Source organism: Miscanthus floridulus, chromosome 10 (genome assembly GCF_019320115.1).
Source record: "Miscanthus floridulus cultivar M001 chromosome 10, ASM1932011v1, whole genome shotgun sequence".
NCBI lineage: Eukaryota > Viridiplantae > Streptophyta > Magnoliopsida > Poales > Poaceae > Miscanthus > Miscanthus floridulus.
Window position 1 is genome coordinate 3,222,404 of NC_089589.1, and position 60,948 is coordinate 3,283,351.

The 60,948-nt window shown below is 47.1% G+C and overlaps 1 non-coding gene and 1 pseudogene across 1 annotated transcript; one reads left to right on the plus strand and one right to left on the minus strand.

Moving 5' to 3' along the window:
- Nucleotides 1-32,806: 32,806 nt before the first annotated feature.
- LOC136486092 (putative disease resistance protein RGA1) lies at nt 32,807-44,888 on the minus strand (annotated as a pseudogene).
- A 4,618-nt stretch (nt 44,889-49,506) lies between these two features.
- Nucleotides 49,507-49,645, plus strand: LOC136490465 (small nucleolar RNA Z247). Its single transcript, XR_010767744.1, has one exon. It is a non-coding gene; the product is annotated as a small nucleolar RNA Z247 (small nucleolar RNA).
- The last annotated feature ends 11,303 nt before the right edge of the window (nt 49,646-60,948 follow it).

Consider the following 60,948-nt stretch of genomic DNA (forward strand, 5'->3'; position numbering starts at 1 on the left):
AAGAGGAAGAAAAGCGGCAGGCAGGAGCTGCACATGCCGATGGGGTGCACCGACATCCAACTTTGGAACAATCGTGTCGGCGAGTACACGTCCATGTGGCTTTCGATGTCCAACAAGGGGTGGCACTCGCAGTGGTTCTACCTCAAGAATGACACTACCGCCCCTCTACTGGAGTTCACCAGGCGCCTGATCGAAGAGGCCCTAGTGCAGTGGAGGAAGTGGGGCATCCCAGAGAAGGACAAGAAGAAGATCCGAGACCACATCGCCGCCATCCACATCTTGAAGGAGAATGGCCTGAAGGGGTCAAGCATCATTGGGGCTTACCATGGAAGGAGGGTGGCGCCATTGATGATGCACACGCTCCCACTATATGCGATGGCGCCCAAGGCATCGTTCGACGGAATGGCACTCGCCGAGGGGACGCTCCCAAACTCCGAGATCGCGCAACACATCAAGGAGGCGATGGAACCTTTGCGGGATAATATGGGTGCCACCCATGCCTTCTTTTACCCAGTGCCAGGGCATCCTCTGATGCAGCCGGAGCCAGGTTACATCATCTTCGTAAGGTTACCTTTCTCTTGCCTTCTCTTCAATTGATTTCCCGACCCCTTGATACTAACTTTGAAAGGGGTAGGACCAGCCGAGGGACCTCATCCTCATGGATCACCCGGCACCATTGCTGAGGGATTTGGCCATGAGGACGGCAAATTGCATCAAGGGCGAGCGGCTGAGGAAGGCAAAATAGGACAACAAGAGGAAGAAGTAGCGGAGGCTGCAGGTGCAGAAATAAGGGGAGGACACCGACAACGATGATGATGACGACGAGGTAGCCAACGATATCGAGTGGGACAACCTAGAGAACGAGGATGCGCTGATAGGTATCGGTTCATCCTTGCAAGCATCAAGACCCTTCCCATTCCACAGAGGGGAGGGTACATCCGGGGAGCCGACGGAGGCGGGCCATACCGTTGGCCTACCCTAGGAGCCAACAGAGGGCGGGCGGCTCTGCCATCACGCCCGAGGTGCCAGCAGAGGTGGGCGACTCCACCGTCGCGTCCCACGAGCCAAGGGGAGCAATCCCCTCTGCCCTAGAGCAGGGGGCGGGCTTGAAACAACCTCGTTCCGATGAGGCGGAGCAAAGGTCAGGGGGTTCGCCCCCTAAATGCATCTATCGCCCAACGACACTGAGGTGAGTTATCAGTTCCTCTGTTTTTTCCTATTTTAGTCGAATTTAATCATCATTTATGCTTTTCGTCCCTTGCAGCATCAGCAGGCACCGTAATCCTTTGGCGCTGGCGCTGAAGAAGAGCATCACCCTCCAATTGAGGAGGCAGCCATCGGCTGGTGTCGCGCCCAATTTGGGCGGGAGCGACGCCAGTCTGACTACATCATCGGCCGATTAGGCACTGCCCATGGTAGCGCCTGTGCCCTTGGTGGGACAGGCAGAGGCAGGCACTCAAGGGGCACCTTTGGAGGTCATGGAGCAGCTGGTGATGGCCATGATACCGCTACCGACGGTGAGACGGATGGGGCTACCGATCACACTCGTGGCACAGACCATGGCGGGCGCGGCCTAGCCGGTCATGACCCCATAGATGTAGGTGGAGGTGGCGGCAGTCGTGATAGATGGGTCACAGCCGGGCGCAACTGCAGCGGTGCCTGAGGCACCGGTGTGACCCATGCCATCAGCGGCCCAAGTGACGGGGCCTGGCGTGGGCTGGATGGAGGGGGACACGGCTGAGGGGTCCTCAGGAGTTATGGTGCTGGGACAGGGGTCGACGATGCTTGGAGCCGGTGAGGAGTCGTCCCTAGCCCTATCGTCGGTGGGCAGTGGCTCGCCCGTGCGGGGCAAGCCCCTGCTCTAGTGGGCGGATCCGCAGGATCCGACATCGATGCTTTTTACCTTGGACGACGCCGCAGAGAGTATGGAGCGGGAGAGCCTCGACATAGGGATCGTGTCTATGCTGGAAGCCCTAAACCACGCTATGGGTGCATTGCGCGATGTTGTTGTTCCCTCTGGCCAGGTATTGTTTGGTCTTGCTTCTTGCCCTTATCTTCCTTTATATACTTTTTGTATCCTGACCATCATCTTTTTGCAGTCCCTTATAGCTCATAGCCGGGGGCAATCTTGGTTCCATCGTCAATAGAAGGAAACCTAGGACCACCTCATCGAGGAGGCATGGCTACATGGGGAGGTGATAGCTCAGCTTGTTGCCACCTAGTAGAGGGTGGCTGAGCTGACTCCCCTCAGTGAGGAGGCGGACAATCTTTGGTCGTGGGTGGCCAAGGCCCGTCAAGATGCTGACCAGGTCGAGAAAGCATTTGAGGCCCTATTAGCGAGGTCACGGAAGGACGACGAGGAAGCCTCTAGGGTCAGGAAGGAGTGGGATGAGTTGCTTCAGAAGGACACCGAGACCCACCAGTGGATCCTTGACCTTTTGGCCGAGGTTGAGAAGGAAAGGGATCTAAAGCTGGGGGCCAAGTAGAAGCTCGCGGCCCTGGAGAAGAGGGCGAGCCTGGATGCCGTGGCATTCACTCGTCTACGCAAGGAGCAGGATGAGCTGCTCCAAACCTCGGAGAGGCTCCGCTCAGAACATGGCATGGCTCACATGGAGCACGACCAGGCTTTCTGACAGCATGACCAGCCCTGCCAAGAGCACGATGACGCGTAGCAGAAGGTCAGCTCCCTCTAGGCCGAGCTCAAAAGCACGATGACCCAAAAGCTAGAGGCCAAGAGCATTTCTACCGGGCCGGTTGTGGACCCCATCGAAGTGAGGAGAAATCTTCAGGCGGAGAGTGATGAGCTCGGTATCTTAAGTGCCACCCTCGGAGTGGTCTGCGATGACCTTGAGGTGGTGTAGTTGGAGGGGACTAGCTCGCTCGTGGCTCGTGCTGTTGAGATCACGGCTCGGGTGCACCAGCTTGAGAGGAATAACCTCCACACTGGGGTCAATCAGTCCTTCATGATTGCTCTTTCTCATTATAGGGACAACATCGATCTAGAGGCGATGAGCCACGGCTACGCGCCCGGCTATATAGTCCATGAGCTGGAGGAGATGGAAACAGTGGTGGCTCCCTTTTTGCAGGACCTGGCAGATAGGATAGAAAACGTAGTTCTCCCCAGGAGGGGTTAGTTAGTTAAATGGGTCGGACGATCATTTTTGTAACAATCAGACAAGTTCTGACCCTTGTGTTTTGTTCGAACAAGTCTATTCTTTTATTTCGGTGTGAACAAATTTGTTTTTCCCCTTTTTATGTGTGAAAAGGGGTTAATGCGTTCTGACCCTTCCGTTTGTTAAGACCATAAAGTTTGAGGTGTAGGCAGAAAACTTTGATCACGCTAGTAAGCAAGAGTGCCGTAGCCACTAGGGCATAGGTTTATTACTGTCCGACCAGCCTTACTCAGTCGTTCGTTTTCGCAAACCCTGCCACTAGGTTTTTTAACATGAGGAAGAGGTCGGGCACGGTGACTGTTTCAGAAAGGGTATGTATATACCCTTAACAGCCCCTGAGTGAGATCCAACCCCTACCGTTGCTGGGGTCGGGTGTCACTAAAGATCGAGGAAAGGATAGCGAAACTAGTAGGAGAAAGCGTCTCTTGTTTTAGAAACATTATTCTTAGTTTTTGCATGTACCCCCTCCCTATGATCTAAGCCATCATTCTGTGATCGTGCATTCGGTCTCCTTGTGAGTCCAAATTTCCTCGAGCCCCGCGTGTAGTGGGGGCCAGTTGAGGGTCAGCTCATCTTTGTGATCGTTACCCCGTCCACGATTTCCGCAACTAGAGGGGTTGAGCTAACGTCACTTGCCTCGATGGCTCGAGTGACGCGCTCAGTGAGCTTGCTAACAGGCATGTCCGAGTGGAATCTAGGACCGTCGTTCGTGACGGGGTCGGCATACCCCTCAGGTGGCATTCCACTGCTCCTTAACCCGCCTCCTGGCAGATGCCCGAGTCATTCCAGAGATCGACTCAGGCGGCCTACTAGCCTCCCCTTGATGGAGATTCTGTGGACTCGGCTCAAGGTTAGGATCGAACGAGAAGGCTGAGATGACCCTATCCGCTTCTAAGTGGTCGGGCGAAGGCCGCTGGGGCTCATCTGTATTTTCTCCCCTGGCTCTGTTCGATGCGAGGCGGCCTCGAGCCCTTCGCGGGCTGGCCTTCGAACCTAGATCAGTTGGATTCCCAAGTTAGGGTCGGGCAGCTCGAGCCCTGTTGGGCTCGGTAGGGGTCGGCTGAGTTTTTTGCATCACCCCATCTGCGGTTTTCACAATCGGAGGGATTGAGCTAACGACACTTGCCTCGATGGCTCGAGTGTCGCGCTCGGCGAGCTCGCTAATGGGCATGTCTGAGTCAAATCTGGGTCCGTTGTTCATGACGGGGTCGGCATAGCCCTCATGTGGCATTCCACTACTCCTTAACCCACCTCTTGGTAGATGCCCGGGTCATTCTAGAGACTGACTTAGGTGGCCCGCTGGCCTCTCCTCGATGGAGATTCTGTGGGCTTGGCTCGAGGTTAGGATCGAACGAGAACGTCGAGATCACCCTGTTTGCTTCTGAGCAGGTCGAGCAAGGGCTACTAGGGCACATCTACATTTTCTCCCCTAGCTATGTTTGAGGCGAGGCAGCCTCGAGCCCTTTGCGGGCTGGCCTTCGAACCTCGGTCGGTCGCCACTCATATCGAATGAGACGACTACCACTTCATGACGTGACGCGAAGCCTGTGATGCAATATTTGCATATGCAATGCTTGGATGTATGGGATGAATGTATGGATGAATGTATGAATGCATGCATGAGAATGGATGAATGAATGATCATGCAATGGAAAAGGAAAGTGGGGGTTGGTAAAGTTACCTCGATGGCTTGAGGGACGGGTTTGGGGAGCTCTTACCAGATATGTTCGAGTGGGATCCGGGTCCATCGTTCATGATGGAGTCAGCATAACCCACCTGGGGCATCTTGCTGCTCCTTACCATTTCCTCAGTAGTGGCCCAAGCTATCCAATCGACTTGGGTAACCCGCCGGCATAGGACTTACCTCGATGGCACGAGTGATGGGTTCGGGGAGCTCTTACCAGATATGTTCGAGTGGAATCCGGGTCCGTCATTCGTGACGGAGTCGGCATAACCCGCATGGGGCATCCTACTACTCCTTACCCATCTCTCGGCAGTGGCCAAGCCGTTCGATCGACTTGTGTGACCTGCTAACATAGGACTTACCAACGGAGATAGAGGATGAGATCATCCCCCTAAGAAATTAGTTAGGCAGATACGCCAGGCGACGAACTTGTATTAAGTGGATAAGCTCTTAAAATTTGTTATGGCCTAATAGATTTTTAGCCCCTCTCCCCTTTTCGTATAAAAAGGTTAGTGCGTTTCGACCCTTTCCGTCGTTAAGGCCGTAAAGCTTGGGGTGTGGAAAAAACTCTGATCACGCTGGTGAGCAAAACCGCCGTAGCCGTTGGGGCATAGGTTTCTTGCAGTCTGACTAGTTTTACTTAGTGTTCGTTTCCGCAAACCTCGCTTCTGGGTCTTAACATGAGAAAGGGTCGGGCATAGAGAATGTCTATTGGATAGATACGCTCTTATGAGCCCCCAAGTGAGGCCTGACCCCCTGCCGTTGCCGGGGTCGGGTGTCACTAAAGATCAGAGAGTTGATAGCGAAACTGATAAAAGAAAGTGTGCGTATATTAAGGGTAAAAGTGACATAGCTGCTCGATGTTCTAAGCATTGACAAAGACTACGCCAACAATGGTCTTGAGCTTGTAGGCGCTTGGTAGGAGCACCTCCACGATGATGTATGGTCCCTCCCACGGTGGAGAGCTTATGGCGGTTCTTTTTGCTCTAGATGAGGTGGAGCACTAGGTCCCTGATGTTGAAGGCCCGACCCCACACTCGATGGCTGTGGTATCGAAGCAACGCTTGCTGGTATTTAGCCAAGCGGAGGAGGGCGATGTCGCACGCTTCATCTAGCTGGTCCATGGCATCTTCGAGGGACACCTCGGCTCCCTGTTTGTCGTATGCCCTGACCCTTGGTGCTCCATAGTCGAGGTCGGTCAGGAGGATATCCTTGGAACCATAGACCATGAAGAATGGTGTGTAGCCGGTGGCCCGACTGGGGGTCGTTCTCATGCTCCAGAGCACCATGGGAAGCTCCGCAACCCATCGTCCACCAAACTTGTTCATCCGGTTGAAGATCCTAGGCTTGAGGCCTTCTAGGACCATGCCATTTGTGCACTTGACTTGCCCGTTCGTGCGGGGGTGCACCACGGCGGCCCAATCAACGCGGATGTGGTATTCATCACATAATCGGAGGAACTTCTTTCCAATGAACTACGTGTTGTTGTCTGTGATGATGGAGTTTGGGACCCCAAAGGTATGGATGATGTCAAGGAAGAACAACATGGCTTGCTCGAACTTGATCGCGGAGATCGGTCGAGCCTCTATCCACTTTGTAAACTTGTCTACGGTGACAAGCAAGTGCGTATAGCCCCCGGGCACCCTTTTGAGAGGTCTGACCAGATTGAGAACCTAGACCGTGAATGGCCACATGATGGGGATCGTCTGGAGTGCTTTGGGCCGGCAGGTGGGTCTGCCAAGCATAGTATTGACACCTTTCGTAGGAGCGCACAATCTGTTCAGTGTCAGCTACTGTGGTCAGCCAGTAGAAGCCTTGTTGGAATGCATTTCTAACTAGGGTTCTAGGCGTGGCATGGTCACCACAGACCCCAACGTGGATATCGCTCAGCAACCGCTTCCCCTGTTCGATGGGGATGTAGCACTACAGGATCACGGTGTGGCTTCACTTGTAGAGTACACCCTCAATAAGGACGAAGGACTTGGCACAACGCATGAGCCACCGAGCCTCTATTTTGTCCATCGGTAGCGCCTCACAGAGGAGGTAGTCGAGGTAAGGCGTCCTCCAGTCAGTCAGAGGGTCGGGCTCTATTGCTGGATCCTCGTCAAGTTCTGTGACCTCGGGGTCGGATGGAGCCGACGGCTACTTAGCCCCCGAGCCTAGGACAGATGGCCCATCACCAGCTTGTTCCAGCTCCTTGTAGTGGACCGAGGGTTTGTGATGATCGCTGGCAAAGACACCCGTTGGCACTGGCTCTTGGCCAGATGCCGCTTTCTCTAGTGCGTCGGCCGCCTCATGGAGACACCTCGGGATGTGAGTGAGCTCGAGACCGTCGAACTTGTCCTTCAGCTGGCAGACTTCTTGGCAATACGTAGCCATCTTGGTGTTGTGGCAGCTTGATTCCATCATGACTTGGTCAATGACTAGCTAGGAGTTGCCCCGGACAACAAGCCGTCGGATACCCAACTTGATGGCGATGCATAGGCCGTTGATGAGTGCCTCATACTCGGCCACATTGTTGGAGGGGGGAAATGGAGGTGAACCATGTACCTCATACGTACCCTGAGGGGCGAAATGAAGACCAGTCCTATGCCGGTGCCTTTCTTCATCAGCGATCCATCGAAGTACATTGTCCAGTACTCTTGGTCAATGACCACTGGTGGCATTTGGACCTTGGTCCACTCTGCAACGAAATCAGCCAGCACTTGGGACTTGATGGCCATCTAGGAGGCATACAAAATGCCTTGACCCATCAGCTCGAGCGCCCACTTCATGATTCTTTCTGTGGCATCCTAGTTTTGGACGATCTCGCCGAGGGGGAAGGACGTCACAACCGTCACCGGATGTGACTCAAAGTAGTGGCGTAGCTTCCTCTTGATGATAAGGATGGCATAAAGGAGCTTCTAGATTTGGGGGTAGCAGGTCTTGGAATCGGACATGACCTTGCTAATGAAGTACACGGGACATGGCACTTTGAGGGCATGTCCCTCTTCTTCTCGCTCTACCACCAGGGTGGCGCTAACCACTTGCGTGGTGGCCATGATGTAGAGCACAAGTTGTTCCCCATCGGTCAGAGGGACCAGGATCAGGGCCTTTGTCAGAAGCTGCTTGACCGTGTCAAGTGCCTCCTAGGCCTTAGGTGTCCATTCGAAATGGTCAGCCTTCTTCAAGAGCTAATAGAAGGGGAGACCTTATTCGTCGAGGCGCGAGATAAAGCGACTGAGCGCAATGAGGCACCCTATAACTCGTTGTACCCCCTTTATGTTCTGAATTGGGCCCATCCTTGTGATGGCCGAGATCTTCTCTGGGTTGGCTTCGATGCCACGCTCGCAGACAATGAAACCCAGCACCATACCCCTCAAGACCCCAAAAACACACTCCTTGGGGTTGAGCTTAATGCCGTTTACTCAGAGTTTTGCAAAGGTCTGCTCTAGGTCAGCTATGACCTGGTTAGCTCGTTTGGACTTGACCATGATGTCATCCACGTAGGCCTCAATGGTTCACTCGATGAGGTCCCCGAAACACTTGAGCATACAATGCTGGTACGTAGCCCCAGCGTTCTTCAGACCAAATGGCATTGTGACATAGCAGAATGATCTGAATGGGATGATGAAAGATGTCATGAGCTAGTCAGACTCTTTCATCATGATTTGATGGTACTTGGAGTATGCATCAAGGAAGCAAAGGGTTTCACACCCTGAGGTTGAGTCGACTACTTGGTCTATGCGTGGCAAAGGAAATGGATCCTTCGAACACGTTTTGTTGAGACCCATGTAGTCAACACACATTCTCTATTTCCACTCTTTTTCGTACAAGAACGGGATTGGCTAACCACTTGGGGTGGTATACTTCCTTGATGAACCCAACCGCCAAAAGCTTCGCAATCTCCTCGCCGATTGCCCTACGTTTCCCCATGTCGAAGCGATGTAGGCACTGCTTCACTGGCTTGGAGCCTAGACTAATCTTCAAGGCATGCTCGGTGACTTCTCTCGAAATGCCTGGCATGTCCGAGGGTTTCCACGCAAAGATGTCACTGTTGGCGCGGAGGAAGTCGACCAGCGCGCTTTCCTATTCAGAGGAAAGCATGGTGCCAATGCGCACCACTTTTCCCTTGGAGCCATTGGGGTCTATGAGGACCTCCTTGGTGCCCTCTATAGGCTCAAAAGACCTGGCCGACCGCTTGGGGTCAAGTGCCTCTTCAGTGACCTCCTTCCTGATGGCCACGAGCTCTTTGGAGGCGACGATTGCTGTGGCATGTTCATAGCTTTAGATAGGTGTCGATGGTGATGACCCCACATGGACCTGGCATCTTTAGCTTTAGATAGGTGTAGTTGGGGACGGCCATGAACTTCACGTAGCATGGATGTCCTAGGATGGCATGGTAGGTTCCATGGAACCCGACCACCTTGAAGGTAAGGGTCTCTGTCCTATAATTAGATGGATCCTCGAAGGTGATGGGCAGATCGATGTACCCAAGTGGCACGGCCTACTTTCTAGGCTCGATGCCATGGAAAGGCGCCCCGGTTGGCCGGACGCGCGCTCGGTCGATGCCCATGGCATCGAGTGTTTTGATGTACATGATGTTGAGGCTGCTGCCTCCATCCATCAGTAACTTAGTGAGCTGCTTTGTGCCGATGATCGGGTCAATCACGAGCGGATATCGTCCTAGCTGCAGGACGCATTCTGGGTGGTCGATCCGATAAAATGTTGTGGTGGACTCCAACCATCGGAGGAAGGTAGGCACGGCCGGCTCGGCCATATAGACCTCATGGCGTGCAAGCTTCTGGCGGTGCTTGGAGTCATAGGCTATCGACCCTCCGAAGATCATGAGGCAGCCATCCAGCATCAGAAAGCCGTCGTCCTTCTCCTCAGCGTCGTCTACGGTTGGCTTGGGGTCCCCCTATACTCCCCCATGTTGGAGCCTCCGGACAAGAACCACTTCATGAGGCCACAGTCCTTGTAGATATGCTTGATGGGGAAGGCATGGTTCGGGCATGGCCCTTCTAGTAGCTTCTCGAAGTGGTTTGGGGTACCCTCGGTAGGCTTCTGACCCCCTTGCGGTTGGCAGCAGCCATGAGCAAGCCCTTACGCCACTGCTTGTTCTTCTTCTTGCTGAGACGGTTGGAGGCACCTTCGTCGGCATCCTCATCCTGCTTTGCCTTGCCCTTGAGGCGATCGAAGATCGCTCCGACCGCCTCCTCGTTCGAGGCATGGATGGTGGCGATATCGAGGAGCTCCTTGGTGGTTTGCGGGCCCTTACGTCCTAGCTTATGGACCAAGGATTCGTAGGTGGTCCCAGACTGGAAGGCTCCTATGACGTCGGCGTCGGTGATGTTGGGCAGCTCGTTGCACTATCGGGAGAAGCGTCGATGTACCCATGAAGGATTTTTTCGACCTTCTGTCAGTAGTTTTTGAGATCCCATGGGTTTCTAGGATGTGCGTATGTGCCCTAGAAGTTTCCCACGAAGATTTCTTTCAGGTCCGCCCAACTTTGGATTCTATTGGGCGGACGGTGTTCCAACCACATTCGCACCGAATCGGCCAAGAACAGTGGAAGGCTGCGGATACTGAAATCATCATTATCTGCTCCATCGGCTTGGCAAGCAAGCCGTTAATCCTCAAGCCACAGTTCGGGCTTCATTTCCCTAGAGTATTTTAGGATATTGGTCGGCGGTCGATACCATGGTGGGAAGGCGACATTGAGGATGTGTCAGCCAAAGGCTTGAGGTCCCGACAAGTCGGGGCTCGGGCTTCGGTCCTCGCCGCAGTCGTAGCGTCCACCATGACGAGGGTGGTAGCCATGGCTAGCCCCCTCCCTCGCATCACTATGGTTACATCTGTGAGCGTCGAGGGTGTTGCGCGCGTAATGGTGGCGGCCGAGATGCTCATGCACCAGGACCATGGTGCACAGCCTACCGTCTTGCGGCACCAGGTGGACTGACGCGTCCTTGTCGAGTCGCTCTAAGGGCGTGTGCTGGCTAGCATCGAGCTCGCGTTGTCAGGACAGCGAGCTCTTGGCCTACTAGGCCATCGCACGCTCGAGTAGCATGCGAATCTCGCGATGGGCCTGACGATCCTCGGGCGCCGCGGGCCCCGAAAGCCCTCGGAGCAAGGTCGCTAAGCAATGATGTTCTGGCTTGCTCAGGCGAAGTGTGGAAGCGCTTCATCATCCTCGATGATCCTCTAGTTCACATCGCAAGCCATGGTGTGCGCACGCCCACCGTCTCCATGGCGCTCGATCTCTCGCTCGAGCTCCACGCGTTCCTACTCGACCTCGAGTTGCACTTCCTCGAGCTCTTGGTGCTGGGCCTTCAGCTGCTCCACCCATAGGCAGGGTGGGGCCCCTGCATCCCCCTCGATCTTGTCATTGAGGTCGTTCATTGGGGTAGCCTCTTCCTCATGGATGCTTTCGATGTGTTCCTCGGGGGTACCTACCATGAAACATTCACGAGAGGGATGATGGCTCCCCCTGCTAGAGTCAGAGGTGAAGGGCAACTCTGTTTCTCCCATGAGGAGGTTGTGGAAAAACTCCACAACATATTCGGTCATCCCCATGAACTCATCGTTCACAGGGGATGGTGGCATGCGTTGCGCCACAAGGTGGCCAACGGTCTCTGCGGCGTTGCGAAGACCTGATGGGAGCGCTGTCGGGGCGCTCTGGATGAGGTATTCTAGAGAGAGCGGCTCTCCTCCGGCAAGCTATGCCATGACATTGGAGAAAGAGAAGGTAAGGTGGCGTAGGTCCTCCCAGGACGGTCGGGGTCCCAGGAAGGCGCCGAGCTAGCACTCTAACCTCTCATAGTCAAAGCCGAGGAACTGGTCGCCCCTGGGAGCATGGGCCTCCAGTGTGTGCAGCTGCAGCTCCTTAAGCGCCGGTGAAGTGGAGAGGTTGGACGGTGGTGGGAGCCTGCACCAACCCTCCCTCCGTTGTGATGATGAATTCTAGGTTCCCGAAGCGCATGTGCGCGCCCGGGACCCAGCTGACATTATGACTAGCCAACTGAGGCTTGGTGTGGATATCGAGACGCACAAAAGGCCCCTACCTGGTGTGCCAATTGTCAGTGTTTTGAGTTACCACCGACGAGTAAATTTCTAATATTACGCGCCTAGCTCGGATGGTGTGCTTAGAGGACACGAGGTCTATACTGGTTTGGGCAAAAAGTCTCTACGTCCAGTTCATTGCTGCTGCTCGTGTTACTAGCACTAAAAGTTTGCAGTAGGGGTTACAAACAGGCGAGAGAGAGAAAGGATCCCAAGTCTCTAATGAAAGGAGTGAACGGGTGCGGATAGCTTGGTCGCTGCTTAGCCATGTGCTTGTGTCGTGTTCTGATCGGTTCGGGGTTCGATGGGTTCATTCTAGCTTGAACTGGGCTCCCCTTCATAGGACGCCCTGCTTTCCCTTTTATAGGCCAAGGGAAAGCACAAGTTATAGCAGAGGAAAAGAGAAGAACCAGAGAGAGCCAAAGTTCTTTAGGATTGCTGGGTCCTCATCCTTCATGCGGGTCCTGCAGACCCTGTAGATGTCAATAGGGATAGCTCCACATTGTGGCCCTGTCCGCCATTGGTGCCATGCGTAGGCGTCGTCTGCCGGTCATTACGTTCCATTCCGGCACAACGGATGTCGTGGTGAGCTGACGCGCCTGTTAGTGTTCATACGGTGGTTAGGCAGAATAGCACCGGTACGCCTGACGCTGTTCTTGATGTGAATCCTCCGGTATGGCCCGTCATGGCCACGGGTTACATCGGGGCATGCCGATCTCTTCCCTGATGTCAGAGCTTTGATCCAAGCCCATACACTTGGACCTAGATTGGTTGGCGGCAGTATGGGTCTCCGTCGAGTGAGACGGAGCCCGCAACCTCAGGGTTAGGCGAGGTAGACCATGAACCCTAGGGTCGGGCGAGGTAGAGCCCGTGGCCTTGGGGTCGGGTGAGGCGAAGCCCATGGACTCGGGGTTGGGCGAGGCGGAGCCCTCCCCCAGAGGCCGTGCGAGGTAGAGTGCAAACCCAAGGGTTGGGTGAGGCGGAGCACTCCCCTAGAGGCCGGGCGAGGCAGAGCGCAAACCCAAGGGTCCGGTGAGGCGGAGCCACGGCCTCAGGGTCGGGCGAGGCGGAGCCCTCCCCCAGAGGCCGGGCGAGGCGGAGCACAAACCCAAGGGTCAGGCAAGGCGGAGCACGTGGCCTCAGGGTCGGGCGAGGCAGAGCGCAAACCCAAGGGTCGGGCGAGGTGGAGCCCGTGGCCTCGGGGTCGAGTGAGGCGGAGTCTACACCTAGAGGTCGGACGAGGCGAAGCTTGCACGCTCTTGACTGCTTGGATGAATCAATGTTGATGGTCATTAGCTCCTCCTTTTCGGGTACCCTAGTATTGGTCCCCGACAGTGGGTCACGGGCTCGAGAGTGCACGGCCTTAACCGCTGAGCTAGGATAGGGAGTTCGGTTAGATTGGTTTTATTTTTCCTTTTATCCCGTCATAACGCACTACTAAATAATAAATGAAAAATGAAAAAAGTTTGGCCCACCTGGGATTCGAGCGTGGGTCTCGGAGTACAGAGTGCGCGGCCTTAACCACTGAGCTAGGATAGGGAGTTCGGTTAGTATGCTTTTCTTTTTTATTTATTAATAGAAATAATGCAGTTAGTTTATATTCTAAAATTAAACAAAAATTTGTGTCTTGATTATTTAATTATATGATAATTAATTAATGGTCTATAATTATCAAATAATAGTGTTTGTGAACATCATCTCAATATTTGATTACATAGTCAATAATTCAATTATAGAGATGTGCACAAAATATAAATTAGATATTCAGTGCGAATTACTGATACAACGTCTGAATAATGATTACATAGTTAATAATAATCTAACTATCTTCATCGGGTCCAACAATGAGGGCCTCAGCGTGATCACGTCGTACGTAAGCAGGTTCATCACCCTCTTCAAGGATAGGTAGGGGTACGTTCGCCCCGAATGCAGGCATTTCCTGATAGCCCCTGTAGTCTTCTTCGTCTGTCGCTCTATCAACACCGACAATCTTCCGTTTTCCTTCTAGGACTACTTTTAGCTTTCCTTTTGTCTTGTTGTCTCCTGCATAGAAGATTTGCATAATGTCTTTTGCAAGGATGAAGGGGTCGTCTCTGTATGTGGTCTTGGTGAGATCAATAGTAGTGAACCCCTCTCTGTCGGTGGTGATCTTCTCATGCCAGACCCACTGGTAGCGAAAAAGAGCTGCCTTCAACCGACTATAGTCTAGCTCCCATATCTCCTCTATGAAACCATAGTACATTGGCTACACGTTGCCGTTTTCGTCATGAACATCGAAATGAACACCACTGTTTTGGTATGTGCTCTTTCCATCTTGTTTTTTGTGTAAAATGTAAATCTATTGATCTCATACCCTTGGTACTTAACCAATGTACACGAAGGTCCCTTGGCTAAGATATCCAGCTGATTACCCAACGTTGTTCTAATCAAGCGGCATCACAACCAGCAGACAAATTCCACCTTATGTATTTTATCAAGCCAAGCCTATGACTGTCGATGTTTGATCACCGATAGCCTACCACGGGGGTACCCGGGGCAGTTAGTTCGGGCTTCAGCGTATGTGGAACTCGACGGTTAATGCAAGAGATAGTCGATTTATCCTGGTTCGGGCCGTTGATCGTGATCGAGTAATAGCCCTACGTCCAGTCGGCGTTAGCCTTTGCGTTGGATTGATCGTCTAAAGAGTCTACCATCTCTAGGAACCCTGTCCTCCTTTATATAGTCAGGAGGCCAGAGTCCTAGTCGGTTTACAATGAGAGTTCCTAGTAGGATTACAGAATAATACTACTACTAAGATTATATGGGAAGAATCCTAGTTAGACTAGATCTTCTCCCTTCCTTGCGGGGTATCCCGTGGGTCCCGCATCGACAAGCCCCCGAGCAGTTCATGGTTGAGCTCCGGAAGCCTCGTCTTGTTCCTTCAGGTCTTGCCGAGTAGGAAAAAGTATACCCATCTAGGTGTAGCCCCCGAGCCTCTTGCTTTTTGGAACAAGGAGCTAGAGGGTCTTGTCTTGAAATTGCTCTGATTCTTTGTCAAAGGGCTCCCGAGCATATACCCGGGTTCTTTATCAAAAAGAACTCAGATATAGTTCGGTCCAGGTTCTTTTTGTCATGAGCTTTTAAAATGGTCTGTCTTGAAGGAGTCTTCTTGGTGACGTGCGATTTTTCAAAGAAAAAAGTGCACTCACTGAGTGTAGCCCCTGAGCCTCTTGCTATTTGGAACAAAAAGTTTGAGGGTCTTGAATCTTATGTTGTTTGAAAACTGCTTATCTTGAAGAAGTCTTCTTGGTGATGTGCGCTTTTTCTAAGAAAAAAGTGCACTCACTGAGTGTAGCCCCCGAGCCTCTTGCTATTTGGAACAAAGAGTTGGAGGGTCTTGAATATGAGTTGTTCAAAGAACTGAAAACCTCTCCTGTTGCAGGCCCCGAGCATATACCTAGGTTCTTTTGTTCAAAATAGAACTCGAATGCAGGATCTTGGTATGTTCTCTGGTAGTCTGCTTTTGTCAGATGTAGTTGTATGGTGGTGGTTGAGAGTAAATGCTGTTTGTTCATGAGTTGTGCAGTGTTGGTATATTCTTCCGAATATGCTCGTTCTTGCGTACTGTTCCTTCATGCCTGAGTCCTCTTTCATTGAATTCTATCTTTTCACTGTGTCCTTTGTTAGGTTTGCTCCGTTTGTGCTCCCGGTCCATGTGCACCGCTTCTTTGGTCTATAAATACCCTCCTGGTGTGCTGTTTTGATTCATCGAGCATTTTGTTGCGTGGTCTAAAATCTTCGTATTCATGAATATGATAGTTTGTGAAGTAGAGCAGCCCCCAGGCGTATTTTGTAGTTCTTGTATATCTTGTCGTAGCTGGAGGAAGTCTTGTGATAGGGATTAGAGGTAGACTAATCTCGCAGCAGCATTGTACCAGGAAGTACGTGGTGGTAGTTGGAGGAAGTCTTATGATGCGGGATACATTCCTTCATCCAGCAGTTCTGGGTTGATCTTCCTCGCCTGCTCTGCGACTGTCCGGTGCAGATCAACACCATATCCAGAATCACATTGGACTTGGGTAGACAGATGCCTGCAGGCTTCTCTTGGTCCATGTTGTCCTGCAGTGCTGCTGATCTCCGCCTTGGATGTATTGCGTTCTTCCTTTGAAGAAAACAGTGTAGCCGAGTACGGTTTGTTCTACCGAGTAGCAATTTGGAACACGTAGTCATTCCAAAGCCTAGTTGTGTCCGGGTTCCTCTTTGCTACCTTGTTTGTCGTAGTTCCGAGTTCGTTGGGTCTTGTAAGATGTGTAATCTTATATTTTTTGAAGCCATTTATAATGGAAAGAATCTTGTCTTCTGAGTTATCATTCTTTTTCCTGCTGAAGTCCTGGTTGTTTATGAGATTCCCGAGTTCTTTCTATAAGAACCGGGTTCTTGTGTTCCTTGTGAGGTAACCCTTCGTTGCTTCATGGTTGATGAGTTCTTTTTGTAGTAATATGATAACTCTACCGTTGTGCTGGATGGATAAGTCTGAAATCTGCCCGTTGAATTGTACCGTTGTGTAGAAGTGTGCCGTCTGTCATTTTAGTTGTGTCAGTTGTTGTGAGAAATGAATCGTTGCATTCTCATGCCATGTTTAAACGGGCCTGGTGGGCCGCGTTTTTATTGCTGTAAAATTTATTTAAAGGCCTTTCTTCTTCTTTTTCTTTGTTGCCCTGCTTTTGCCTTGAAACCCTAGTCTTCAAAACTCCGCCGCTGCCATTGTCGCCGTCCTCTGAGCGCCACCGTCTGAGCCTCACTGCTTCTTAGTGCTTTATTGCTTTCGCTAGTATATGGGTAGGAAGAAATCAGCGAGCAAGTCCCAGGCAACCTTTGTAGACGAGGAGGCTTCGCTTTCTGTGATTGAAAATCAAGAATTCATGGCCATGAGGGCTACTCAGAAGATCTGGCTGGCTCCGACTACAACTGAGGATCAGTTGCGCGAGCTTGTCAGTGATGGTCTGATCTAGGGCAAGGAGTTTGCTGATTGGAGAGCTCTAGGCGAGCATCGGGTCCCAACTCCAGGTCCTGGTGAGATTGTTCTTTTTGTCTCCTTTATCCGTGCTGGACTCTGCCTTCCTGCTTCTGCTTTTCTTCACCAATTTCTCAGTTATTTTGGGATTAGCCTGAACCATCTTGCTCCCAATGTTGTCCTTCATCTTTCCATTTTTGTTCATCTTTGTGAAACTTTTCTTGGAATTCCTCCTTCTCTTTCTCTCTTTCGTTACTTCTTCCGTCTGAAACCACAACCTTGCCGCGATGACACCCATGTTCTTGGTGGCTGCGAGATTCAGTTTCATCAGGGCCTTAAGAGTAAATTCTTTGATTATGACTTGGTTGATTCTGTGAGGGATTGGCGTGCTGACTGGTTTTATGCCGCTAATTTGATTCCTCCTCTTGCTATTCATTCTGGTTCTGGTCCCGTGGTTATTGACCGATGGAAAAAGAATCACCTGACGACGAATGAGCTCTAGGCGATCAAGCCGTTTCTTGAGAGGATATGTACTCGGAAACAGTAGGGCTTGACCGGCTTCGGTATCGTTTCCAGTTTTCTTTGCTGCCGTGTTCAGCCTCTAAAGGAGCGAGAAAATTATGGTTTTGAGTACTCTGGGGCGGAGGCTCCTTCTTGTATGGTCCCTTCCCTTGAGTGACTGATGAGGAGGTGCTCGAGCACCTTCAGAAGATATTGAAAGGAGTAAGCATCGTTCCGCATGCTGTCCTTGAGTATTGTGCTAACAACCTGCCTCCTGCTGTGAGTTGTTTTTTCTTATGTGGGTACTTTTTGTATTTCCTTTGCTGTCTCCACTTTTTGCTTAATCTTTCTTGTCTGGTTGTTTTACTCTTTTATAGGAATTGGGGCGTAACTTTGTTGATCCGATCCCCCTTGATGACTGCCCTGCCATTGTGGAGACTGGGGAGAGTCTTGCTGGGGCATCTTTAACCAGTAAGTTTCAAACCACCACGATATTTCCTGGTGTTTCTTCCGCAGTTCTTGACGTATATGTAGAGTATGTTCCTCGTCCAGTTCCTCGAGCTCCTCGTAGTGTTGGAAAAAGGGGGCGATCGGATTGTTCTTCTGGTTTGTCTGCTACCAAGAAGCCTCGCCAGTCGAGTACTCATCTAGGTACTCAAGTTATAGGTAGCATGCTCCTAGGTGAGCATATTAATACGCTTTGTCTTCTTGTTGTTTGTTTGTGCCCTTAACCGAGTACTTTTCTCCTTTTTCAGATGGCACTGTGGTTGCCATGTCTGAGAATGAGGAAGATGAGGATGATGATGCGGCCCTTGTCACGCGTTGGTGAGTTGTTTTGTTTTTCTATTTTTGAACACCTCTTTTTGTTCTGACTTTTGGCCTTGTTCTCTTGTAGCAAGCGGTCGTTGAGCTTGAGTTCTTCTGGGGCTCCGGTACCGACCACGCCACTCTTGTCGCAGAGTGGTGGTGATATTTTTGCTGCTATAGTTCCCCCTCTAAGATCTTCTGTTCGTCTTGGGGATTTTATGAAGAAAAAGATAGCTAAGTGAGTGAATCCTGGTTATGTTTCTTTGCTTCTGTTTTCCTTTTTTCTGATTCATATTCTTATCGTTGAGTTTCCTTATCATCTTGCAGACCCTCGCCTTCTCTTAATCCTCAGCCGACCCCTTGTCAGTCCTCTGGTGTGCCCCCATGTACTGAGTTAAAGGACTCAGAATGTACAGTCAGCGAGGTGGCTGTGAGGGAGACAGGGTTCCCTGGTGATCACGCTGCTTCGGATCTGCTGACTCCGGGTGCGACCGTTGTCGTGGGGGTGGATCCAACTAAGGAGGTAGCTAGGGCTTCCCAGGATACGGCCCTGGCCTTGCCTTCTTTGCATCAGCCAGCTTCTCCCTCTGCTCCTCTTAGTACTAGTGATCAGCGTATGGATGATGATGTGTTGCAAAAATTTGATGCCACTCATCGGTTGTCAGAGCTGACCGCTGCCTAGGGATCCTTTGCAGCCTTTGCGACTTCTTTTGGGGAAAAACTCTAGGTAAGTTTTTTTGAAGTTCTTTCTTTAGATGTTCGTCTTTCTTCTGTTCTTATGTCTTGTTTTTCTCTCTCTCCTTTTGTTCAGTCTTTTTCTCGTGATCATACCGGCTTCTTTTTCTCGTCTAAAACCGAGAAAAAGTTGTCTTCTAAGGTTAGTGCCCTAAAACAGAGCTTGACTTCTGTCGGGCCGAGATGTAGACTGAGCGTCAAACGCACTAGAAGGAGGAAAAGGCTCTCCGTGCCCGGGTTGTTGAGGTAGAAGAGCGTAGGGATGCTGCTGTCCAGGAGGCCTTGAAGAATGTGGAGGCCATGAAGAAAGAGTGTGATGGTATTGCGGGTTCTTTTTTGTTTCCTTTTGTATTCAAATTTCCCTTTCTGCTGACTTGTTTTTTGGTGTCTGGTCTAGCTCTCCGAGTTGAAAAGCAGAAGCTCTCGGAGGGTATTGAGGAGATGAAGGTACTTGTTTGCAATAATCACAATAGGGCTGAGGAGGTAATTACTCGTGCTGAAGAAGAACTCACGCTTGCCAAATTGATTAGGCGTGGAGCTGACATGGATCTTGTGTAGGCCCAAAAAACTGTTGAAGTCTTGACTGGCAAGTTGGCGATGGCTACTGAGAACTGGAATGCTTTGTAGAAATCTTTTCGGTTAGTAGCCGACCTTCTCCGGACTCCAACAGATGATGGTCAATCTTGGGCTCAGTTTATTCCCTAAGTTCCGACCCGTTTCCAGGAGTTCGTGAAGAGGTGCGCCCAACTATGTACCAGAAATGTTCTTGCTCGGGTCCGGGTTCTTGCTCCGGAGTTCCCTTTGTCCAAGATTGCATAGGAAGCCGAGGGTCAAGAATATTTGGATGTCGTTGAAAAGGTGGAGCCTGAGGTCGAAGATTTAGCCAGGAGGATTGTGGATAATCTTGATATTGATATTTCTTCTCCTAATGACGATGCTTGATGTAATTGACCTTTGTACTCCAACCTCTGTAATAGGATATTGTACTTCTTTTTGAATGAAGATTCTTTATTTTTGTTGATGTCTTCTTTGCCTAGATGTCTTTGCCTTGTTTATTCTTTAAATGAGTTGTCCAAGTGATCAGAATTTTTTCCAAGTAGTCGTTTCTTCTGGCTTTCATCTGCGCTGTGTAAACCACTCGGTATATGTAGATCGTTGTGTTGACAAACTTTCTTGATTTGCCGAGTGCTTGTCTAGCTTTCGTCTGCGTCGTGTAAACAACTCGGTAATGTAGATCGTTGTCTTGACAAGCTTTCTTGATTTGTCGAGTGCTTGTCTGGCTTTCGTCTGGGCCGTGTAAACAACTCGGGGTAAGTAGATCTTTGTCCTGACAACCTTTTTGTTCTTGTTGGTACTAAAAAGACTTAGGACCAGCGATCTCAAGTATCTTCAGCTTCTTCTTTTTAGCTTTTTTGCTTAACTTGAGATGTGGCCACCATCTGGCCCTTTCCCTGGTTGTAAAAACATCTTAGGATTGGTTCGGGTGTTGGCTTATCAGCTACCCTTATCGGCAGGCTGAAGCATCTTTTCAGCTTTTTTGTTCACGGCCGGTATGCTCAGCCATATTTTCAGCCATTTTGCTTTTTGGTTCGGGTGTTAGCTTATTAGCTACCCTCATCGGCGGGCTCAAGCATCTTTTCAGCTCTTTTGCTCTCGACCGGTATGCTCAGGCATAATTTCACAGCCATTTTGCTTTTGGTTCGGGTGTTAGCTTATTAGCTACCCTCATCAGCAGGCTCAAGCATCTTTCAGCTCTTTTGCTCCTCGGCCGGTATGCTCAGGCATAATTTCAGCCATTTGCTTTTTGTTGTTCGGGTGTTAGCTTATTAGGCTACCCTCATCGGTGGGCTCAAGCATCTTTTCAGCTCTTTTGCTCTCGACCGGTATGCTCAGCATAATTTCAGCCATTTTGCTTTTTGGTTCGGGTGTTAGCTTATTAGCTACCCTCATCGTTGGCTCAAGCATCTTTTTAGCTCTTTTGCTCTCGGCCGGTATGCTCATGGCATAATTTCAGCCATTTTGCTTTTTGGTTCGGGTGTTAGCTTATTAGCTACCCTCATCGGACAGGCTCAAGTATCTTTTCAGCTCTTTGCTCTCGGCTAGTAAGCTAAGTGTAAACAACTCGAGGAAAGCCATAATAAGACATATGTTGTCGAGAAAAAACCATCTTTATTGATCATGAACGTTGATAAGCCGTAATAATACATATGTTGTCGAGGAACACTATCTTTATTGATCATGAACGTTGATCTCTTGTGGCTTGTATATATATTCTTCCTTGAGTTGTTTTCATGCGTAGAATCTTCTTAGTTGGCTGATGTGCCATGTATTGTTGACTTCTTTTCCATCTTTAGTTATCAACTTGTACGTGCCTGGTCCAGTGACTTTTGTGACAATAAAGGGACCTTCCCATGGACTGAGTAGTTTATGGCGTCTGTTAGTTTTTTGTATTCTTCTTAGTACTAGGTCTCCGATTTGGAGTGATCGAGGCTGGGTATTCTTGTTGTAGTGGCATATTAAACCTTGTAGGTATCTGGCTGATTGAAGGATAGCGTTTACTCTGACTTCTTCTGTACTGTCGAGTTCTAATCTTCGGGTGTGTTCTGCTTCTCCTTTGTCATATTGTTCTATCCTTGGTGACGTCCAGATCAAGTCGGCAGGTAGTACGGCTTCTGATCCATAAACTAGGAAGAAAGGTGAGTATCCGGTGGCTCTGCTTATTTGAGTTCGTAGCCCCCATACTACTTTTGGTAATTCTTCAATCCATTTGGGTCCATAATCCACTAGTTCTTCATACAATCTTGGTTTTAATCTGGCTAGTATGAGTCCATTAGCCCTTTCTACCTATCTATTGGCTTCTAGATGTGCGACTGATGCGTAATCTATGCTAAAGCCGCAATCCTATGCCCAACTTTGGAATTCTGTAGCTGTGAAGGGAGAACCCAAATCTGTGATGATTCGATTGGGCATGCCGAAGCGGTGCATAATGTCTTGGATGAACTCAACTGCTTTGGCTGCGCTGTATTTTGTGAGTGGTTTGTATTCAATCCACTTGATGAATTTGTTAATTGCTACAAAGATGTACTCGAAGCCACCCTTTGCTTTCTTGAGAGGTCCTACTTGATCTAGCCCTCAGCAGGAGAAAGGCCAAGCAGGTGGGCTGCAGATGAGATTGTGAGCTGGTACATGAGCTTGTCTTGCAAACATTTGACAACCTTTGCATTTTCTGATGAGTTCTTCTGCGTCTTTCAAAGCGGTTGGCCAGTAGAATCCAGTGCGGAATGCTTTGCCGACTAGTGTTCTTGAAGCGGCATGATTTCCACAGCAACCTAAGTGTATTTCGTCTAAGATCTCTTTGCCTTTTTCAAACAAGACACATTTTAGGAGTACTCCTGATGATGTGGCTCTTCTGTACAGCTTGTCCCCCACTAGGACGTAGTTCTTGCTTCTGGCGAACAACTCTGGTAGCCTCCTCTTTATCTGCTGGTAACTTATTCTCTTTGATATAATCAATAAAAGCATGGGTCAATGAGGTATTGATTACCAAAATCTGGGTGCCTTTAGCTAGGAGTTCAGGGGTTATCTCACCGAGTTGTTTGATAAAGGGAGCTGATAACTCCTCTATGAATACGCTGGGTGGGACCTTCACCCTGTCCGATCCGAGCTTGGCGAGGACGTCTGCTGCAATATTAGAGTCGCGTAGGACATGTAGAATTTCTAATCCTTAAAAATGTTTTTCGAGTTTTCGTATTTCAGCACAGTAGGCGCCCATGTTTTCTTTGGTACAGTCCCAATCTTTGTTGACTTGGTTGATGACTACTGTCAAATCACCATATACGAGCAAACGCTTGATTCCGAGGGTAATTGCTACTCGGAGCCCGTGGATGAGGGCTTCGTATTCTGCTTCATTGTTTGTAGCTTGCCATAATATCTGAAGGACATACTTGAGTTGTTTTCCGTCTGGAGGAATGAGGAGAACGCCTGCACCGGCTCCACCTAGCTTGAGTGATCCATCAAAGTACATCTTCCAATGGTCAAGGATGGTATTTGACATAGGTTGTTGAATTTTTGTCCACTCGGCCACAAAATCGGTAAGGGCTTGAGATTTAATTGCCTTCCGTGGGATGAAATCGATATTGAGAGCACCAAGTTCAACTGCCCACTTAGATATGCGCCCTGTTGCGTCTTTATTGTGTAGGATGTCTCCGAGTGGGAAATCTGTCACCATGGTAATCTTGTGGCTTTCAAAATAGTGGCGGAGCTTGCGTGAAGTGATCAGGAGGGCATAGAGTAATTTTTGCACATGCGGGTATCGGATTTTTGATTTTGATAGTACTTCGCTGATGTAGTATATGGGACGTTGTACTTTATATACGCGCCCTTCTTCTTCTCTTTCTATGACTATCGCTGTGCTGATCATAGTAGAAGTTGTCGCAATGTACAGCAACATGTCTTCATATTTCTTTGGAGGTGTGAGAACGGGCGAGGAGTTGAGGTATGCCTTAAGTTTTTTGAAGGCTTCGTTGGCTTCTTCTGTCCACTCGAACTTGTCTGTCTTCTTTAGTAGTTTAAAGAAAGAAAACCCTTTTTCGTCGAGTCTTGATATGAAACGATTGAGGGCCGCCATGCAGCCTGTTAGTTTCTGCACATCTTTGACACTTCGAGGAGGGTCCATCTCTGTTATGACTCGAATTTGCTTAGCGCTGGCTTCAATTCCACGATGACTGGCCAAAAATCCGAGTAGTTGTCCTAAAGGAACTCCGAATACACACTTGTTTGGGTTCAATTTCCACCTCCACCTTTTCAGGTTTTCGAAGGTTTGCTTTAAGTCTTCAATTAGTGTGTCCAGGTTCTTTGTTTTCACTACTACGTCATACACGTATGCCTCTACGTTTTCGCTGATCTGTTCACCAAGGCACGTTTGGATAGCTCTCTGGTAAGTGGCACCAGCATTCTTGAGTCCAAACGACATTGTCTTGTAGCAGTAGGCACCGAACGGAGTGATGAAAGATGTCTTGCTCTGGTCTTGTTCCTTTAATGCGATCTGGTGATATCCTGAATAACAATCAAGAAAGGATAATAGGACAGATTCTGCTGTTGAATCAACTATCTGATCAATGCGTGGTAACCCAAATGGATCTTTCGAGCAGTGTTTGTTGAGATCTGTGTAGTCGACACACATGTGCCACTCATCTGTATTCTTTTTTTGTACTAGAACTGGGTTTGCTAGCCAATCTGGATGAAGGATTTCTCTGATGAATCCGACTGCCATTAGCTTTGTGATTTCTTTTTTAATTGCTGCCTTCTTGTCGGGTGAGAACCGTCATAGCCGTTGCTTCATAGGCTTGGAGCCTTCATTGATATCGATTATGTGCTCAGCCAACTCTCTTGGGACACCTGGCATGTCGGCCGGCTTCCAAGCAAAGATATCTTTGTTGTCCCGAAGAAAGTTGGTGAGCGCGATTTCCTATTTTGCCGAGAGGTGGGCGCTGATGGTTGCCGTTTTGGAGGGATCACCGGTGCCCAGGTCGATTTGCTTAACGTCGACTTCTTTTGGTGGTGTGAGGATGCTGGGCTTTTTAGCCGGTATCTCTAGTTCTTCTGGGCTCATTTCTGTGGCAATAGTGGCTATTTCTTTTCTACCATTGGCGGCTTGTGCTTTGGCTATAATTTGGATTGCCTCAATGTCGCAGTCAAAAGCGCACTTCAAATAAACTTGAAGGGAAAGGACATCATTAGGCCCTGGCATCTTAAGCAGTAGGTACGGGTAATGTGGTATCGCCATGAATTTTCCTAGTACTGGGCGTCCGAGGATTGCGTGATATGATGAATCAAAGTCTGCAACTTCAAACTTGATGAACTCTGTACTGTAATTTGAGAGAGTTCCAAAAGTAACCGGTAGAGTGATTTGTCCAAGCGGCATGGCTGCCTTGCTAGGTACTATCCCATAAAAGGGGTGCTCGTTGGTGTAATCATCCCGACGAGTTGTAGTTCCATCTTCCTTAGCGTTTCTAAAAAAATGATGTTGAGTCCGGCTCCTCCATCAATTAGTACTTTTGTGACAGTCATACCGGCGATAGTTGGATCTAGAACCAGTGGGTAATGGCCTGTGTTTCCTACGCTAGTCCATTGGTCTTCTCTTGAAAACTGGATTGGATACTGTGACCAATTGAGATATCTTGGAGTAGCCGGTTCTGCTGCCGTGATGGTTCGTAGAGCTAGCTTTTCTTGATGTTTGCTTCTGGAATCCAGGGCCCCGGCGAAGATCACTGCTACTGTCCCCCTGGATTTTTGGAATCCCTTGTCTTCGTGGTTATCTTCATCTTTTTTCTGATTGTCTTCTTTTGTGTTTCCCTTACTATCTTTTCTTATGTATCGATCATTGAAGGTGAAGTAATTTCCGATGGTGTGATTTCCTTTAGGGTGCCAGATGCACTGCATGTTTTCGATGTCGTCATATCTTCTGAGTTTGGAAAACTTCCTTGATTTGTCAGCCACCGCTACAGTGTTGTCTGGTCCAAGTTTTCTTTCCTGATGTCTGATGTTTCGATGATTTTGCTTGTCAGGATTGCCTCGGTCGTTTCTATCCGGGAACCTTTCTCGTGTCTTCTCTTCTGCAGTAAGCATCTTTTCTACTGTGCGTCTGAATTCTTCATTATTTCTCGGGTTTTCGTTGTAGAAGTCCTGAAATTGCCACCTAGCCATGATTACGTGAGAGAAAGCTTCGATTACTTCTCGTTCGGTGATGTCATGTACTTGAACACGTAGCTCGCCAAATCGTCGATAGTAATTTCTGAGACTTTTGCCCCCTTTCTGCTTGAGTCCTTTTAATTCTGCGTGGGTGATGGGGTGCGTAATGATACCCACGAAATTTTCACAGAAAACTCTTTGCAAGTCCTCCCAATTTCTAATTGATCCTGGATTCAATTTGTCGAACCATTGGAGGGGCATGGTTTCTAGGGCCATGGGAAAGAACAAGGTCTTGATATCGTCGTCTCCTCTGGCTAGTTCAATCGATTGCGAGTAAATCCTGAGCCACTGCCTTGGCTCGGTCTTGCCATCATATTTAGAGTGGTTGGATGGCTTGAACTTGTGAGGTAGTCATATTGAAGCAAGTCTATTTGCAAAACAAGGGAATCTATCATGCGTTCTAGCTTCTTTGTATTCGGATTCAGCACCTCCTTTCAGCCAACTGTTGTTTTGGTGAGAGTAGTTCTGTGGGGCTGTCTGAACGGGTGCTTCACTTCTGATCTTTCTTGGTTGTTCGACTCGGTAGTTTTGACTGTGGTCCTTTCTACTTTCTCTATTGTGACTTTCACTTGGTCAAAGTCTCTCGAAAGCGGACTTCCTTTGATTTTGATCTTCCTTCCTATGAGATGTTGACATGGCAGGTAGTCTTGAGCGGGTCCTTCCGTCGTGCGTCCTTAGGGCTACTGACCGAAGAAGGTCCCGGAGCTGTTCCTGTTTTTCGCTAGGATGTGATGTTGCTTCGAGTTCTTCTAGTGCTTCTCGGATCCTATTGCAGGGTGTATTTGTCGCGCGTCTTTCTTTGACTTCTTGTTCTAATTTTCTTCTATTGTACTCAGCCAGATCTGACTCATATCTGATCCAAGCTTCCTTGCGTTGCCTAGCATGACGTTGGCGTCCTTGTTTCAATTTGTTTCTTCTTTCTCTGGTTTGCTTCTGATTCTCGGTCTCACCATCGTGCCCCTAGATGAAGGGTGATATGTTGGACTCAGATTCATCCGATGACCTGATATCGGGTGCTTCTAGGGGGACCAGTGGTGATCGAGGACGGCGAACCATGAATACTTCTCGTGCGTGAATTGTTCTGTTATCGGTGTTGGTTTCCACACTGTCGGAGTTGTTGATAATTTTAGTAGAGGCTTCAAGGTCGCAGATCGAGTCTCCTTCTTGGTAGGGTAGAATTGCTGTTGTCGTCGTGCCGATTAGTCGGGTACCGCTATCCTCAGGAACAGTGGACGATACAGTCTTGAGATGTTATAGTTAGTACGAGACCTTCCTGAGCTCCTTTCAGTGGTATTCTGAGCACCGGATCAAGGGACCCTTCGAGCCGTGCCTGGTAAGATTTTGTCATGTTGTGGAGTCCAAATGGAAAAGGATCTGACTTCTTGAAAAGACTCTGAGTGTACTCTGAGTTGTATTCTTGATAGGTCAAGGCCGCATTCTGGAGTCCCCTCGGAAAAGAACTTGGTTTTTCGAAAGAACTCGGATAAAACTCCATCTCGGATGTGGAGCCTGAGTTTGAATCGAATGCGCAAAGCCACGAAATCTGAGTTGGATCGGACATCACGAGCTGCGCGAATCTTCTGGCGAGTTGATCTGTCGTAGTCGCCGAAATAGAAAGGTCTTCATGGTGATCCGAATCTTCGAGGAGACAGCTTTGGAGCTTGCCATTGTCGTCCACCTCGCAGATCCATGAGCCAAAGATGAAGGTCGATCCCGTCGAGAAGATCATGTTGTCAAGGTCCATCGAGCTCTCGAATGCAAATTCGCCGAAAGCCCCTACCTGGCACGCCAGCTGTCAATGTTTGATCACCGATAGCCTGCCACGGGGGTACCCGGGGCAGTTAGTTCGGGCTTCAGCGTATGCGGAACTCGACGGTTAACGCAAGAGACAGTCAATTTATCCTGGTTCGGGCCCTCGATCGTGATCGAGTAATAGCCCTACGTCCAGTCGGCGTTAGCCTTTGCGTTGGATTGATCGTCTGAAGAGTCTCCCGTCTCTAGGAACCCTGCCCTCCTTTATATAGTCAGGAGGCCAGAGTCCTAGTCGGTTTACAATGAGAGTTCCTAGTAGGATTACAGAATAATACTACTACTAAGATTACATGGGAAGAATCCTAGTTAGACTAGATCTTCTCCCTTCCTTGCGGGGTATCCCGTGGGTCCTGCATCGACAACGACCTGCTCGGATACAAAGTTCGCAGCGATTGCCTATGCTCGTCAATGTATGGCATCACATCCTCTACTTGCTGGAGAACAGCGAACTGTGCCTGTCTAAAAGAAACAAGGTCGTCTACTATGATAGATTTCTCCCCGATCGTTCCTTTGCCACCTAGTCTTCCCTCGTGACGAGATTCTGGAACTTCGACCCTATTGATGTCCAGATAATATGTGTAGAACTCAATGGCCTCCTCCGTAGACCATCCTTCAACCATGTCCCCTTCTAGCATGAATCTGTTCCTAACATACCTCCTGAAAACTTTCATCAACCTTTCAAAAGGGAACATCTGATGCAGGTACATTGGGCCAAGGGCTCTAATTTGGTCAACAAGATAAACGAGCAGATGCACTGAGATATCAAAGTAAGTCGGCGGGAAATGCATCTCAAGTCTAATGAGAGTTTCGGCTATGTCCCACTACAGCTGGTCCAGCGTGGACACATCAATGACCTTTTTTGAGATCGCGTTGAAGAACGAGCATAGCTTTATGATTGGGGCGCCATCCTTTAGGGGAGGATACCACGTAGGGCAACAGGGAGCAACTGAGTCATAATGACATGACAGTCATGGGCCTTCATATAGCCATAGTTGAACTTGAGTTCTCTCATGTTCAATAGCCTCTTCGGGTTCGCACAGTAGCCCATCGGGACTTTGTGTTCATTGAAGAAAGAAATAAGCGCACGCTTTTCTTCATTCTTCAAGGTCCACGATGCAACCGAAAGTTTGAACTGGTCATCCTCAAGCGCCACGGGATGCAGCTCCTTCCTGATTCCCAAGTGTTGCATGTCTAGGCGTGTGGCTAGTGAATCCTTCGATGCCCCCCGGTGTCCATCAAGGTGTTAAGCATGTTACCACACACGTTTTTAGTAATGTGCATAGGATCAAGATAGTGGCGTACACTCAGCACTAGCCAGTAAGGTAGTTTCCAGAAAACTGATTTTTTTCTTCCAGACGCTCCCATTAGGCGCTGCTACTGCATTGTCCCCCTTCCCAAGGACAACCTCTAGTTTGTTGACTTCTCGAAATATCGCAGGCCCGTCTCGATATTTTGGAGGTAAGCGTTTCTCAATAGTCCCGTCAAAATCTTTTATGTTCCTGCGGTAAGGTGATCCTTAGGTAGGAACCTACGGTGTCCCATATAAACTATCTTTGAGTTCTTTCGTAAATGTACCACATCGGTGTCGTCCAAGCACTCGACACATCTAGTATAGCCTTTTGTCTTCTCTCCGAACAAGCAACCTCGACCTGGCAGGTTGGTGAGTGTAGCGATAAGTACTGCCTTGATTGTGACATGTTCCTTTTGTACTCGTCTCAAACATCATCCACACCCTTTTCAAACATCTCCACTAGTTCATCGATCACTGGTTCCAGAAATACATCGATGTCATTCCCAGGTTGTCTTGGCCCTTGGATCAGTAGTGGCATCTGCAAGTATGACCGCTTCATACAGAGCCAAGGTGGAAGGTTGTATATACAGAGCGTCATTGCCCACGTGCTATGATTGCTTCTAACCTGGTCGAAATGATTCATCCTATCTGTACTCAAACCAAACCATAGGTGTTTTACCTATCCACCGATGTTCTTATAGAACATAGTATTGACTGTCCTCCAGTCCTTCCCATCGGCGGGGTGCCTCATCATTGTATCTTTCTTACGCTCTTCGCCATGCCAACGTAACAGCTTGGTTGACTTTGCACATGTAAATAGCCTATGCACCCGGAGAGCTATGAAAAAATACCAAATGACCTTCATCGGACCTCCTCTGGTCTTGGTACCCTCATCTGATGGCCCTTCCTTGTACCATGGCGCTTCACACTTTGGGCACGCATCCAAGTCTTTGTATTCGTCTCTACGGTACAATATGCAATCATTGAAACACGCGTGGATTTTTTTCAACCTCGAGACCGATGGGGCAGATCATTTACTTAGCCAGGTATGTCTTTTCTGGCAACTCATTTTTTTCTGGGAGCATTTTCCTTATTATACCTAACAACTGATCGAAGCCTTTATTGCTCAATCCATTTGTCGATTTGAACTCTAACAGCATGATGTCGGCTTCCAATTTGCTCAATGGACAATTCTTATACAACGATGTTTTGCCATCTTGTCTCATTTTCTCTAGCTTTCTCAGTTGTCTTTCACTAAGACATCCGGTCTCTACATTACGTAGCAGCTGAGAAATACCATCGTTATCCTCGGTGTCATCAGCTAGCGTGTTTCTAAACATATCATTAACTGTGGCCATAGATTCTGTGTTGACACCGGGTTCCTCGTCAGCATCATGGATGGCTAAGTCATGCATGGCCACATCATCATCATTTTCCTACGGAACATTCATACCAACCTCGTCATGCATAGTGCATATCGTATAGTTTAGCATGAACCCCTGGTAATCAAGTGCATTCGTACAGACTCAATTTGAGCCTATTTTCTTTGATTCATGCAATCTTTGCATGGGCAGAAGACACGGTTCTTATTTCTAGCTTGGGCTTTGGCATTGGTGATAAACAGGCTGACGCCATGCATGTACCGTTTGTCTGTTTGGTACAGATGCATCTACTCTCGATCTATCACTGCACAAAAAAAATATTGAGACAGTAATTATAGAGAAATTAATAAGAAGTCGAGCTTCATGAGCAACAATTATAGCTCGAAAGTACCATTTATTCTACACTTATTTAATTTAGTCACCCTATTTTTAGAAAACATTATTGTACACTAATTATTGAAAAATTAAAATTGGTAGCTCCGGCCATATAAATTGTAAATCGTAGCCCCATAAAAAAATAATTATTGCACTATAATAAAGAACAATTATTCTACTCGATGCCACATAAAAATGAAGACACCAATTTTTAAAAAAAGACTAAAATTAGAGACATGACCATGAACAACAATGTAGCTCCAAACAATATATTGGTAGGTGACACATAGATTAATTTGCTCATCAAAATTATAAAAGAATCTATCTACTCTTATCAAGAACTAATTATAGCATCACATACTAACAATGATCTTGACCACCATGTAATTAGCTAGGATTTTAAATGTGTTCAAAGACACCAACCTTTTTGGATGATGGATTCACCATAATTTGCTTGGAAGCCTTGCACAAAGTCCAACTGAAAAAGTGCTCTATAGAATGGAGAAAGATCTAGAACGAGAATCAAGCAATGTAGCCATCAAAACAACACTAATTAAGCTACAAAATCAAAGGAGTAAATGCTTGTTACTGACCTTAAAGCAAAAAGATCTAGCCATTCTTCCAAATTCAAGAGCTAGCTCACGGTGAAGAGCAGCTGCAACAATGGAGGGAGCGGCCCAAACGCGCGCCTCTGTGCTCGGGGCTGGAAGAGAGGGAGAAAGGAGAGGACGGCGCCTGCTTTTTATACTGCTATTTTATCACCGTCGGTTATTGGCTTGAACCGATAGTGATAGCACCAAATCACTGTCGGCTCTTGGTTAGAACCGGCAGTGATAAGTAGCCGCCAACTCACTGCCGGTGCAAGCCACAAACCGACGGTGATGTGGTCTTTCACTGTCGGTTTTAGCCCAGCCCCAATCATTTTCTCATTTTTAAGCTTAGAACCGGCAGTGAAGGTACATCACTACCGGTTCTCACAAATCCAGCAGTGATGAGGATGACAGTAATGTCCAAATCTGTAGTAGTGACTTAGAGACAGACAGTCCCAAATCTGTAGTAGTGACTTAGAGACAGACAGTCCCCTAATCATCTGGCTTACCAGCCAATCTCAAGATTTGGGATTTGGGAGATGAGGTGCCAGTCCTCCCTGTTTCTCTCTCGCATCGCCTCTTCAGATCAGGGCAGTCGTAGATCCTCAATTCTGTCAGAGCAGTGCGCCCTTTTATGCCCTCAGCGACGAGGCCCTTCATCCCCTGCAGCAAGGATGTGATGCCCGGGTAGTCATCGATTCTGAGCTCTTGAAGAGAGGTGGTGAGACGACACATGAATTGTGGAAGGCAAGTCAGCTCTGGCAAGTCTGTAATCTCGAGTTTGCGTAGAGAGCAGAGTTCTCCGAGGCAGTCGGGCAACTGGTGAAGTGCTTCGCACCATCCTATCTTGAGCAACTGGAGGGATGTGAGTTTTCCCATTGATTGGGGGAGGCTGATCAGGCTACGACAGATTACGATGCTCAACTCTTGTAGAGACCGGAGTTTCCCTAGCGACTCGGGTAGCATGCTGGATATTAGACCAGCCGTACCTCAGGAGCGGAGGGATGTGAGGCTCCACAAGCTCTCAGGCACCTCGGTTTGCCACTCCAGAGAAGCCACGAATCTCCAGTAACATTGTCAGTGCCCTTAGGACCAATAATCTTATAAAGTGATGACCAATACAGCTTTTTTTATTGTCAACCGGAGGGGAGAGGTTCCCCACCTGCTGGGATTTCATTCGTTTGATCTTAGAGCATCTCCAAGAAGTACCCCTAACGGTCTCCTAATCTATGATTCTTTACAGGATCGGAAAAAAATCATCTCCAACATTTCCTATCCCAATACACGCACACAAACGATAGGGGAGAGGGAGGAGCATAGGACACCTTTCGGCTGCTAGATTACCGATAGGTCTTCCGTCGGCTAACTGATTGTCGACTAGATCCTGCTCTAATTTTTTTTTTGCTTGGCACGTAGGTTGTCGGCCATCTAGTAGCCGATAGGTACCCTGTCGGCTTGAATAGCCGACATGATGCTAGTTTTGCAATTTTATAAAAGCAACATTTAGATCTGCAATTATTTATTAAAAAAATTTGTAAATGTGTATCTGATATCTTGGCAGCAACTAAAGAATGTGTTGATCAGATAATGACAGGTTTGAATCTGAAACACTTAGATTGGTCGAAAGATCAGAAGCTGCCAAGGTCATTGACCGACTCTCTGTCTTGCTTAAGCGTCAATACAAGGGGTTAAACGAGGCTGCAGGTAAATGTGTATCTGATATCTTGACAGCTAAAGAATGTGTTGATCAGATAATGACAAGTCTGACCTTTCCCAAAAAAAATGATAATGACAAGTTTGAATCTGAAACACTTACTAGGGCCCAGTTTAGATGCAAAATTTTTTGCAAAATGAGCACCGTAGCATTTTCGTTGTTATTTGACAATTAGTGTCCAATCATAGTCTAATTAGGCTTAAAAGATTCGTCTCGTGGATTTCGTCTAAACTGTGTAATTAGTTTTATTTTTTATTTATATTTAATGCTTCATGCATGCGTCTAAAGATTCGATGTGACGGAAAATCTTGAAAAATTTGGCAAAATGAAGTGGAACTAAACATGGCCTAGATTGGTGGAAGGAACTAAAACAGGTGGAGTAAAACCATGATAGAGGCAGCAGCGGCAGCAATCTTGCTTTCATGTCACTGAAATTTTGCTCCTCTCGGGACAAGGGAGAAGAGAAGCAGCCAAGAGTGGTTGACTGACAAGTCTTGGTCAAGTGCCAAGACAAACGCGTACCAAGTGCGTACGGAGTAGTCACTGTGCACGCGCCGAGCAGGGATTGCCAGAATTTTCGCAGAGATCTAGAGAGGTGTGCCTCCATGATTATCCCATGATTAAGGGGGTGTTTGATCCGATGACTAAAATTTAGGAGGTGTCGCGTGAGGGTGTCGCATGGGGTGTTCGAATACTAATAAAAAAACAAATTACAGAATCCGTCGGTACTCCGCGATATGAATTTATTAAGCCTAATTAATCCGTCATTAGCTCATGTTACTGTAGCACTGCATTGTTAAATCATGGGTTAATTAGGCTTAAAAGATTTGTCTCGCAAATTAGTTGTAAGCTGTACAATTAGTTTCGTAATTAGTCTATATTTAATATTCCGTGTATGTGTCAAACATCCGATGGGACAGCGATTAAAGTTTAGGAGGGAACCGAACACCCCTAAGATGGAAGGACCCAAATAGATTAAGCAATCAAGAATTCATTCTCTTCATAAAAAAGAAGAAGAAGAAAATGACCTGTTCAAAAATATCGAGGAAGATGTCGCGGAGTTCTGGCAGACGTGCAGTGGCGACTGACAGACCAAGTTAAAGTTCCCACTTCACGCGGCGATTTGTCCAACGGGTGGCGCGCACTGCCGACTGTTTCACACACCAGGGAAGAGGAAAGAACCGGCCTGAAAGCAACCGGAGACTACCTCCTGCCCGGCCCAGGCGCAACTCATGTGATTTCTGTAGCCTGTAATGCAATCTGGCATTAAAGCATGCATTCGATCTCCACCATAGGCCATAGCAGCAAGCAAGATGCAGTGCACAACACCATCATCAGAAGTGTCCTCCAACACAAGAAATTTTACGGTTTCAAACTGTCACAAAAGCATTTCCAAATCATCACATCTACACCTGTATTCTGATCAGGACAGGCCATGCAACTCCCAAACCACAGTCATACGATTTGCCATCTTGCTCCTAAGTTGCAATATTTGTAGGTGGCTTCAGCATATTTCCATCACATTCGCACTGACAGTGCCACAGAAGAAAAACCCATCATCGCGCATCACTCGCAAGTCGCAATATATATAGTTCCACCTCACTGGCTGCGCGCTACCTCAGCTTCTGGCTGCCAAGAACTGTGACTGACGAGACGACAAAGCAGGCCCATCATGTTAACTGAACAACAGAACACAAACGTCTGTTCTTCTGTGAAATCCCATACTCCTATGTGACGAAGATCGAAGCATTACACTACACAGGCGCGTAGAGAATTCATATCATTTGAAACCAAGGACTCCCAGCTCCCAGGTGCAGTGGGCTGCAATGCAATAATAGGCAAATCCATAAATGTCAAAACTACATCCTCGTCCAAAGTATTCCACAAATCAAACCACATTTTAATAAATAATAATAATTAGGAAATTGGCTCTCTAGTGAATGTACACATGAAAACAGGGGGACTGCTCATAGATACAGGTAAAAATAGCACAACAAACTCACCCGATTAAGCAGTAGCATGCAGTCGCTGGCCAAATCCTTTCCACACGGCCACACCTCATTCATCCGTCAAAACCATGAATGGGAGACATGAGGGATGTGGGAGATGAGGTGCCAGTCCTCCCCTGTTCCTCTCTTGCAGCGCCTCTCCAGATCAGGGCAGTCGAAGATCATCAATTGCTTCAGAGCCGTGAGGTCCTTTATCCCCTCCGGCAAGGATTTGATGCCCGGGCAGCCGTGGATTCTGACCTCTTGAAGAGAGGTGGTGAGGAGGCAGATGGATTGTGGAAGGCAAGTCAGCCCCCTCAAATAATTAATCTTGAGTTTGCGTAGAGAGCAGAGTTCTCCGAGGCAGTCGGGCAACTGGTGAAGTGCTTCGCATCTTTGTATCACGAGCTCCTGGAGGGATGAGAGTTGGCCCATTGTTTGGGGGAGGCCGGTCAGGCTACTGCAGAAGCTGATGGTCAACTCTTGCAGAGACCGGAGTTCCCCTAGCGACTCGGGTAGCATGCGGATATTAGACCAGCGGTTCACTTCCAGGGACCGGAGGGATGTGAGGCTCCACAAGCTCTCAGGCACCTTGGTTTGCACTCCAGAGAAGAAATGAATCTCCAATGACTCGAGTGCCGTCATGTGCTGCAGTAGCTCCCACCCATGCCCAGATCCTAATCCTGTCACATTCCGTAGTTGAAGCATCTTCAGTTTGTTAAAACTGGGGGACGAAGAAGACCCCTGGCATTGGCCTGGTGACTGCAGCACCTGCTCACTGCCATGCAAGCTCAAGCGCTGCAGCGACGGAGGAAGGTGCGGCATCACCTCCAACTTAGGACAACGATTGATCTCTAACACTGATAAGCAGCTACCAACTCGGACATGTCCCAAGTGAGGTGTTAAATTGTAGCAGCCTCCCCCATCTTCAACATCGGGCATGGTCGTCTCTGGTACCATCCACACCTCTCCCAGACAAGGCAGATACTCCATCTTCAACTTCACCAGCGAAGGAAATGGGCCTCCACTTATGCTCTCAAGAGAAGACATCTGTTTCAGCTCAAGCAACTCCAAACAAGGCAGCTCCACAAGCCCATGTAGATTCTTCAAGTTCGGGAAATCACATAGCTTCATCACCCTCAAAAATGGGAAGGGAGCAGGGCCCTGTACTCCACCACCAACTTGACTCTGCATCCACCCTGCATATTGCCTACATGAATACCCACGAATGTCCAGCCTTCTAATACCAGGTGGTGGTTCTAGGCCATCAAGCACATTTTGCTGCAACTCAGTGTTTACCTCTTCCATTTTATTCGACATCCAATGTAGGCCCAACCTCTGTAAGTTTGTCTTATGTTTCAAGCATACCACGTGTGCATCGTTCGGGTCCATCACATGTGAAATACCTCTGATTGTTAGTTCCTCATCAATCCTAGATACATTTGCAAGCTCTGATATTCCTGCAAACTTTTCTCCCTTACCAACAACAAACAAGCCCAACATTTGTAGTCGACTGAGCTGTCCAATGCCAACAGGCATTCCTGCCAATTTATAGCAACCTTTTAGGTTAAAAACTTGAAGCTTCTCCAAGTTGCCGATGCCTTCAGGCAGCTCTACCAGCTCACTACAACCCTGAAGGTCTAAACACTCCAGATTTCTCAGTGTTGTGATAATTAATGGAAGCCTCACAATTTTGGTGAAACGTAGTCTCAATTTTTGTAGTCGACTGAGCTGTCCAATGCCTACAGGCATTCCTCCCAATTTTTCACAATCATTTAGGTTCAAAACTTGAAGCTTATCCAAGTTGCCGATGCCTTCAGGCAGCTCTACTAGCTCACGACAACCCTGAAGGTCCAAACACTCCAGATTTTCCAGTTTTGTCATACTTGATGGTAGCCTCTCAACTTTGCTGTAACTTAGTCTCAACAATCTTAGCATTTTGTTTCTGCCAATGGAATCTGGCAAGCATTTCAGCTCTCTACACCGTGATAGGTTCAATGTTCTTAACTTCTGCAACTTACCAATAGAGTCTGGCAACACTGTAAGCTTACTGCAACTGCAAAGATCAATACTTGAAATCATATGACAATCGCCAATAGAATCTGGCAAACTCTTTAGCTTTATACAGCCCGACAAGTTTAATGTTCTTAACTTTTTCAGCTTACCAATGGATTCCGGTATCTTGATAAGTGAATAGCTGCGTGTTACATGAAGTGCTTGCAGGCTCCAAACATCTGAGATACCCTTAGGAAGCGTTTTCACAATGTCGTAATGACATGGCAAGATATTTCAGATACTTAACTTGAGATATGGTGTTAGCTCCTTCTGCATTGAGATATCCCACCGTAACACTGCGCAAGTGCTTTGCATGCTTCAATGCCATGGCATATATGTAAGGTTTACACTTAGGCATATATACAGCACGTGCTTTTCTAAAAAAAAATTTAGGTGCCATATGTTTTGTCCGTTTAATCAAAGAAAAATATCTATAGCTCTTTGTGGTACTGCTGCTTGCCTCGTTTGGCATGTCAAGTGAAATTTCATCACCCAAGATGGACAAGGCAAGATCATGAACCAAATCATGCATCCCACATGTCACTCTCCCATCTCTTTCGTAGACGTTTTGTAGGAAATACACTTGCAGAAGAGACTCAAAGTGGTTGTGGCCAACATGCTCCAAGTCCAAGCAATCAACACCATCCTCAACAGCGATCATATCATGAGCAATCCATAGGTCAATCAATTGTTCTTTATCAATCCTATGACCTTTAGGAAACAATGAACATATTTTAAAACACTGCTTGAGATTAAATGGCAGATGGGAATAGCTTAACCTTAAGCATGCAGCTACTCTATCTTCTTTACCATCAACATTCAATAAATTTCTCTCTCTCACATCCTGCCACTCTTCTATCCGCTCCTTCCCATGGAGAGCACCTGCAAGTACTTTAATTGCTAGTGGCACCCCACCACATTTGTCCACAATCGCTTTCCCAACCTCTTCAAAATCCCAACCAGTAGGAGGTGTTACGAAGCTTTGTTGGAATAGTTTCCAGCTGTCATCTGGAGACAAGAATGGTAAGTAAAATTGGTTGGTGGACCCCACTATTACCGCAACTTCTCTGTTCCGAGTAGTAAGTAAAATCCTGCTTTTAGGTGCGCCAACCTTTAGACATACCATGAATTCTTCCCACTCATCTCGTGAGTTGGTCCAAACATCATCCAATACAAGAAGAAACCTTTTGCCCTTCAACTTGTCCGAGATAGTTTGGTTCATATAAGGCAAGGTATGGGTTCCTGGATTATTGTCAGAAAAAGCTTCAAACAATTTTTTGATGAGATCATTGACAACAAATTCTTTTGACACATGAACCCATAGTCTAACTTCAAATAAATGCCTCTCTATAATGCTACCATCATTGAAAACCAGTTTAGCCAAGGTAGTCTTCCCTGACCCACCAAGCCCGATGACCGAAACTATCTTAATTTTCTGTTGATCATCATTCTCTTCAAGCATGGATATTATCTCCTGCTTATCTTTATCTCTTCCAACTACTAATGCCTCGTCAACATTAGGCAATGATGTCACATCCTTTGTTCTCATGTTCGTAAGTCGAACAGGAGGATCCACACTATTTGTTATTGCTAGGTAGTCAGTTCTTTGCTTCACGATTGCAGCAAATCTCTTCTTGATTGCCTTGATCTTGTTGGCTGAGTTGCATTGAAAAACAAATGATTTTGGTATTGTGCACAGGTATTTGGACACAATACCACTGTCACCATTGGAGTCATGTTTTTCAGCCTTTAGCTGGAACTCATCAACAACATCATCAACATCATAAGAAATATCTTTCAACTTTTTCAGCCAAGCAAATGATTGTGTACTTCCAATAGAATTTTCTGCTGTTTTTTCCAGCCAAAAGTTGATCCCCTCAACAAGATCATGGAGCTCCTGGAGATCTTCCTTGACACCCACTATAGAGCTGTACTCTTTGATTAGTAGTGGAGCTAATTTGTTGCCCACAACCTTCAAGGTTCCAGATACTAAAGCAGATATGGCAGCAGCTTCTACCCCGGTCATTTTTCTTATAGATTCTCCTGTGCCAGATATTAATTTCCTGCAAAAATGAATTCGCAGTGAGCAGCCAAACATGAGGCCAGAATTCAAAAATGAGCTGTACCAAATATGGCTCCACATGCATGATGAAACTACATCATTCCTATTGTGCTTTGATGTGAGTATTAGTTTTTTCTGCTGCATTATTGCATGAACAGTACCAACACCAATGTCAGAGAAGATTTTATTCAAATAATAATCTGATAGAAGTGTACAAAATAGTAGCCGGTATATTTGATATCTTACCTGGGTAAACAGGTGCTCAAGTACGCATCCCACCTTTCAGTCTTCGTGTTGCTGAAGTGCTCCTTTACAAACAATGTAGAATTCCTTCTAACATAACAGTGAGCTCGACATAAGAAGTGTCATCTATGTTCGAAAATTAGAGAGCAGGATATAGGAGAGTACAAGATACAAAGTACATGAACATGAACTATTCAATGATGCCAACATTAACATACCACTGCCTCTAGAACTGACAAATAAATAGCAGTCCTTTGCCCAGATTATGATCTATGACTGATGAGTGGTCCAGTATTAAGTACCTTTAGTATACAGATTTATGTGCTGGAAAAAGTACAGGCATCAGAGACGAAATAAACAAATTCTTGACTAGAGCAAGCATGAAAATCAATTAGGATGTATATTATTTATCAGAAATAAACTAAATACCTGGAGCTAAGGGATTTGCTGCTGTTGCTATGCCATCTCCAAATGTGGTCTTCCTTTTTCTCCTCTGCAATGTGCGCACCAGAGTACCAGACCTCCGAATTTGTGTTGCACAGTGCGGGATGGAGCCTAGATCTTGACGGCCAGTGATCAGAGTACTTGGGATCTTCTGCTGGCTTGTGATGCTTCGTAGCGAACTAATCAACTGCTAGAAACAAAGACACAAGGAGTAGCGCAGAAAGCTTAAGGCAGGTATCAGAGATGAAATGAATGGATGTGCACGGAGCAAGAAACAAAATAAAATGGGATGCTACACATACCTGGAGCTCAAGGATCCGCTGCCTTTGCTATGTATACACACCAAAGCTTTCGGGGTTGCCTCTGCTTAATTGTGAGTTGTGGCAGCTTCCTTGTGAAGGTAAGCTATCAACTGCTGCCGACCATGGCCAGTCGTAACAAGGAGATAAGCATGATGGATGGAATCATGGAGAGATCTATATGGACAAATGGGCTCGAGGACCCACATGGACCATAGTCACAATAATGTAGAGGACCCACACAACTGAAAGGAGAAATTAGATTTTACCCCTCCGTTTTGGAACAAATCAAAATATCGAACAAAATGTTATGCTTTCAAACCTTGTCAATTTGTCAAGGATGGGTAAATACAGGCATTTGTGTTAGGAATTGAATACAACAAAATCAGTGGGACGTGTTATTCTTCAAACTAATATCTTCATTATCTCTTCTCTCACACACATACACAGCTCAAGGCTATCACATTTCATGGTGCATGAACAATCCAGTAGTTTTTAGTAGTATCAAGCACCTCTTAACTAGCAAAACTCAATTTGCTTTTGACTTGCATCTTTTCAACTCATACTTGCGTCTAGTTTCACTTCTTCAGACTTTGTTAGAAACTTCAAGGATCAACCAGTGTATAGCATCCACTAATCAATTTATTTTTTTTCTCATCTCAAGAAAATAAATTAATTACAACATTCTCCCCTTAATTTGTTTTCTTGAGATATCTTCTTCTTTTTAGCAATCATTTCTCTCAACAGAATCCCCATGTGGCGGCGGCTGGTGGCGGCCCTCCCTCCAACGTGGTGCATCGCGACCCAACGCCCTGGGCCTGGATCTGTTGTCCTCGTGTGGCGATGGCCGGCGCCTCTACCCCCAGCGTGGCGGACCGTGACCCCCAGCGGTCGCGTCACTGAGCCCCTTTCTAGGCTTCCTGGGCCTGGATCTGCCGTCCACGAGTGGCGGCCGATGCACCTCCTCTAGCGTGGCGCACCGTGAGCTGACACGGTCACGTCCTTGAGCCCCCCTTCTGAGCTTCATGGTCACGGTCCGCCATCCCTGTGTGGCGGCGGTCGGCGCCACTAACCCCAGCGTGGCGCATCGTGACCCACCACGGTCACCATACTAAGCCCCCCTCTTCTAGGCTTCTCGGGCCTGGATACTCCACCCTCGTGAGGCCACCGGCACCCCTCCCTCCCGCGGCGCTCCGTGAGTCGACGCGGTCATGTCCCCGAGCCCCCTTTCTGGACTTCCCATAAATGGATCTGCTGTCCCTGTGTGGTGGCGGCCGGCTCCATTGATCCCCCAGCGCGGCGCACCACGTGCCGACGCCCCGGGCTCGGATCTGTCGTACCCATGTTGCGGCGGCCGATGCCATTCCCCCTGCCTAGTGCACCATGACCTGCCGTGGTTGTGTCCGCGAGCCCCGATATTGCCTTTCCCATATTGCCTTCCCCCGCCCCCAGTGCACCCCCCCGTACCATGCGTGTCGGGGTTCTGGCCAGCCCAGTTCTACGCTGGACCAACGACGACGATCGCCCTCGAGTGGATTTCTTTCTTGAAGTCCTCGCTAAGGAACCTCTTGCGGCCTTCTCTCCTCGGTCAGCCAGGTCAATGTGTAGTTCTCCTCGGCAGAAGACTTGGGCGAAAGCCTTGCTAAGCTCCTGCTTGGCCGATGATGATTACGTTTTGAATTCATTTACCTCGCTGAGGCATCGCCTAAGAGCTCATGTGCCTTGGTGGTAATGGTGGTGTTGCTTTTCTCTTCTTCCTGGTATTTTTGTGTTTGTGCACTGTTCACTAGGCCAGGGGCATTTGTTGTTGTTTATTTTCCTTATTAGTGGATATGCCACAACCTCGCCCTTGTGCTAGGGTCGTTATATGGTTTTAGTCCGGTTTTCGATAATTAACCGGATGAAAGGGTTCTGCCTCGTTCCCAGAAATGAGGCTGTTGACAATATATCAAAACTATTCAAGTGGGGATTGTTCCCCCGGTGACACTTCAAAAAAAATCCTCTTATGTCATTATTAGAGAAACTAAAATTTCCCCTTAAATCTACAACTAAATTAAAACATCTATTACTATGAAAAATAATTTAAAACCCATAAATTACATCTATATATAATTCTAAATTAGCCAGTAAAGCAGAGATGAATGTATATCATGTACACTTGGCAGAACCTGAGAAGCTTGAGAAAACCCAGAGGTTGTGTCAAAACAAGAGCCTTCAGAGCAGATCAAGTTTTAGTGCCCCTAAACCAAGGAAGGTAGCCTCCTCCCTTGAGTCGGTCGAATAGAAATAAGAAACATGAAAACCAGTGAACCAGGGTAAGATGAATACGGCAAAATCAGTGGGATGTGTTATTCTTCAAACTAATATCTTCATTATCTCTTCTCTCACACACATACACGCCTCAAGGCTATCACATTTCATGGTGCATGAACAATCCAGTAGCTTTTAGTAGTATCAAGCACCTCTTAACTAGCAAAACTCAATTTGCTTTTGACTTGCATCTTTTCAACTCAAACTTGCGTCTAGTTTCACTTCTTCGGACTTTGTTAGAAACTTCAAGGATCAACCAGTGTATAGCGTCCACTAATCAATTTATTTTTTTCTCATCTCAAGAAAATAAATTAATTCCAACATTCTCCCCATAATTTGTTTTCTTGAGATATCTTCTTCTTTTTAGCAATCATTTCTCTCAACAGAATCTCCGTTTGGCGGCGGCTGGTGGCGGCCCTCCCTCCAACGTGGTGCATCGCGACCCAATGCCCTGGGCCTGGATCTGTCGTCCTCGTGTGGCGATGGCCGGCGCCTCTACCCCCAACGTGGCGCACCGTGACCCCCCCGCGGTCGCGTCACTGAGCCCCATTCTAGGCTTCCTAGGCCTGGATCTGTCGTCCACGTGTGGTGCCCGACGCACCTCCTCCAGCACGGCGCACCGTGAGCCGACGCGGTCACGTCCCTAAGCCCCCCTTCTGAGCTTCCCAGTCACGGTCTGCCATCCCCGTGTGGCGGCGGCCGACGCCACTAACCTCAGCGTGGCGCATCATGATCCACCACGGTCACAATACTAAGCCCCCCCTCTTCTAGGCTTCTCGGGCCTGGATACTCCACCCTCGTGTGGCCAGTGGCACCCCTCCCTCCTGCGGCGCACCGTGAGTCGACGCGGTCATGTCCCCAAGCCCCCTTTCTGGACTTCCCAGAAATGGATCTGCTATCCTTGTGTGGCGGCGGCCGGCGCCACTGATCCCCCAGCGTGGCGCACCACGTGCCGACGCCCCGGGCCCGGATCCGTCGTCCCCATGTTGCGGCGGCCGACGCCACTCCCCATGCGCATCGCACCATGACCTGCCGCGGTTGTGTCCGCGAGCCCCGATATTGCCTTCCCCATGTGGCGGCGGCCGGTGCCCCCGCCCCCAGTATACCATGCGTGTCGGGGTTCTAGCCAGCCCAGCTCTACGCTGGACCAACGATGACGATCGCCCTCGAGTGGATTTCCTTCTTGAAGTCGTCGCTAAGGAACCCCTTGCGGCCTTCTCTCCTCGGTCAGCCAGGTCAATGTGTAGTTCTTCTCGGCACAAGACTTGGGCGAAAAGCCTTGCTAAGCTCCTGCTTGGCCGATGATGATTATGTTTTGAATTCATTTACCTCGCTGAGGCATCGCCTAAGAGCTCATGTGCCTTGATGGTAATGGTGGTGTTGCTTTTCTCTTCTTCCTGGTATTTTTGTGTTTGTGCCACCGTTCCCTAGGCAGGGGCATTTGTTGTTGTTGTTGTTGTTGTTGTTGTTGTTGTTGTTGTTGTTGTTGTTGTTGTTGTTATTGTTGTTGTTGTTGTTGTTGTTGTTGTTGTTGTTGTTTTATTTTCCTTATTAGTGGATATGCCACAACCTCGCCCTTGTGCTAGGGCCGTTGTATGGCTTTAGTCCGGTTTTCGATAATTAACCGGACAAAAGGGTTTTGCCTCATTCCCCAGAAACGAGGCTGTTGACAATATATCAAAATTATTCAAGTGGGGATTGTTCCCCCGGTGACACTTCAAAAAAAAATCCACTTATGTCATTATTAGAGAAACTAAAATTTCCCCTTAAATCTACAACTAAATTAAAACATCTATTATTATGAAAAATAATTTAAAACCCATAAATTACATCTATATATAATTCTAAATTACCCGACAAAGTAGAGATGAATGTATCACCCTGTTCGCTTGATCGTTTCTGTGGCTTATAAGCCGGCTGATGATGTTTTGTTGTGAGAGAAAAACACTGTATCATGGCTGATACGATCAAGCGAACATGGTGTATATCATGTACACTTGGCAGAACCTGAGAAGCTTGAGAAAACCCAGAGGTTGTGTCAAAACAAGAGCCCTCAGAGCAGATCAAGTTTTAGTGCCCCTAAGCCAAGGAAGGTAGCCTCCTCCCTTAAGTCGGTCGAATAGAGATAAGAAACATGAAAACCAGTGAACCAGGGTAAGATGAACATACCACAAGTAGAGAAGAATCAATAGGACAGCATCCTTGTAGTTGCCATGATCTATGACTAGGGTCTAGGGAGTGTTCGGCCTTCAGTTCAGTACCTAGCTGAGACCAGTTAGAAGAAAGCTCATGTTATTTACCCAAGAAATTACAGGTGCAAGCAGAAAGTATATATGGCAGGCGAAGGAGTACAAGGAAATATATAGGGTGGACGACGACTGAATGATCGAAGAGGTGGCAGAGTAGTAGAGCAAAATACCTGGAGCAAAGATGTGTTGCCGTTGCTTGTGTGTACAGCAACGCAGGCGCATCAACTTATCTCCTGACCTCGAGTCGAGGGCAGGGTTCTGCTTCTGCACTTCTAGGTTCTGAAGTAAGAGAGGGCAGCAACTGCTAAAGCAAGGTGCAGTCGTCTCTACTCCGTACAAGCAAAAGCAGATGTGGACGGCTAAAGTAAATTACCCGGCAACAAGCAAAGAGGAACCTTCCGGGAAGCTGCCGCGGAGTTGTGATGCAATGCACGTACCGTGCATGGAGACCAGCGAGCCAAGATTGCACACGCTTTTCTTTGTTGGATGTCAAAGCAACAATGAAGGCCGCTGCTTTCGGCGATGACCTACCGTCGAACGGGTTGCGCGCACTGGCCACTGTCGGGTTGCTGTGCCGTCGCCGTTGCCGCTGCATGCTCTCGCTGCCGGGTGGAGTGCTGCATTCAAGTTTCAACATGAAGTCGAGAACTCAAACCTAAATGAATGAGCTTCCTCCTAATATTATGTATATACTTGTTCCGTTATGTTATACTCCTAAAGGTGCTCGCATAGGAGCATGGTGAAATAAACTTTGTGAAGAGGCTAAGGTCGCTGTAATTACCTGATCTTATATACACGAATTAATGCTTAATGTAATGCTTAATGCGTATCAATGATAATAATATAATATTAAAAACCAAAGTGATTCTTCTATTCATCTTTTACTTACTAAAATGCTCTCATGCTCCTCGTGTTCCGGACACATGACCTATGCTTATATGAGCTAAAATAACTCACGTCCAATGATACTATCGAGTTTTATTTAAAGACGTATTATGTTCCTTTGTAATTCATGGATACATTTGCTAATTAGTTTTAGAAGAACAAGAAGTTGATACAACGATATTGGTCTAAATGATTATCTCTAAACATGCTACTAATTCAGCTCATTTTTTATTATAAAAACTCTACCTAGCGCCTCTTTATCAAATTGCTCTATTGTACCAGAGTAAATACAATCTAAGTCTCTCTTCTGCGGGGTAAATATTTTTTTTCTAAATTAGTTTTCTTGTTTAGTTTCCATATTCGGAGGCGTTCCACGTGCAGGCTTGCATACTACTGTGGACAGTGCCCGGCATGGTCAGGCCGCACGCATTGACCTGCTGGCTCCTGCCGTGCCCACGCCGGCAGGCGAGAGTTTCCGCCGATGGAGACGCTACGGTGGCATCCGAGACGAATAGTTTGCTACTCCCCTGTGGCTCCAAGCAGTGGCGTGCAAGATGCAACCAATCAAGCAAGTCGATGCATGCATTTTCTCTTGCTCTGATATGATCTCGATCGGATTCATCCGATCGCCCGCCGCCCCGGTCCCACCCGGCACCGGCCACCGGCAGCTCGGCCAGTGCCTGCTTGATGCTTGTCCTTTCCCCGTGCGTGCGCGCTCGGGCAGGGAAGGGGGCACCGGGCAGTCGGGCACCACGAGCACGGAGCACGGCAGGCAGCTGGGCCAGAACACTGCTGACATGATTGGGACCTCTTTGTATTGTTCGATAACAGACACTCCTAGGCTGTGCGCTGCCTAATCGACAGTTTCAGGCCACCGGATTCATCAACTATTCACATCAGCATCAGCTTGCTTGTAGGGTACGCGTACGCCCAAGCAACTTGGAAACTAGCAATTGTCGCGTTCATGTTCAGAAAGCTGCAATTTTGATGCCACCACATGCATGTGTCTATTTGTCAATATTTCGTTTTAATATGCCTCGACAGTGCTGGATTTGTCGTGTGTTTGTGCCTCTCGCCGCGCCGGGGGCTTGCGTTTTATGGCCCTGGAACCTGCCCGTCGCGCCTTCGGACTCGGCCGCTGTTGGCGGGAGATGGAATCATCATATACCTCTGGTGCAATGTTTGGAAAGAAATAAATAGAAGAATCTTCCAATAAAAATCACTTCAACCATGCCAAGTACGGAGTAGCTCTTATGTGCAAAGATGATATCCAGCAATACCAGCTTGCAACGAGACCGATCATCAATGATGAGTAGTTTAATTTCTTTGTTCGAGTCTGTTCGTACCCTGGAAGTTTGAGCCGTCAAACTTGAATGGGCCGTAATGGATCGCACAAAAACTGTGACAGCAGCTTACGGGCGTGCCAACTAAAAACGCTCGCATGATGGAATTCAGCCAGGTTCCCCAACGTATACAACAGTAAGATGCGCCCTTTCTGGTGTTTTGTTGGGGAATCTAATCATGTGGCCAGCATGTGATGCCTAGTCAGAAATAATGTGCACATGCCCACTTGGCCGATATTATAGATAATGACAGAGTAGGTTTTGTTGACGAAGACTTGATAATTTGTTGCATCGTGATGCGCCAGGCATACATAATTTAATTTACAAATAAAGAAGATCGGAGCTCAAAACTTGAGCCACAATAAAAATTGATCCACTTGTTCTTGGACCTTGGAATAAGGCCTGGCGTAGATTAATTTAGAATTCGATTAGGGCACACTGCACAAGATGGTGGCGTTTGTTCCTCTTCGCCACCTCGGTGTTACGGGCACTGAGCTCCAATGCCTCCGGTGAAGTCTTCTGAGCCACGAGCTCCTCCCATTGACTAGGAGTTATTTTGCCGAACTCTTTGAAGGAAGTTAACCCCTTTTGAATATACTTCGTGTTGAGCTCCGTTGTGTTATACTCCTAAAGGTGCTCGCATAGGAGCATGGTGAAATAAACTTTGTGAAGAGACTAAGGTCGCTGTAATTACCTGATCTTATATACACCAATTAATGCTTAATGCGTATCACTGATAATAATATAATATTAAAAACCAAAGTGATTCTTCTATTCATCTTTTACTTACCAAAATGCTCTCATGCTCTTTGTGTTTCGTATGTGATCCGGACACACGACCTATGCTTATATGAGCTAAAATAACTCACGTCCAATGATACTATCGAGTTTTATTTAAAGACGTATTATGTTCCTTTGTAATTCATGGATACATTTGCTAATTAGTTTTAGAAGAACAAGAAGTTGATACAATGATATTGGTCTAAATGATTATCTCTAAACATGCTACTAATTCAGCTCATTTTTTATTATAAAAACTCTACGTAGCGCCTCTTTATCAAATTGCTCTATTGTACCAGAGTAAATACAATCTAAGTCTCTCTTCTGCGGGGTAAATATTTTTTCTAAATTAGTTTTCTTGTTTAGTTTCCATATTCGGAGGCGTTCCACGTGCAGGCTTGCATACTGCTGTGGACAGTGCCCGGCATGGTCAGGCCGCACGCATTGACCTGCTGGCTCCTGCCGTGCCCACGCCGGCGGACGACGAGTTTCCGCCGATGGAGACGCTACGGTGGCATCCGAGACGAATAATTTGCTACTCCCCTGTGGCTCCAAGCAGTGGCGTGCAAGATGCAACCAATCAAGCAAGTCGATGCTTGTCCTTTCCCCGTGCGTGCGCGCTCCACGAGCTCCGGGCACCGGGCAGTCGGGCAGTCGGGCACCACGAGCTCCACGACCACGAGCACGGAGCACGGCAGGCAGCTGGGCCAGAACACTGCTGACATGATTGGGACCTCTTTGTATTGTTCGATAACAGACACTCCTAGGCTGTGCGCTGCCTAGGCCTTGTTTAGATGGTAAGTTTTTTCACTCTCTCTTCATCACATTAAATCTTTGGACACATACATGGAGTATTAAATGTAGATAAAAAAATAACTAATTACATAGTTTGATTGTAAATTACGAGACGAATCTTTTAAGCCTAGTTAGGTCATGATTGGACAATAATTGTCAAATACAAACGAAAGTACTACAGTGTCAAATATCGATTCCTAACCCTAATCTAAACAAGGCCCTAATCGACAGTTTCAGGCCACCGGATTCATCAATTATTTACATCAGCATCAACTTGCTTGTAGGGTACGCGTACGCCCAAGCAACTTGGAAACTAGCAATTGTCGCGTTCATGTTCAGAAAGCTGCAATTTTGATGCCACCACATGCATGTGTCTATTTGTCAATATTTCGTTTTAGGCTGTGTTTAGTTCTAAAAAGTGCTTGTTAAAGATATATATATTTGTAACTATCCTTGTGCGTAATCTCCTTGATATGTACGGTTGTGGTAGAATCATCTAGAATAGAATAGAGAATATTTGGTGTAACAAATATAGTAATCATTGTAACAAATATGGTAACTGCAACCTACAATCAAGGAGGTGCACGCCCTATGTAAAGCCACCGTCACCTGGCTGTTCGGTGATAGAAATTAACACGTAGCCGTCGACCCAAGACAGGGCTCCGACGTTTCACCACCAAAGGCGCCTCTGAACTTTCACATGGTAATCAGAGCCTAGGTTTCCAATGGCGACGAGTTCAAGCGTTCCAAATCCGTTCCTCGGTTATCAGATCACCGAGAAGTTGAACAAGATCAACCATGCGCTATGGAGGGCGCAGGTTCTAGCGGCCGTACGCGGCGCACGCATGGAGAGCCACATCACGGGCAAGTCCCAAGCTCCAGCGGCAGAAGTTGAAGAGAAGAAGAGCGACGGCACGACCGTCAAAGCGCCGAATCCGGTGTTTGAAGAGTGGTTCGCCCGGGATCAGCAGGTCCTAGGGCTGATCCTCTCCTCCGTCGGCAAGGAGGTTCAGGCGCAGATCGTCGCCGCAGAGATGGCGGCACAGGCATGGAGTACGGTGGAGCGCATGTTCTCTGCCCAAACTCGTGCCAGAACAATGAACGTGCGATTCGCACTGACTACAACCAGGAAAGGTAACCTGTCAATCGCTGAATATTTCGCCAAGATGAAAGGTTATGCAGATGAGATGGCGGCGGCGGGCAAGCCAATGGACGACGAGGATTTGGCGTCCCACATCTGCAACGGGCTGGACGCTGAGTACAACCCGGTGGTGACATCTGTTACCGCCAGAATTGAGCAGATCTCGATCCCTGAGTTGTATGCCCAACTTCTCAGTTTCGAGACTCGGCTTGATCTGCAAGATGGCAGTGTCTCTGCCAACGCTGCCAACAGGAGCGGTGGTGGCCGATCTAACTACAACGGGGGTCGCGGCAACTCTGATCGCGTGGGCCGAGGACACGGCTCGCGTGGGCATGGCCCATCGCGCGACTCTTCGCGCGAGTCGTCATTGCGCGGACGCGGCCAACAGCGCTGGTTTCAGCGTCCTGCATCAGGAACCGTGGATGATCGCCCCCTCTGCCAGGTGTGCTTTAAGAAGGGGCATACTGCGACCAAATGCTGGCATCGCTTCGACGAAAATTATGTCCCTGAAGAACGTCATGTGGCTGCGGCGATGAACTCCTACAACATCGACACCAACTGGTACACTGATTCAGGCGCCACAGATCACGTGACGAGCGAACTAGAGAAGCTGTCCTTCCGCGAGAAGTACCAGGGCAACGATCAGATCCACACAGCCAGTGGTTCAGGTATGGAAATTAAACACATTGGTCATACTACTGTTCCAACTCAATTCCGCAATCTACATCTAAATAATGTTCTTCATGTCCCAAAAGCCAAGAAAAATCTTGCTTCTGTTCATCGTCTTACCAAAGACAACTCTGTTTTTCTAGAATTTCATCCTGATTACTTTCTTATCAAGGATTAGGCCACGAAGAACACCATCCTTAGAGGGCGATGCCATCGGGGGCTCTATCCGCTTCCTTCAGATCGATCAATAAAGCAGGCGTTTGGAGTAGTAAAGCCGTCCTTGTCTAGATGGCATAATCGTCTGGGCCACCCTTCGTTTCCAGTTGTTTCAAAAATTGTTAGCAGTAATAAGCTTCCTTGCTCGTTTGAGTCGAATAAAGAATCCATTTGTGATGCCTGTCAGAAGGCAAAGAGCCACCAGCTACCTTATGATAGATCCCTTAGTTCCTCAAAATTTCCCTTAGAACTTGTTCATTCTGATGTGTGGGGGCCTGCTATAGATTCTGTTGGAAGAAACAAATATTATGTTAGTTTTGTCGACGATTTCAGCAAGTTTACTTGGATCTATTTCATTAAATATAAATCTGAGGTGTTTCAGAAATTTCATGAATTTCAGACCATGGTAGAGAGACAGTTTGATCGTAAAATTCTCACCATGCAAACCGATTGGGGCGGGGAGTATCAGAGATTACATAGTTTCTTTGATAAAGCCGGTATCATCCATCACGTCTCCTGTCCCCATGCGCACCAGCAAAATGGAATTGTTGAGCGCAAACACCGCCACATTGTTGAGGTTGGACTCTCGCTCCTTGCCTATGCATCCATGCCCCTAAAATTCTGGGATGAGGCATTTACAGCGGCCGTCTTTCTCATTAATCGTATGCCGTGCACTGCTCTTCAGCATGGCACACCTTTAGAACGCCTGTTTAAACAGGCTCCTAATTATTCATCCCTTCGGATATTTGGTTGCGCTTGCTGGCCTAATTTACGTCCCTACAACAAGCACAAACTCGAATTCCGCTCCAAACGATGTGCCTTTCTTGGGTATAGCACTCTTCATAAAGGTTTCAAGTGTCTAGATATTAGTTCTGGCCGTGTTTTTATTTCTCGTGATGTAGTCTTCGATGAGACTGTCTTTCCGTTCGCTGAGTTACACGCCAATGCTGGGGCTCGTCTCCGTGCCGAGATTGCCCTTCTACCATCAGACCTTGTTCCTCTACCTTTCCATGGGGCGGAATCAGTAGCAGACCGTGTGTTTAATTCCACTAACCCCACTAATCAGGTGGATTCCAGTACTTGTGATAGCAGAGATCAAACTCAGCTTCCCGGCGCAGGACACGAGGAAAATCCGGCGCAAAATTCCATCCGAACAGCTCCAGGATCGGTGCCTTCAACCGCGTCCAATGAATCCAGTCACGAATCAGCTTCGGGCGCAGGGCCGGTCTCCGGCTCGCCTGCTGAGCCAACGGAGCCTGGTGGGCCGACCGCGCCCAGCCCTCCTCCAGCGGACGACACGCGGCATCGGTCTCCTAATCACGCACGTGCGACCCAATCCGGCGGCGCCACGACGCCTTCACCAGGTGCGGGCGAGGGGGCCTCCGATCCGCCGCCGTCGATGGACTCGCCCTCAGGTGAAGGTTTGGCACCAGAACGACCTCGTACTCGCCTTCAAGCTGGAGTCCGCAAGCCAAAAGTATATACAGATGGGACGGTCAGGTATGGTTGTTTTACAGCCTCTGGAGAGCCACAAACATTAGATGAGGCCATGCATAATTCAGACTGGAAGTCAGCAATGGATGCCGAGTATGATGCTCTAATTAAAAATAAAACTTGGCATTTGGTTCCACCAAGAAAGGGGGTTAATATTATTGATTGCAAATGGGTTTATAAAGTGAAGCACAAAGCAGATGGAAGCCTTGATAGATATAAAGCCAGGCTAGTTGCCAAAGGATTTAAACAACGGTATGGTGTTGATTATGAGGATACTTTTAGTCCGGTTGTTAAACATGCCACCATCAGAAAAATTCTGTCTGTTGCTGTGTCTAGAGGGTGGTGTCTGCGACAACTTGATGTGCAGAACGCTTTTCTCCATGGTTTTCTAGAAGAAGAAGTGTACATGCGTCAGCCACCTGGGTATGAAAGTAAGGCAACTCCTGATTATATTTGTAAACTAGATAAAGCTCTCTATGGTTTGAAACAGGCACCAAGAGCGTGGTATTCTAGGTTGAGCAGCAAGTTGTTTGATCTAGGATTTAAAGCATCAAAGGCTGACACGTCTCTATTCTTTTATCATAAAGGGGCGGTCACCATATTTATACTCATCTATGTTGATGATATTGTTGTTGCCAGCTCTACCCAGGAAGCCACTACATGCTTGTTGCAGGATTTGAGGAAGGAGTTTGCTCTCAAGGATCTTGGGGTGCTGCATTATTTTCTTGGGATAGAAGTGAGTAAAATACAAGATGGTATTCTCCTAACTCAAGAAAAATATGCTAGAGATGTACTGCAGCGTGTAAATATGATGGACTGCAAACCGATAGCTACTCCATTATCCACGTCAGAAAAGCTGTCGGCACATGAAGGTAATCTTCTTGGACCAAGAGATGCTACAACATATAGAAGTGTAGTAGGTGCATTACAGTATCTTACATTGACACGCCCAGACATATCCTTTGCTGTTAATAAGGTCTGTCAGTATTTACATGCACCAACAACTATCCATTGGGCGGCTGTGAAAAGAATCTTGAGGTATTTAAAACATACCATGAAAATTGGACTTCGCATCTGCAAAACATCCTCTCTCTTGGTAAGTGCCTTTTCAGATGCAGACTGGGCAGGTGATCTTGATGATCGTCGGTCTACTGGAGGTTTTGCTGTGTTTTTGGGTTCTAATCTCATATCATGGAGTGCAAGAAAACAAGCTACTGTATCAAGATCAAGTACAGAAGCTGAATACAAAGCTGTGGCAAATGCAACTGCTGAAGTAATGTGGATACAAACCTTGTTATATGAATTGGGAATTCAGGCACCCAAAACCGCCAAGCTGTGGTGTGATAATATTGGAGCTAAGTATCTTTCTGCTAATCCAGTTTTTCACGCTCGGACGAAACATATAGAAGTTGATTATCATTTTGTACGTGAAAGGGTGGCAAGAAAATTATTGGTTATTGATTATATATCTACAAAGGATCAAGTTGCGGATGGCTTCACAAAACCTTTGTCGGTAAGACAACTAGAGATGTTCAAGAACAATCTCAACTTGAGAAGTTTAGATTGAGGGGGAGTGTTAAAGATATATATATTTGTAACTATCCTTGTGCGTAATCTCCTTGATATGTACGGTTGTGGTAGAATCATCTAGAATAGAATAGAGAATATTTGGTGTAACAAATATAGTAATCATTGTAACAAATATGGTAACTGCAACCTACAATCAAGGAGGTGCACGCCCTATGTAAAGCCATCGTCACCTGGCTGTTCGGTGATAGAAATTAACACGTAGCCGTCGACCCAAGACAGGGCTCCGACGTTTCACCACCAAAGGCGCCTTTGAACTTTCACAGTGCTGCGTTTAGTTCCCAAAAAGTGCTACAGTAACTATCACATTAAATCTTACGTTACGTGCATGGAGCATTAAATGTAGATGAAAAAAAACTAATTGCACAGTTTGGTTGGAAATCACGAGACGAACGTTTTGAGCCTAATTAGTCCATGATTGAACACTAATTGCTAAATAAAAACGAAAGTGCTACAGTAGCCAAATTCCCAAATTTCGCGAACTAAATACAGCCTTAATATGCCTCGACAATGGCTCCAGCTTTCGGTACTTGACTCAGTGGGTACGAACGGTTCGCTGCATGGTTTCTGGCGGAAATGCCGCAGCAAATTTGATAGAAGAGAAAGAAGATATATGGAATCATGATATACCTCTGGTGCAATGTTTCGAAAGAAATAAATAGAAGAATCTTCCAATAAAAATCACTTCAACCATGCCAAGTACGGAGTAGCTCTTATGTGCAAAGATGATAGGCAACGTATCAGCTGCAAATCAACTAACATGTGTAAACTTAAAAACTACTAATTAGGACCACTAGATGCTGATCCAATGAATGGGGTGAGAGATTGGATTTTTTTGCGCTTAAGCCCCCCACCCGCCGTCCTTTTTTTTGCGTTTAAGCCCCTCACCCCATCCATTGAATCAGCATCCAGTGGTCCTGATTTGTAGTTTCTAAATTTACACAGGTTACACATAATATATTGCCAAGATGATATGCAGCAATACCAGCTTGCAACGAGACCCATCATCAATGATGAGTAGTTTAATTTCTTTGTTCGAGTCTGTTCGTACCCTGGAAGTTTGAGCCGTCAAACTTGAATGGGCCGTAATGGATCGCACAAAAACTGTGACAGCAGCTTACGGGCGTGCCAACTAAAAACGCTCGCATGATGGAATTGAGCCAGGTTCCCCAACGTATACAACAGTAAGATGCGCCCTTTCTGGTGTTTTGTCGGGGAATCTACGGCCTGTTCGTTTCGGCTAGATTGGCTTATAAGCCATGGCTGAAAGTACGGCTGACTGATTTGGTGTGAGAGAAAAATACTGTTCGTTGGCTGATAAGCCAATGCTTATAAGCCGAAAACGAGCTGCCGAACAGGCTGCTAATCATGTCGCCAGCATGTGATGCCTAGTCAGAAATAATGTGCACATGCCCACTTGGCCGATGTTATAGATAATGACAGAGTAGGTTTTGTTGACGAAGACTTGATGATTTGTTGCATGGTGATGCGCCAGGCATACATAATTTAATTTACAAATAAAGAAGATTGGAGCTCAAAATTTGAGCCACAATAAAAATTGATCCACTTGTTCTTGGACCTTGGAATAAGGCCCTGGCGTAGATTAATTTAGAATTCGATTAGGGCACAATGCACAAGAGGAAAGCGGTATCGATCGGATATGCCAACCACCAAAACTTGTATTCAACTGCTATTTGTCTGCCCACTTGCACAACATGATTGAGGTTGTTAAACGTCTTAAGCGTGTTTCGATGACGTGTCACTTTTCTTTGCATTGTTTTGGAAAAGTTGTGATGTGTCCGTTGAGATTAAATTAGGCTAGGTGACTATGAGGCTGGTTATGCTCTTTTGGGATCCTTTATATTAATTAACATTGTTAAAAGAAGCTAGAGTATGAGATTGTTAGGGCACGTACAACCCACAGACAGGACGTCTGTAAGAGCCTCGGATCTGATGTACAGACAGTTAGAAAGACAGATCGTACAACCCACAGACAAGGGGTCGTCTGCAAACTGTTTAATGATTTACATGTAGCCAAGATCTTTCATGAATATCATTTTGTATACCATTGTGTTGCTATTTGATAGATAATGGATTCACAGCTACGTTGACTACACAAAATGAAGCCAAAGAGATTAGAATTTTTTAAGGTACTATGCATTGGCATTTATGCAACTCCATACGTCATCATGACAGCCAAAGAAATTAGCAAATTTTCAAGACACTATGAAATTAGAAAATAAAAGCATGCCGTTCCAAAAAAATAAAAATAAAAGCATGACAGCTCCATACATCAGCAGCTTGTTCTGCTACGACTACAACTAACTTGTAATAGTTTTCAGCTTTCTGGAAGCTAACAATTTAGCAGCTAACAAAAACTGATACAACGCGTCAGTCTGAGTCTGGGCACGTACAACTAGCAACGCAGACTGATCCCGTACAATGATCCCGTACAACTAGCTTGTTCACGTACAAATTAGTTGATGCTGTCGAATCCTCCCGCGCGCACAGACAGATCTGCTCCTCGTCGCTCGGAGGCAACGACGCTGTTCAACGCACCATCCACCGACAACTGAACCTGGGAGCACGAGCCGGCGTCGTCGCCTCGCAAGACGACGGCCTCGTCCGTCTCCATGCTCACGAGGGTGTTTTCTGTAAAACACAAGTCATATAGACGGCTCGCATCATCCCGTTGTACGTGCCCTTAAGGACAAGCTCAATGGGAATTTGATAGAGTTTCATAGACATTAAGTATGCTGACATGGCGCTGTATTTACGAAGAGAAAGATATAAAAGTTTTATGGGATGAAACTCTTCTGCACTGTTTGCAATACATAAGAGTGTTAGAAACTGGAACATAAACTTCCACTAAGACTGACCAAAGTAAAGCAACAATGAAGGCCCGCGGGGACGTCCCTTGCCCGCCGTGCGCGGCTGCGTCACCATGCGCACGCGCAGGCCCAGCGGCAGGGGGGCACGCCATAGCCAATGGATACGGCCAGGCAGCGGTTCCCTCGCACTCCCATGGCGCTGGAATATTTCCGAGGTGTCCACTGGCAGCTAGTAGCGCACTGCACACTTTGTGCAAGCCTGCAAAGGTGTGTTATCAGTTTGACAAATGGCAATGCAGCGCACCTACAGCCAAACGAGCCTGGTGGACCAGATTGAAATCATGCAAGGACAAGCCGAGTAAAACTCAAGATACAAGGCTGAAATCATGCCAGGAAGAAAAACGCATCGTGCATCACTCCTAGCAGTTCCACATATTAACTGCATAGTAGAACAAAATGTTTGCCGTTCTGAAAACTGAATTTTTCATATGCAAAGGAGATCAAACAAACGCTGCATATTCTGATCAAAACGCTGGGTGTGCCTGACAAAGCAGAGTCGTCCGCTTGATACAACTGAATGCTCCATACCCCGTGGAGAATGAACGGTGCAGTGCAACAATTTACTTTTTACTTCACGGCTCAGGTAAGTAGCAAAGGAAATTTGCAGCCGCTGGCCTGAGTACAGGCAAATGCAAGTAGTGCAGCGTAAGTAACTAAAGCATTTGTTCATTGCAAAGCAGAGCTCGAGGATGCCCCTGTAGGCCGTAGCATTTTGGGCTGCTTACATTGATACATATCATGTACTTCTCTGACCTTTAAGGGTCATCTCTGTATTAGATGTTCGGCACCCTCCATTCACGGCTTCGCCGCTATCAGTGAAAAATTATTTAGGTGTGGACTTTTCGGCCCCCCTGGTGACATCTTAAAAAAAAATTGGCCCTCCACTGGTTTGGGCTACAAGAGCACAAAGACTGAAACGAATTTGTTTACATCATATAGCCTTAAGATCTTCATTTGCTTTTTTTCAACCATGCAGGTCTTTCAACTTGACTGAGGCTAATCATGGACTGCCAAGTGCAGTGGACCTGCAATAACAGGAAAGTACTTAAAAGTCAACACTACATCCTCATTAAAATTATTCAAGAAATGAAGCACTGCAAAATTTTCTCTTGTTTTGTAGCATCTGCATCAGCTGCAGAGCCATTACTAAAGCAAACCAATCATAACTACGTGTGGTGCTTACAGATTTGAACTACTTTATATTCTTTTTTCTAAACATTAAAACTGCTCAATATTCCTTTTCTGAACATGACAACTAGCACACAAATGTGTCATGTGAAGCATTCTCCAGAATAAATTTTATATACAACAGAAGATTGTGACACATTCTCACATCACATCTCAAGTTAGGACCATCTCTATGCATGTACTAGAAACCAGAGTTCAATTTAGCATAGCCTACTCACACATGCACACGCTATAAGTTATGACCTTTTCTGTGAAGGTACAAGGATGCTTTTGTATGTTACCAAAAAAAAAAGAAAAGGAAATTATGGAATGAGAAATAACCTGTTTTAAATGTGCTTTGCTGGCTGCAATCAGTTGACCTATTGGTGTGCAGGTTTGACAAATAACAACAATGGGTGTCTGTCAGTTGGCACCGTGTAGTGAGCATGTCCTTCCAGTCATTACCAAATATATATAAAACCTTAAAATTGCCGTTGCAAATCAATACTGCGCATGTACCTTCAACACAATCAATATTGCCGAGTCCGTACGACGGCCTTGTTGGCTGGCTGTTCAGAGGTGGTACGACGAATTTTTCTTTCGACGAAAGAAGAATTATATTAGATAATAACCGGGTATATCAACACGTTACAAACACTTTGGATTACACGAATATCCAGAAATTGATTTTCATCTAAATTGTACCCACGCTGTGAATAGCTTCAGATCTCAAAACCAAACTTGTACGACGCTTTGCAGTATGGATAACCGCAAAGGCAAACACTCAAGGCCTGAGAACAGATGCCCAACGAACGACGGCCAGCATTCATGTAGGTGGAGTTGAGAAACTTCTTCTGTCTGGTGTCTTCTTTCTTCATCTTTCCGCCACCGAAGAATGAGGAAGACCGATTTGAAACCTAATCTCCCTAGTCCTTCATCGTGGCCAGATCTAACCACGATAAAACGGATAAGAGACCGGAGAAAATTATTCCATGGCGGCAACACCATCTTCGTCTTGATGTCGCCGTCCGGAAATAAAAATCTTCATGTCATACTTGTGAGGATGCTGACGTCATAGTTGTCGCTCACATTTTCAACAGAGTCACCATGGAGAAAACGATTGCACCCTACCCTCTCGCCTTCGTCGGAGAGGAGATAAATCTCCAAAACAAAAAAAAAATAGCATAGAGACCCTAACTCTGAGAACTCGATCTACTAAAAAAACTTATTAAAACTGATGGATCCCGCTCCCTCCGATCTCCAGCGATATACCGGAGGGGGACCAGCAGTGGTGGAGGCGGAAGGTGGCGGCGGCCCTCTGAAAGTGCATCTAGCCCTTTAGTGGGTTTTGGATGATTGAATGACAACGTGATTAAAGAACTAACCCATTTGCTAAGTGTGGACAGGTAATAGGTTATCTCACAGGTACTTAATTAAAGCCAAAATGATGTGTTATTGTATAAACAATCTAGTTCAAGCACAAGACAACAATACAAATGGAATTCATGCAAATGCTTGTTTATTGTGAGATTTCCATGTACTATGTGAACGCAAGCTCATGAGTATTAGTTAATGAGACATAAGGGATTGCATATGGAATGGTCTCATATTTGAAGCTTGCTAAATTGAAATGAAAAAGATAACAATACATATGAATGGATGATTCAACACAAGATGTGACTTAATGGCTTGAGATGGTGAAGATAGCAAGGAAAGGCTTCGAGGTACTAAGCAAGGGTGAAGGGCAAGCGACGGCTTGGCGGCCGAAGAACCTAGCTAGGGTGAAGAAAAAAGTACTTGCATTTAGTTGAGGTACTAATCAAGCTAAGATGGTCATATTGATGTGAAGGATCAAATCTATATTGGACAAGTTGATTAAAGTGACTTGATGCATTTGGAGTTATTCATATTTGATGAATGGAATCAAGTCACGTGCTCAAGATGGCTATGCTCAAGTGACAAGATCAATATTGACATGTTGGCACCCTCACTTGATGAAGATTCATCAATTTAAAGAAGATCAACTCAAAAGGTTTAATTTCGTTTTTCTTTTGATCTTGAGTTAATAGGTATACCGTACTATTAAGAGGGATGCAAGTTTAGGTGGTCTGAGGAAGATAGAGTGCTCAAGCATAATAATAAAATCAAAAGAGAGACACTCTAGCACTTCACGAGCACAAAGAATAATTTTCTGTGACTGTCGGTGTCGGAAGTCCCGACGTAAGCCGGAACTCCCGATAGTCGGAAGTCATGACTCTTGCCGGAAGTGCTGACTCCCAGTCACAGCCTGCACGGTGACTGTGGACGTCGGAAGTCCCGACATGAGTCGGAACTCCCGACAGTCGGAAGTCCCAACCCAAGCCGGGAGTCCCGGCATCGATGGTTCTACTGACCTGCTGACTGTGCACGTCGGAAGTCCCGACGTTCGTCGGAAGTTCCGACCGTCGGAAGTCCCGACGTTCGTCGGAAGTTCCGACGTTGGCTGTCTCGAGTGGACTTTGACCTCGCATGAACAGTGTTTTCTTCATACGTCGGAAGTCCCGAGATCTGCGTCGGAACTCCCGACGTAGATCTGAACGGTTAGATTTTGCCTTGGAGTATATATACCCGTCTCCTCCATTCTAACCATTGCCCACTCATTTCATTGCAACGAACACTCGGCCAAAACAGCCCCCAAGCATTCTAGGCTCGCCACTCTTCTCTCCTTTGCCTCCAACTTCAATTCCTAAAGGGTTTGAGTGATTGGAGAGTGGATTGAGTGAGAAAAACACTTTGAGCAAGCTTGAGCACTTGATTTCTTCGTCAAGCCGGTTTGATTTGCATTTGTTACTCTTGGGGATTTTCCCCTAGCCGGCGAGGCGTCACCCAAGAGCTTTCATCTTGTGGAAGAGCCTTGGGAAGTTTGTATTACCCTTGATTTCTAGTGAAGAAACTCAAGTGACCTTTGTGGTTTCCTTGAGTGAGGCAAGGAGGTGGAAGAGACTCCGACCAAAGTGGTCACCTCAACAACGAGGACGTAGGAGCTCCTTTGTGGGGCTGCCGAACCTCGGGATAAATTCTTGTCTCCCGCGTGCTTGTTGTTGTTGTGATTTGCTCGAAATTACTTGTATTTGGTTGTCTCCCTCTCTCTAGCTATTTCTTAGGGTTTGGGACTCGATCTACGGAGTGGTGGCTTATCAACGTCAAGAGAGTGACCCAACACCTTACCTTACCACTAGGAAGTGGGTTTGTAAGTCATCGGCATCACAAAGTTCATTTTAGCACTTGTAGTTCATTTCCCATAGGGGTCGGAAGTGCTGACAGTTTGCGTTGGAAGTTCTGACCCAAACTGTCGGGACTTCTGACACGTCGGAAGTTCTGACCCAAACATCGGGACTTCTGACACGTCGGAAATTCTGACCCAAACTATCGGGACTTCCGACATTAACTGACTAGTGCATTTTGATTCAACTCTTTGGTTGCCGCTGTTTGGCTCCCTAAGT